The sequence below is a fragment of the Rhyacophila brunnea genome, unplaced genomic scaffold (assembly GCF_057557595.1).
Source record: "Rhyacophila brunnea isolate RB1 unplaced genomic scaffold, BYU_Rbru_1.0 scaffold_5, whole genome shotgun sequence".
NCBI classification, from domain to species: domain Eukaryota; kingdom Metazoa; phylum Arthropoda; class Insecta; order Trichoptera; family Rhyacophilidae; genus Rhyacophila; species Rhyacophila brunnea.
Window position 1 is genome coordinate 9,941,124 of NW_028233170.1, and position 66,377 is coordinate 10,007,500.

At 33.3% G+C, this 66,377-nt stretch overlaps 1 protein-coding gene across 1 annotated transcript; it reads right to left on the bottom strand.

Moving 5' to 3' along the window:
- Positions 1 to 1,383: 1,383 nt before the first annotated feature.
- On the bottom strand, positions 1,384 to 35,554 carry LOC147066020 (uncharacterized). Its single transcript, XM_085955197.1, has 6 exons — positions 35,144 to 35,554; positions 9,061 to 11,703; positions 8,261 to 8,398; positions 5,766 to 5,967; positions 4,406 to 4,621; positions 1,384 to 1,806 (listed from the first exon to the last, which is right to left on the bottom strand). Exons 1-6 carry the CDS (start codon positions 35,225 to 35,227, stop codon positions 1,718 to 1,720), a joined length of 3,372 nt encoding a protein of 1,123 aa, XP_085811323.1. The 5' UTR covers positions 35,228 to 35,554; the 3' UTR covers positions 1,384 to 1,717.
- Between the last annotated feature and the right edge of the window lie 30,823 nt (positions 35,555 to 66,377).

The window sequence follows — 66,377 nt, forward strand, 5'->3', positions numbered from 1 at the left end:
GTAGAATAATGTCATCGTGAATATTAATTACATGCCCCGAAATAATATAATATTTTTATTGCTTTGTTATGAGAGACGCTGATAATAATAATTATTTTGTGCTTCTTGGGCCCCTTATTACATAGGTGAAGGGTAATGCGCGGGTGGGAGGGGGCCTACTCAGTAGTGAGCGCATCGAGCGCTTTTTTGGTGGGCTTTATGCCTTAGTCTATGGGCCCCACGACTCGGAGAAAAAAGAAACGACATAACCACGCATGGACGTGAAAAAATGTTTAGAGAAACGGATATAGAGAATTAAGTTAAAGCGAATTAGAGATTAAGCTAATAATATTAATAATATTGTGAATTGATGGTGTGTCGATATAGCCAACATTATAAAAACTACGTTCTCTGAATGAAACAATCAAAACTTTTTCATTTTACTGCTACCTATTTCAATTATTATGTAATTTTTGTGAATCCCGGGTCCTACCGATATCCCAAGCTAGCCACAGGACCCGGGATATCTCAGTAGGTATATTATTATTTATGCCTAATGATGCCAGTTGGAATATAAACCAAATAGTGCATGACGTTTAATGATTGGTAATTAACGAGTATCACTTATGTATCTGCTCAAATAGCAAATGATTTGATTTTTTATCCAACTGGAGATTATAACATAATGATGCATTTGAAATCAGCTAAGACCTATGTGCTGTATGTCTGAGCCTTTAAATTGACGTTTTTATAACTATTTTTAACGTACGAAATTTTATATTGGTCGGTGTCTTCTAAATTCCTGGAAACTTTGCGTCCCGGTTATGGTTTAATCGGGATCCTGAACACGGATTTTATGGGACAATCCCAGCCAAATAATTGGGACGGTATGGAGTTGTGAAGGAGTTTGATGATGGTGGGGGTGTGGAGGTATAATGTAAATATACAGCGCTCGAAATGGACGGAAGCGCACCGGAGCGCCGTTCCTGTTCGTGAAATCGGTAAAGTTATCGTTCCGTCTCGTGGAAAACATAATTTGACCGTCTGAGCTAGATAGGCCATATAATAGAAAATCTAACACACTTATTTTTATGAAATACACATACAATTTGATAACTATGTAAATATCTTTAGAAAACTGTCGAGCGCTCCGGTTCGTAAACTTTTCCATTTCGAGCGCTGTAAATATATAATGGCGCTTATATATTTCGATACGAAATTCACCACAAAGCAATTTTCGCAACCATGGGAGTTGGGGAAAGAGGACAATCGACAAGCCACGGACTGGCTGGACAAGTGGATAAGATTCAACTGGTGTAGCTCCATCGAATAAAATTAATATTGCTAGAGTTGAAAAAAAAATAACAATTAAAACGCAGAACACTTAAATATACTATTATATTTATAAATAAAACAGTATCATAATCATATCATATAGGTACTCTACAATTACATCTTATATTTACAAACTTATATTATTTACGATCATAAAATAATGTTATTTACAGTACAATTATTAAATAATATTCATTATATTCACACTTCCTACTACAAATAAAATTAAACATATAAAATGGCTCAATTTAAAAATACTACATTGGTAGAAACGAATGAAAATGTTCATAGGGTGTTCACAATTTCACAAGTACACTGGCTGTTTTGGTCCAATATATATTTTTAATAGCTTCACTGAAGCCAGACAACTTTGTTTTGCTGTATTTTTCCAACTCACAATAATTTAAAGAAGGGCATCAACTGCGTGTATTACACCATTAGTTGTAGGAATGTTGTGTGTGATGACGTGTCCAGAATTCACCTTTATTCGACCTAAAAAGTGAACAACAATATTGATTTATAATATGTAAATATTTAGAAGCATCAAAAGAAATATAAACGTTAACAAGCATTAACTTTCCGGAGTCCGGTAGCCGGTGAAGATATATGAAACCACCCATGAGAATTTATGGGAAAAATTAAGCCTAGTCCAGAATGTAGTATATGAATAATGGTTTCCACCCGCGTTGGGAAACAAAAATAATTAATAAGTGTACGTTTGTATCATAATGCATTATTCGAAAACGTACGTAGTTATATGTTCGGAAACACTTTTGATACAACTTTCGAATAGTTTGTACTATAATAATAATATAATATTCATCGAACCTCTCATTCTCTCAGGCTTATCAGGCACCATTAGCGAGGGGTGTAAGACTATTCAATGTGAGAGGGTAATATTTTCTATACAAGTAATTTAAATTAAATCTCATGTTGTGAACATCCAGAATTTTGATTTGTTATGTACACAATGTTCTGTTTTTTTAAACAAATAAATAAATAAATACCTTTATCGAATTGCGAATGCATACACCATAAATAATGTAAAATATTTAAAATATTGTTTTGTAAAATAATAGCTTTTCAATGAGTCCATTATAAAATACCTAATCAAAATAAAAATACCTAACACACTATTCTTCTTTTATATTCATTGAAAGTAGGCAGGTAGGTATTAATTTACCTACTGACTTTATTTCGATGAGAAAAAATCTTTGTTCATGGTTAAAAATACTAGAAGAGATTTATCTATTGTCAATCATGTAATTAATTTGAAACATAATAGCAGGAAATCCAGTGCTGCCCACATTGACGATGTTAAATATAATTTTCTTTTTATACATAATACTTATTATTTTTAACGTGGTGCAATAATAAATGTGTGCAATTTTTTTCTATTCAGTAGGCATTGCCATCTTTTTTTATCAATAGGTTTCAGTTTTTCCATCCGGAATTGCATATGTTTTGATTTGATCTTCAAATACTCCTAATAAATAAATCACTCTTGCAACAAATTTTATTATACTTGGGGCGACGATGAATGTCGCATCTAGAGCTCCAATAATTATGAATACATAATATATTCTGACAATAATATACATGCAGTTTATCACTACTGATGGCTATTCCATTCAATTACACTTAATGTCTAATAATATTTTATTATGTACCGAATTTACAATATACGCGCCTTTATAGGCATTATGCAGAATGTTATGTGCCTGCATAACACACACGAGCAGGGGCGGCTCTACCTTAAGGGTTCGTATGAACCATCCCCACATCGTTATCATGTCGAAAATATACGTCCAATATTTTTATCATTGTCATAATATACCTATTCAATTACATGATTAAGTGAATTATTTAAATTATTTTATCCATCTAAACCAGTTCCAAATTTAGAGATATTTATTATTAGGTATAGATATAAATAAATAAAGCAATGATTGTATATAATGTAATAACATAATGATGATTACGAGGTATTAAAATAATTATTTAAATTAAATACGACATATTTCACGGTGACACCTATGTACAAATAAAGAAATCTATGGCGTCGATTTTTCGCTGACCGAGCGATTCAAACAACCCCGAGGTGAGAAAAAAAGCTCGCTGTATGTCGTTGCTAAAAACCTGTAAGTCTATAATAAAAATAATTACTATTATTAATTAAGTTAATATTTTTAACCACGCTTTTTGGCTGTGATTATATAACGACTCAGTTAATCATATTATTTATTCTGAAAAATTGGTCATTATTACTATTACTATTAGTAAAATTATATTGTTATTAAGTAGATTAGTACATAATGTATAATAATTATGAGGAAGTAGGTAGGTATGTATAGACCTAGAGACCACCTAGAAAGTCGTCAAGCCGCCACTGCACAAAAGAATATTTTTCGGTCCCGGAACCCTCCAGAAACGGATAAAATACAAATTATTTAACTGAATAGAATATTTATTTTTATTATTCATCTGGACCTCATAACTGAGCACCGTGACTCAGCCTTATCAACGAGTTGGCCTCATTTCACTCGGCATTCTACGCCACACAAGGCTTGTGGCCACTGGAAGACACATGGCACTCATAAATTGGTACAGTAAAAACAAAATAATGATTCGGTTCGTGGATTGTATGCGTACGAATATGTATTCCGTTGTCAGCGCTAGTATCATTTGTATGGCTAAACATCCACACGCACACCATCGACCAACCGAATCATTGTTTTGTTTTTACTATACAGAAATCCACTAAATCGGCATGTCTAAAAGACATGACAACGCGGACGACACAAACGGACACTAACGATCTTAATAATTATTATGACCATTAAGCCACGCACATTCGATAACCATTTCTGAATGCGACAATTCGCAATAATTTGCAGGTGAACACCATTAGGTATACCTGCAGGCCGGGTGTATATAGCTAGACTCAAAATTCGAAGTGTCTGGGTATGGGAAATGTACTAATAAATTATATATATTATATAAGACACCTTCTAGATTTTGCTAACTCCGCCCCATCAGTCGTCTTAAATGGACCCCCTAAACGATTTTCTGTGTAATATGGAATACTAACCCGAATTCTTTTGCAACGTAATTGGTTTTCCTTGTTCCATGCTGTCTTTTACTTGGTAATATCTCATACCAGCGCTGAAGAGTGTTCCTGGTGTAATGTGTTTCATCACCAAATCTCTGGCACTGTCCTTGTCAGTCACGAGCTTCTGGAGTTCGTCAGACTTGAAAGATGCGAATGCGCGGTCAGTTGGTGCAAATACTGTGAATGTCTTGGTATCTGTAAAGAATTATTACAAACATATTAGTATATTATAAATGTATCAACCTACCGAGGAGGACATACATTCTCCTTGTATCAAAAGATATATTTTTGTACATACATAATTTGAAAACATCTCATGCATATACACAATAGAAAAAATCACGTTGTAGAAAAAAATACGACACACGACGAACCTATATCTGCTGGATTCGCGCCAGTATGCTTTTCCAATTAAGCTACGGGCATCTTACTAAATTACGACGATTTAAACTAGTAGTTGTTTATATGTAATGATTATCGAATTTCGTTATAATGTTTTCATATTATGTATGTTCAATATCTAGAATAAAAGAAATAGTTTATTATATATTTTTGTCTTAAGAGTCTAAGGAAACAACAGATTTTTCAAAAGCAATAAGTTCGCCCATATTTGTCTGATGCCTCTTTTGCAGCCAGCTTTATTGCTGGTCGGAGATGATTTTGGCATTTTTGTCTCAATACGATTTTAAATTTAAGATTTTTTTCAGGAAAATATTAAATTAAACGTAGGTGCAGTAAAAACAAAACAATAATTTCGTTTCGTGGATTGTATGCGTACGAATACGTGTACCGTTGTCAGCGCTACGGGCACATCGGCTGCGAGGTAATTAGTACCATTAGTAGGGCTCGGACATCCGCACGCACACCATCGGCCAACCGTCACATTGTTTTGTTTCTACTTACGCCTTTTAGAAACATTTTAAATGGTTGAAAAGAAAAATAAAACGCCTTTTAGCAATAGATGCCTCAACCAAAATCTCAATTACGTGTAGTTCGATGGTAATTCATTTACTTATTGATGAATACATTAAAATATCACGGAAAATTAAGGGTATTCAAGAAGATATAACAAAGCGACTCATGTTGAAAACTACAATACTCAAAATAGTCATATTATGAGCTGAAAAAATAGCATTACTCGTTATCCAAGGTTAAAAAAAAACTCTATACTTTTCACCACAGTTCCACGGAACTGTTCCCGGTAGTTGCCGGCAGTGTAGTCAGTAAAATGAAGATCACTTTGATCCGATAGAAGATGGCACAGAAAAAGTCTAAAGGAAAATAAACAAAAACTGCGGTAGTATCTACTAATAAAATACAAGAATTAGAGTCATCATACCTGACAGTGTTTCAGTGAGACCACTCGAGAACATCGCTTTCAGGAAATTTGTGAATCTTCTTTCTCTGTCGGCCTGGAGAGTTTGGACAATATCTCCGACCGGAAGTGGGAACATCACGCGGTCGACAGCGTGGGCGATGCCTTGAGGAATGTTGATGTCTTGCTTCTCTGATAAAACCCTGGCTCCGTTCACAGTCGTCACCTAGAATAGTACACAGGAATAACATAATTAGTTTTTAACGCAAAATATATTTGGACTGACCGGGTGACAATGTGTTGACGTTCTTAATCGAATGGGAAATGATCAGAGCGTTGGAGCGGACCCTTTTTTGAGTTGCTTCGCTCCAGCTACGCTCCGGGACCTAATACTTGCTCCGGCTCCGCTCCACGGTCTGCTCTGCTTCGGGTAAAAAGTTTTAATAAGAATTATATGTGAATACGTGTATTAATTAAGGCGCTAAGTACCAAAAACAAAAAAACTGACATTTTTATAGAAAAGTGTTCTACATACTAATGCCAATAACTTCAACTATGGTCTAAGTGCCTCAAGCAAGACAAAAAAGTACAGCAAAATATTTAAACCTGTCGACGTTGTAAGTCCGTTGGCCTGTTTTATTTATAATGGTGTAAATAGCACTACAGTGGTCAACCTCATTCAATATAAAATGGCCGACGATGGTGTGTTGACACTTGCGAGTTCTTAATACCTAAAATTATAGAAGCTGCTGTGATTGCTTCACACTGTAAAACCACATTTTTCAAAAGGTCTGCTTCATGAAATTTTACTGCAATGACTCGGTATTTTGTAACTACAGGCAATACTACTTTTTGGTACTTAGAGCCTTAATTAATACACGTATTCATGTATACAAATGTTAAAAAAATAAAATAATCGTCATTTTCATTATTAATTCTATTAAACAAAATTATCAACAGCAAATCGTCTCTCATTATTTGTCTCTTCTGTCAAAAAGTGAGGTTATTTATCACTCGGCAGTGTTGCGATATTTCAAATAATTCCAGTATTGCAAAGTGTCAAAATATACTATTTTCGTTGTATTATCCGGAACAGGGGAGCATTACAAATTTTCTGTGCTCCGGGTAAAATCTCATTGCTCCAGTGCTCCGTGCTCCTGCTCCGAGCTCCGCTCCAACGCTCTGGAAATGACTGAGAAGTTCTGCGTAGCATCAAACCCAGAAAATTACAGTACCTCGGCCATATTATGACAGCATTCTCCAAATTGTCATCCAAGGAAAGATCAACGGTAAGCGTAGGAGAGGACCTCCGTTATTAGTATCTCCAACTGTTCCTGGTAGCAAATGATAAAGCAAATATCGCCCCAATGGTGGCTGACCTCCGTTAGGGGATGACACGATAAGAAGAATGATTTTTGTTTTAAATGCCCTTATCTCTTCTCGGTGCTATTTGCACTGATTGTTGGGGATGTTATCTTTTTGGTCTTGCTAACTATTTTATCTTTTGAATAATTAATTGACCGTATGATCATATTTATTAGGGTTCCTTCACGATTCCGAGATTTCGGGATTCATTTTTACGTAACTTTTGAGAAGACAATATATACACTTATCAATTAAAAAGGTTAAAAAATAACGGGTACGTTGAACTCCCCACATCATGAAGCGGGTCGCTAGCCCAGAATCTTTGGCGGGTCCCCTTACGTATCGCTAAAGCCTTGTTGACATGGCGCATGTCTCGCCGCGATTCGCCGCGAGTGAATGTGGACACCCTAATGAGGTCACCTGTACCTCGACCGCAAATGAATTCGCGCGAGTCAAAACGCACCTTGTGGACAAGGCCTAAGGTTAAAGGCAGTGTGACGCTCACACGTAGCGTTCGAGGTAACATTAATTTAGCGATTTTTGAATACCTACATCAATTTTAATTATGGAGTATCGACACACATTAATCTAAAATTGCTTCGCATAACCATATATTTTTAAATGTTAATATTCATGAAGTAAAATAGCACCCCAGGCGACTTTTTGTACTATTAGAGCAAATTTGTAATGTGCGTTTATCTCACTTATCTGGTCAAATCGACACGCCAGTCCCCAGTCTAAAGCCCTCTCAGCCCCCCCTATGAAATAGTTTATAAACAATATGTTCACATTAAACTCTTCATCCATTTCATAACATCCATCAGATTATCAGAAAAAAATATACTTCGTATATAGGTGACCGTTCAACCATTACTTTAGAGCAGTGATCAACAACCTTTTCTTTCATAATAGTCAAGTTAAAAACTTACCAAAAACATTTATACACACATTTATATAAATATAATTGCATAATTTGTATCGTCATTATTCTATTTTTTCAAAAACCCACATGTGTTCTTTATTTGAAAATCCGTATTTTAGTGGTAAAGAAAGTCCCCACAAATAATTTTGAAGGAAAATTTTTGAAATAAATAAATGATGTATGAAATTTAATAATAAGTTCCTGTGGGATCAGTAGGTATCTATCTATCTACCTTTATTTCGTTCCATTCGACGTCATGCATGGCGTACTGGTTGACTCGAAGCTGTGTTCCTGCTAGGGAGACACCAGTCATTTCGTCTTGAAGTGAAGATATTTCGAATGCTCCAGGAATTACATGGTGAAGAAGAAGCTGAAAGAATCATAAATGTTGCAACATGTTTAATAAATAATTTAAATAATAACTTCACTTGAAAATTGGCAGGAGGCAGGAGATAATAATATATACAAAAGTTCGTATCCGTAAATTTGTACGTATGCAGTTTGCCGTATCACACTTCACCGTGAAATGTTCTATCGGAAATATATGGTCGTATATTAAAGATCATCCAACCTCTTTGGGTCGTATAGTACTGAGATAAAATTCATGTCTAATTAAAACAAAGTTCTTGTCGGTTTACAAGAATCCAGCGGCAAACAAATTTTGAAATTAGCCGATATACTGGGTTATTTGTTAGGTTAGGATCTAATAAAATTGGAACATTATGCTCTGCAATGCTTTACGAACAACATGTAATTTTTCATCTCTTTCCGATAAGAAAGCTCACGGCGGCTACGGTGAATTGTAATACGTACAATTTACGTGTAATCATAAAATTTAGATAGCACATAGGAATTAAAAGTTTGTGAATTTAGTCTAACTTTGCAAAAAGTTTAACATTCTTCCAAATTTGATTATGATAATTATCAGGCATGGTATTAGAGATTATATTTTATGTCATACATAAGTTTTCAAGATAAAAAAATATGCTTAAGTGTATGTATCAATAATTGTAATTTTAATTAGGTACTTACGCCACTTAGCAATCTTGGATTTTCCTTGAATTTCTCTTCAGCTTTATCAGGACCTCCCAGTTGGATAAGAAGTGTACGGAAAGCCTTATCGGTTGGTGCGAATACCGTATATGGACCGGTCTCATTAAGAATTGCATCCAGTCCTGACTGCTTCAAATATTTCGCAGTAGCGAAGAGACCATTTTCTTTCAAGGTTTCCACCAATCCAGGATTTGAGCTTGTCGAAAACGATATTTGTGATCCAGCCGTTTCTGGTACAGATTTCGGCGTTGTCGATCTCTGAACCAAATTGGTGCTAGGATAATACGTACTTGAGCTTGGTATAATGGAAATAGTATCGGTTAGGAAACTCGAGGATGTTGGTGTCACTAATGATGGTGTCTGGGAATATTCAACAGTTTGGCCTGCGGTAGTGTACGTTATTCCGGGAGTGGTGTCAAAGCGATGCTTCTTTGTCGATGAATACATCTGGTGACCATTAATCGTAGTAGGTGGAGGTTGTGTGAAATATACTGAGCTCGGAGAATCTCTCTCAATTTCACCACTGGTGCGAGAAGTATCATAAGCGTTGGTAGATGCTGGTGTGGTTGAATCATAAGTAAATGAAACTGTCGGGGATGGACTTCCGTTATGGTTGATGGATAGTGAAGACGGTGAAGCTGAGTTGTAATATTTCGGTGACTGTGTTACTGGAGCGTTTATTTTTGTAGCTTCAAATTCTTCATAGTTGATTGTCTTTGCAGACGTCGTAGACGTTGAGTATTTTGGAACACCTCGTGTTGAATATGACGTGTCCCTAGTACTACTGATTGGAGGTGTCCTTGTTGTAGGAGACTTTGGCCGTTTGCTTGTTGGAGGAAGGCTTATTTCACCATCTTTAATTTTTTTGAGAATACTATCAACATCTTCACTTTGTGCCTCTTTGGACTGTTCACCATTTCCTTTGACTCCCTTTACTTTATACGATCCGTCTCCTTGCTCTTCAATGAAAACAAATTTGACGTTCTTTTGATTAGCAATGTTTGGAGGAAGTTTTCCAACATCTTCAAGTTTTCCGTTTCCACCTTGCCTAATGATTTCAAAATCAGCCCCAGGTGGTAGAACACCTTTTGTCAAATCTTCGAAAGAATCTTTTGTTGTTTGCGACGGCCTGATTTGATTTGGTGATGATGATATTATGTGTGATAACATTGAACTGTCCGCAGATAATGGGGTTGCTCCTGCTATCAAATTAGGATCAGATGTTCGAATGACTTCAAATTTCTGACCATTTGGTAAAGATATTTCCCTAGAAGTGAAGTTTTTACCATTGATCTCTTGAGAGTTTTCTGCGATGGCCAATTTGAGCTGTTTTAACAAATCTTGTCTTTCGAAATATTGCAGTTTTCCAGGACCAGCATCTTCAGGATCCGATTCATTAGAGTCGCCACTCTTTTCATCATCTTCTTTCAAAATTGATTTCAGTTCTTTGTAAATCTTTTGCCTGTTTGATTGTAAATATAATTCAGGGTTATCCTGGGCTTCTGACCGAGACTTTGCCCTTTGCCTTGTTCTACTTTTAATTGTTGGTCTAGGAGTAGTGGTAGTTGTTGTCGTAGTCGTTAATGGAGTTGTCGTTGGGTGAAGATCATCGTACTGCTTCAACGCTTTTTGGAAGAGACTAACCTCGTGTGGTAAGATTCCTCTTGGCCTTGCTTGGGTATTCAGGCTGAATTCAGTTTCGGGTCGTGCAGTTGCATAAATTTCCTCTTGCTTTTTCTTTTGTTTCAAAGAAAAATCTTCATGCAGCTTGTTGACTTTCTGCTGTTGTTTTTGTTGTTGTCTTTCAAGAAACTGTTTATGTTTTTGGATAATTTTTTGCCTTTCTTGGAGATCTCTGAGCCTTTCAAGATCTTGCTGACGTTGTTCTTCAAAAAGAGACTGGAGTTGGGTTGTTTGTCCAGATGAAAATATTTGACTAGATCCTAGCGTATTTTGGAAAGGCAGTTGACCATTATTTTGTCTGGGAATTAAATTTTGCGTTGGAGCAGGTAACGGTAAGCTGCCCAAAGTCTTTTGTAAATTCCGTTGCGAGTTTGCGGTATTTTCAAAGTTATACTTTGTCGTTTGTTGAGTCGGTTGAGTTGGGATTGTAGGCAAGAATGAATGTTGAGTAGGAGGCTGAACAGGAAGCTGGTTGGAATTGAATGACGATGAAATTTGTTGCGGTGCTATATGCTGGTGTCCATTAACTTGCTGGAGTGGTATGAACGGTTGGGTCTGTTGTGGCAATGGCTGAAACTGCAGCGCTGATTGTAGGTCTTGTTGAGCTTGCCCTGATGGAGCCTGCGGCAAAAACGCTTGGTTGTCAGTCACCAAGGGCTGCTGATATATAATCTGCGGCTGACTCAATAGTTGAGAGGATTGTGTAGGCAGTGGCTGGAACGCTGGTGCTTGTTGAACGAACAGTGGTTGATTTCCACTGAACGCTGTCGCTTGGTTGAACTGAGGAACGGATTGTTGGATGAAGCCGTTCGGGATCTGCCTGGATGAATCACCCAGTGGATTTTGATTGAATGAAAATCTATGTTGATGCTGCTGAACGTCACTCAGTATATGTCCTTGTTGTGTATATGATATTTGGCGACGTAGATCTGGTGAGTTCTGAAATAGAAAAATAATGCAAAATTAGTGTATGCATTAAGTAAGTAAAGATGATACTATCAGTAAAAAAAAATCAAAATCTATTATTTATGAGACATCCATCTAGATATTGTGAGTAACTAGATCTGCACTGTTCTCGAGTACAGTAAAAAAAACAATTCCTTAGTTCAGTGTATTTCAACCTTTTAACTAAAGCGACACACTTGACTCCCTGGAAAACTCCCATGGAACATTGGGCGTCAACATATTAAATAAGCAATCACTGACAACGCGCGAAACGCGAGAGCATTTTAGATTACGGATCGATCGTGATTCGTCATGCTAAACGTATACACTGATAGAATACCTGTCAAATAATGCCAACCAATTCTGACTAGCCTAGCTAGCTGTATATCTACTGGTACCGATCATTGTCATGTTTGTGGATTGTAGAAGATTTGATTTTATGTTATTTATAGAAAAAAAAATAGTACACTAGAAGGATACTCAGGGCCCACTGGTAGAAAAACACTACTATTATCTATAACAGGGGTAGTCAACCTTTTTATACCTAACGCCCACTTTTGTATCTCTGTTAGTAGTAAATTTTTCTAACCGCCCACCGGTTCCACAGTAATGGTGAATTATAATGTTTATTATATATGTTTACTTTCTTCATCATATTTAATTTCTAACAGTTCTTCTTGGCAAGTTGTATCAGCCTCTTCAATATTTGCGGTAAAAGGATTTTTCATCCAGTCATACACCTTCAATATCAAAATATCTTCAAATCGTTTTCCATGTCCAATTTTTACCTTAAGTTTTTAAAACCCCTACCGCCATGAGAGCTGGAACGCCCACTAGTGGGCGGTAGGGACCAGGTTGACCACCCCTGATCTATATAATAGGTACATGTTATAAAATATCTAAACATCCACTCAATTTATATCAGTAACATCTCTTAATATGACGATTATCTACCTCAAATTTAATGGTGTATATTTAAAAAGAACAAAGGGTATGTTTACTGTCAATATTAATTGCGGATGTTTGAATTTCCTAACGATATTTTTTAATGAAAAATTGTTGCTCTTCTAGTGAAATTTATTACGAAAATCGTGATTAAATTCATGTTCCAAAATAACGTTTGACATATTCCTAAAAGTGTCATTATGTCAATGACTCAACTAGAATTATTCGGCACCACACGTTGCGAATATTTTGTAATCAAGTCGGTCAAACGGTTTACTGAATGCATTTTACGAAAGTTAAGCAACCAATTCGATGCGAAATACGCTGATCGTAATGATTATTCAGATGATCTTTAGAAAATCACCAATATTAAGCTGATAGAGGTTTGTAACAGTTTTGAAATATACTAGATTAGAAATCTGATTATTTTCTCTCTGTGTATCTCGAATTTATCTAAGTACTTTATTTTAATTACAAAAGGAGACAAATCCAATTTTAATATGTCATTCGATATTCAAAAAATTTAAAGTTATTATTGTTGTTTCATAATTGGTGTACTTATTTTAAAATAAGTTACTTGTATATAATCATGAGTTTATATTAATAAATGGAGTTTTACCATGTAAACAACAGTTAAATTAATAAATAAACAATCTTTCATATTATTTTCTAATATTATATCAACAATAAAATAGTTTTAGGCGGTCTTAGACATGTTTAATAATAAACAAACAATTGGTAGGCAATAATCAATATTAGATTAATTATGTACTAAGATATGATAAAGATTTCTCTCTCCATGTGTTTGGTCATCCACTACATTCCCACGCCATACATGATAACTTTTCTTGTCTTATCAAAGATTTGTAAGGTACCTATAAGATTTATTTCAAGAGTCTATGCAATGATTTGGAACGTAGCACCTTAATCAAACCGAAGTAACATTTTTGAGTAGCACACTTTTATAAGGATTCCTTTTATTTTGTTTTCTATGTTCTTATTACTTTTAATAGAGAACAATAATATTATGAATCTAGATTCTAGATTCTAGATAAAGAAAAAACTAATATTTATCCCGAAAATAAATGTGTACTTATGCATCGCAAAATTTCCACTATGAACTAAATCCATACATCCCGACAGTTGAAAATAAATAATTAAAATAATATTATAAGATATTGGTAATATAAAAGGTTTATAAGCCTTTAATTTCATTTATTATTGCAGCAGTCTGTCAAACTGCAACATGTAAATTCGACCTCTACGAGTCTACGTCATAGAGCGTCTACTATCTACACATTATGTGCTACGTCCAAATATTTTAAATACCAGTACAACAGGATACAAGAGGTTACTATCACGTCTGGTAGGCATCATTGTTGTAGACGCTCCACTTTAAATTATCCGTTATAATTCGATCTAAGAATAGATCTTGATTTTGTCTGGCGAGGAGTGACCCGCAGATAATTAACCTGTAGAGTAAATTATTCGGTGACTTTTATTTATTCTGGGCTATCGCTATTTTTTTGGTGTCGTTACACGATCAACTGTTGAAAGAAAACTGGCCAAATCAGATAGAGAATGTACCTATCTGTCAAGGGAAAAAAAGACAACCGTTTGGTGTTTACACGATCTACAAATAAGTACCCAATGACGAGAAATTATGCATCACCTTAATACAATATGTATGTTCAAAAACTTTCGATACATTATAAATCTACATCATAATGAATAATATTCTCTGCCGTGTTTTCTAAACGATACAATGGTATCTAAATTTAAACAATTAATCTCGAATATAATGTTGACGCATTTGCAAATTATTTTAAGCTACTTCTATTTAATAAAAATGCTGCATCTAAATTCAAATTATTATTATCATTGGCTCTACAATCCGTCGTTTAATTTTGCCGCTACCCGTTTCTGAACAGATTTTTTTACGAAAAATGTTTGCTTTGGATCATTGATATACTACTAGATGAGGAGTTCCCATACAAGTGTCATTTTAAAAATGTACCACAAAAGAAGATATTACGAATATCGTCTTATAATATTTTCTTGTAGGTATAATGCGTTAAAACCGTTAACATGGATTCCCGAATTTCACCCGTATTGCCCTGGCTGTAAAACTAAATTTGCGTTCTTGGAATAGTGAGACCGTTATAGTATATCAATGCTTTGGATCCAAATAACATGCAAGATTCGAACTCGTGGACCACGGTTTCGAAAACGGACACTTACCACGGGTCCATTGTGAGCCCTTACTACGTTACAATTGTTTGTAGAAGTGAAATCATCTTAAACAACAACATACAGTATAATGTATTATTAAAGAAATACAAGAAAAGGCAGTCAAATTATTTACAGTTAAGGGAGGGAATAAATATAAATATTAATTCGTACCATATATCGCAATATAGCCAAGCATGCCCTGCTATTATATGAGTACATCAGTGGTCTTCAAATGTTTTCTTATCACAACGCCATACAAATATTTATTTTTAATATGAGTGATCTTATTGCTACACATAGCTACCCACATTTCCTGTTGAGTTTTAAGAGATGTTTGGTTTTTATTACAACTAGGTACCGCAAAAAATCCAGCTTCGTACGGCCATTTTTAGGGAAATATTAAATTTTAGTGATTCATTCGTACTAGCATAGTCTCGTAAAATATTGTTTTAATTAAACAGTACAAACTGTATTTAATTTGACAGAAATGTTTGCAGGTGTAAAAGTGTGTTAGTTGCGAAAAAAAATTGTGATAGACATTTGTGTCTGGACTAATAAAATAATGAAACCGCAGTTGTAGCAAGGCAAAGACGAGACACACATTAAATAATGGCAGTGGTTTTTAAAAAGGCCGCCAATGCATTGCAACCGTGCATTTAAAATTATAAACGTTTTCTAATATTCTGGCCGAGGTGCACACTTTGAAGAACTCTGAATGTATCGAAAGAACAAATAAGTAGGTACCATATAAAATAAAAATAAATCATAAATATGTTTTCGTAAATGCTTTCAAAATCAATTATATAAAAATAAAATAAAGACGACACGGCTAGTCAACATAATGTACCATAGACAAAGTAAAACTGGACACAAAAAATGATAATACGTAACGTTCCGTGAAGAAGAATCAACCCGCGGTAAAATCGGTTATTCAAATTATGTCAATTTGACGCGTTGATAAGTGGCACAATAGTTTTGAACTGACAGATTAATTCTGGTGTAATATCATCCATTATGACATCTTGCAAGATTATTGTGTACTAGAGCGGTAAACGTTTTATAATAATTTCTCTGTCTCATGTCGAAAAATGTTACATCGTGTTAGTGTCGGCTCTAATAATAAAATTTCCTGACATTGAATACATATTTTATGTTTTCATAAATGGCGTTAACAAATTATTGAGAGTGAAATATAAGATATATTTATTTACATTTATTTATTAAAAAAAACAATTAAAGATAAACATAATTACATATAACAAAAATCCAATTTTACTAACGTAAATCAATTAAAACAAACATAAATATTATCTGTCATTTCTATGACAGAAAAATGATATATTATATTATATCTAACTATTCTAACCACTCTGGTTTAGATATTATCTGTAAACCTTATTTAACATTATTTAAAGATTTTGATTATCTACTATAATATCAACCTTATTTCAGCGATTAGAATATGTATATATTTATATTATAATCATTTATATCAATCCACTGCTCCACGAAAGCCTCTCTAAGCTAATCTCATGTCTCATGTATTACATGTACGTATTCTGCAGAAATATTTCGTAAAGTTAAACATCTTGAGTACTAGTTTAGATAGCTTGATTTATCCAGCGACTGTGTCATCTTCGAGCAATGTGAACTGCTCATTGTGAAGGACAGACCATTTATTTTTATTAATAGTAAGTTCCCACAACACTTAATATTTTTTGGAAGAATTAAAATAATAATACATTGTACGTAAGTTTCACATATTCAAAGAATAATAAAACATCTAATTTATATAGGTATTCACCTATTAAACTAATCATGTGAAAATAAATTAAATAGTAGTTACAATTATATGTAACAAACATACAGGTTTAATATTATTATCCTATAATGTTAATATAATGACGCAGCTCGTCTTAAATTCATCACAAATTTTGTATTAAATAAATAATACGAAACATATGCATTTATAAAGTTGTGTTCCATAATCTATGATTACGTAAAGATGGATGAGAAAAATCTATGAACGCGGTAATTTTGAATAGAGAACATTATTTAAATTTTATGTGGTTGGGTACGTTATCGGCGCCGTCATCTGACAAGACACACAATTAAATACTTAATTTAGAAGATTGGCAAGCGGGAAACGCAATTTCGTAATAGAGAAATTCGCCGGAGAAAGAAATATGCACAATTGACTGCTTTCTCACAATTGAGCACGTCATCTTCCCACGTAATTTCATGTTCCATTATTTAACATCGAGTAAATTACGAATCTGCCGTAAGACGTGAATATTATGGAGTCGCGAATTGTACACAGTCACAACGAGAGACGCGTCGGTGTTGGAGTTTATTTATACCACATGGCGAAGGGAAAGTCTTCTTTCGTTTAATACGCATCCACGTGATGAGAAATTTCCATAAAAAGATGCGACGCGAGCTCCTGAGGCCAGCCAATGAAAGTGAAATTATTTTTATAAGTGTGCACCGTTTTTATAGAGTTTTTTTATGATCGTTTTTGACTACCCCACACGCATGAGATTTTGAATAGAAAGATATTTTAAGACGTGTACTTACTAATTAACATTTCTATTCGTCCGTATCCAAAAAACGTATATTAAAAGATGGTGATTAAAAATAAATTAATTGGCACGTTTTATCATAATAATATGACGATTAATTCGACAAAAAATCCGCTACGGCATTTCAGTTTACATCGAGACTATAGTTTACTGATTTTCAGCCAGTGTACCGCTAGTATCCTAGTATACCTACTGTCATTTTTAATATTTAAATCATCATTATCATCATCAGCCTGAATCTATCCACTGCTGGATAAAGGCCTCTCCAAGCTGAGTACAATTCTCTCGGTCCTGTGGGTTGCGTTGCCATGTACTTCTTCTTTATCATTTAATTATTTAATAGATCCAGTGGTCTCTAGGTCTGCCTTGCGGTTTTTTCGTACCTCATGGATACATTTTTACATATATAACAGTAATTCCCAATGCGGATTTCAATGGCGGAACATCTGATGCAATAAATATTGCTTTATTCACAATAATACTCTTTTATGGTATTAATATATTTATGCAGCCATAAAATATTATCTTCTAAGATGAGAAAAACAAGATCAGTGTTATAAATTGTAGATATTTTATTTTATTTATTTAATGCATTTATGGTTTTAAAGTTATCTAATATTTTCAAACACAAAATTTATACAGTTCCAATTGACTTCTAACTTAATAAGTTTTATCATTTTGTAGATTAGGAAATGTAGAATCATACTCTATCTAAAAATAGTGAAAATCAAGTTATCTAGTTGTATTATTGATGTGACGTAATGATATATACGTTTTTTCAAGAAAATTTACAGATTACCTAGGCTAGGCTCTTAAAGATACCCTACATTCTTAATTTTCGACCTTCTTACAGTACTTACTTCAACCTTTAACTGAAAAATTCTCGAAACAATTGCTGTTTGATAATAAATTTTATTAATGACCTAGAAGTGAATTATAAATTTAAAATTTGAAGAAATAATCGCCTGCGTCGCCTATTATGTGCCACGTTCTGCTCCGGCATTAGTGATTCAGCATTTTTTTTTTTAAATAGCCGTAATAAAATACTCTCGAAACATTTCAGGTTACATAATGTAATGTTTTACTGGAAGGGTTGGCTAATGGGCCAGTTTTGTTTTATATTGTATGATGCTGCTTTTATATTATAAAAGAATTATTTTGATAAGGATAATGGTGTGAAAGTATGAAATGGCATTTTTGTATTAAAACTTCCTAAAAATGCTTCTCCCGTTAAAAGAGACCGTATACACACAACAGGATTATATATTTTTTGAAACAAATACATTAAATACAATCTTATATAATATTGTTCTAAGAGCCCAAATGAAATATAATATTGAAGCTGAAACAAGATAACCAAGACTTATAATTAAGTTAGCTGCAGGCATTCCGAAGTGCATTTTCATTTGCAGTCAACGTCAAACGTGTTGTAGGTACCCTGAGATTTATTTACCAGGATTGCACGTAATCGTATTTTTTATAATTATCATTAAGCATTTAGATTATTTAGAAAAATAATTAAACTAAATGAATTAAATAAAAGCAGTACCTACGTACAGAATAATAAACGTTTTGGTTACGCCGCCATATTGTATTAACGTTGGAAAATATTTTTTTATAGATATCAAACCATACCAAAAACTATCTGGAATCGCCATGAAGTGATTACATTCCCGTTTATGAAGGTGTGGGTTTGGAGTGCGAATTCCGGATCTAGCGAATTTACATGTCTTTTTTCAATGTGTGTTTTTCAATTGTGGCCAGAACATGAAACCAATAGATTATTGGCTAACATCCTTTACTCGAAAAAAATCTGTTAATAAACATATTCATCAAGCGGCTAATATCTACATCGGATCGAGATTAATGAGTAAAGAATCAATACTCGCATGCCAGAGGCTTTAAAACTTTTTCGTTTCACGACACCCTACTGGGGATACCGGAGAATACAAAGCATGCAATTTAATACAAATTTTTGATCATTTATAGATTTGAAGCCGCATTCATATTATGATTTCGGAAAATATCATGTCTGTTCTGGCAGAACGCACTAACTGGAGAATACTAGTTTTGAGTAATTTGACTTTGAAGTTGTTAAAATGTTTGAAATGGTCTATCATGTGAGTTTATTAAGTAATCGTAAAAAGGATGACTTTAAAATAAAGACTGTTTATTTATTAAGAAGGTTTCCAGACGGTAAAGTTTTGATATAAGGAAAATTTTGGTATAACTAACTCAATATGTCATTTTTTCGAATTAGTGTCTTCTGCCAGAACAGTGACGATATACTCTATCCTATCATTTAAACAAATATTTCTAAAGCCAAAGATAAATTTACTGAATGAAAATGTGCTTAGTACCTACACGTTATTTTATGATTATGTTTAACATATTTTTTAAATTAAATTTACTCTAAAATATCATAAAGATTTATATATCGCGAGTTATTGCCAAAAGTCTCGAAATCATGTTATGGAGTAATTGCTATATTTTGAAAGTTTGGCGTGCCCTATAAAATCAGGCATAATGCTAATTTCTACGTGCTTTATGAGCATGAGTTCTATATATCGGAATGCCTTGATTTTTTAGCATACATATTTATATATATACCTACACATAATCCATTGTTACTACTAAATACTTAAATTATCGAATTACCAACTTTTAGCAGCAACCCCACTTATTAAGTTAGAAGTATCTTATATATTTAATCTAAAACACATCATTTTTTTCTAAAAAATAAAAATATCTATTATTAATTTGAAATCCTGTTTCAAATTGAGTTTCAATATTGTACTATACCATACCACAAATAATTTTGGATTGTTAATAATCTACCCTACGTAAGGAGTAAATTGGTGAGGCTCATTATCTAATCTCATCTCACGTTGCGTAGTACGTCAACATCACGTCTGTCTAACGTGACACTATTGCCTAAATCTATATATTATTATTATAATCATAACAATACGTAATGCACAAACCTATATCAATCATATTATTAAAAATAGAAAAGATTCAAACAAAAATTACGGAAACATTCATCGGTGCAGTAAGAATTTTTATGTAATATTTTGATCTAGAAAATAATATTGAAACCAGAAATAAAAATGAAAATGCTCGGCAGCCAAATGACAGACCGAGGTGTATATAATACATAATGGTATATTATTCAATAATAGAGCCGATTAAAGTGACCGTCGACGGAAATCACGTTGCGCAAATAGGTAATAAACAAAATTCATTCATTGAAAGTGAAATTATCAAAGAAAATAATTCACCCAAAGTAAGTAAGCTAAGATATATAATTATTACAAAAACAGATACAAAACACTAATATTGTTAAAATTCTATGTTAGTGGAACGCATTAGTTATGGATTTTATACACAAAAAAATAGCCGGGTACGCTGCTAAATAAATTATTGTATGTCAATATAATATAATTGATATCTATATTGTATATAGGTATATACATACAGTGACCATATTATTATTTCCTTGGTGGTAATAATGCACATTTTGATTTATGAATGGCTAAACCAGGGGTGACGAACCTGCGGCCTTTTAGGGTCTCAAGCGCGTCCTTTTGACTGAATCCAAATTTTACAAAATAAACCCTTTTATTTTATTTTATTACAACTTTTTTCTTAGCTCGTATTCTTATTTGTCCGGTACAAATCTTGCAATCGATTTTTAACTAACTTTCCGACTAGCTAGACATTTGAAACTTTTAGAATATATCAGAACACGATGCCAATGCATTTTTTAATATTTTTAGCCATCTTTAAGTAGAATTGAATTCATTTTCAGTTTGTATGAAATTTTGTATGAAAAGTTATTTCGACACCATTATTGTATCTGGGGCCCTAGCAACTAAATTATTAATATATACGTGCGTTACTATGGAAATCAATATGACTTTGACATTTCAGTATTATTTCTATCAAGTACATTTTTTTTGATCGTTTAAGCTAGTCAAGTCAAGTTTATACGATTCAACGGAAAATTTAAAAATGTTGTATATAAAAAGTTCTGTTTATCTTGTAATTATTATATAACTTTTTATTTATTAGGTATAAAAAATGTTGGATTATTTTTATATCATTTTAGTGCGTCTTTATGCAGGTTTACTGTATTATCCTAAAGTGCATTGGCTATCGCAGGGACAGGTGTTAGCCAAAATGTTATCTCTGCGAGAACAGCTGATAGTTGAATTTTATGAAGAACAGAATCTGCGATGGGAGTTATTGAAAGTAAATTTCCATAATGTTGTATTTGTGTGTGATATTATTAGCATGTTAACTCAAAATGACTTGAATATTTCCTTGCAAGATAAAACTAAGTCTGTAGGTATACTATGATAAGTATGTTATTATTAGGTTTAAAAAATGTTAGATTATTTTTATATCATTGTAGTGCGTTTTTACATATAAAGGAGTACATGCGCAAGCATCGGGGTAAAGAGCTTACCTTACCCGTGATACACCCGCCGTCGTTTTTTACGTAAGTCGAATATGTATAACTATTTAGTAAATCCGCCAGGTTAAATATTATTTATGCTGAAGGACGACATTTTTCTTTTCTTCAAAAATCCTTTGGAACCTATTTCCCGCGTAAATTGAGGAATGACTGTATATGCATTTTAAGTATGTTTCTTAAATACGGCCTTATTTCATTTAAGATAAATGAATGCGGTCTTCTGACAGAAAAAGTTTCATAACCCCTGGGCTAAACTGTCATCTGATGTAACATGGTATTTTATGATTATGTTTCATATATTTTTTTCGTTAAGGTTTCTCTAAATTATCGTTAAGATTTATTTTATACAAGAAGTATTGTAGGTATATTTAATTTTTAGAACATCAATTTGTCTAAACAATACACATATTAACTGAACTGACTTTCGTCCGACCACTTTTCTTTCTCAAAAAAATTTCCGTCCAGAATCAAAGTAGAAACTTTTTCGCTTTTCTTCGCCAAAAGTTTTTCTCCTTCCGAGCAGTTTCCCTCTCAAAAGATAAATACAAATATAATATAATGTATATACATTTCTTTCCAGAATCCAAGTCGACAGCTCTTAATTAGCTTAATTAGCTTTAAGGATGTATGTTTTCTCTAAATCGGCACAAATATAGTACGGCTTTCAAAGTAAATAAAAAATAGGTTTTTCAATATATACTTAACTCAAAGGACACCACACTCAAATAAAGGACTGCCCTATTAAACAAAGTATACAATGGATGGTTACCGTATACAATATACGAGGGTGGGTCAATAATTCCTTAGAAAAAAGCATTAAAACAGTTTTTATTTTTGTATTTTTTTTTTATTTCTCAACATAATCTCCTTGGAGCTCAATACACTTGGTTAGACGTTTCTCAATTTTTTTAAACCGTCAGAAAAATAAGTTTTCGGAAGGTCCTCAAAATAAGCATTTGTCCGATCGATGACTTCTTCATTTGAAAAAAAAACGTTGTCCACTTAGCCATTTTTTTAAGTTTGGGAAAAGGAAAAAGTCACTGGGGGCTAAATCTGGCGAATACGGTGGGTGGTCGACCAATTCGAACTTCAATTCTTCAATTTTAGCCATTAATCGTAAACATGTGTGAACACGGGCATTGTCCTGATGAAAGAGGATTTTTTTCCTGTTTAAATGAGGCCGTTTTTCTTCAATTTTGTTTTTTAGCTGGTCCAATAAAGATGCATAATAATCCCCTGTTATTGTTTTTCCTTTTTCCAAATAGTCAACGAAAATAATTTCACGTGCATCCCAAAATACAGTAGCCATAACCTTACCAGCTGATTTTACGGTTTTCGCCTTCTTTGGACATGGTTTGCCTTCGCAATCCACTGCTTTGACTGTTCTTTCGTCTCGGGAGTATAGTGGTGTATCCATGTTTCATCTACAGTCACAAAGCGACGAAAAAATTCATCCGGATTGCGTTGCATGAGCGACAACAGGGCTTTAGAGGCCACCACCCTATTGCGTTTATTGTCGACTGTGAGCAAACGCGGCACCCATCTTGCAGAAATATTTTTCATGCCCAATTTGTCATGTAAAATAGAAATGACGCTACCTTTTGAGATCCCTGTAACCTCAATTATCTCACTCAACTTTAATCTTCGGTCACTTAACACCATATCGTGGATTTTATTGATCATTTCTGGTGTAGTCACCTCTACAGGACGTCCTGAGCGTGGTTCATCCTTTGTTGATGTACGACCACGTTTAAATTCATTTAACCAGTTATAAATAGTTGCAAGTGAAGGAGCAGATATGCCGTGAACTAAATCCAACTCATTTTTTATTTCCTTTGCGGTTAACCCTTTTATATTAAAATGTTTAATAACAGCTCTAAACTCAATTTTCTCCATTTTCCATTTTTCCATTTTCCACAAGCAAATTTTTTTTTAAATGTACGAGAAACACACAACAACCCGACCAATCTGATTGAAACTTCGCAGCATACTGAATCGGTAGTGCCGCTGCATGAAAACAAACCGCTTACAGTACTAGTCGCGCCACATGTCGGCTTTTCTAAGGACTTATTGACCCACCCTCGTACATACATATAGCTAAGTTAAATTTGTAATTTATTTTTACGAAGGATTTTTGATGGGTGTCTTCATATCACCATCTTTAGCTCTAGTTCCTGACCAACTAAGCGCCAATTCTGAATACTAATATAGATACCTAGTAGTGCCCTTGAAACCATCAGTCCATCGAGGACTCAGGTGTCCAACTAATCTTAACTTATGATTAATGACTGTTTCACTTGTTCTGCTAATCGTAGTACGTTTATACTCTAATTCTTGTACAATATATAGAATTAACAATTGTGAAAACAACCTATTGTTATTCACCGTGGATCCGAGGTATATAAATTCATCAACCGCTTCGAAGGCGTGGTCATCTAAGTGTATTAGTAATAATATTAAACATTATAAATTACCTAAAATTATTTGCAATTTATCAATCTTAGGATATTATTATGAAGTTGTATAAATTATGTCAAACACAATATGTAAAACAATGAGCGAAAATTATTAAACTTTAATTTCGAAACAATCAATCAATAATGGACAATGAACTTTTGGATTTTTAGAATTCATTCTGTGGTGTTGAAAATTTCAAACAACATTATCTAAAGGCCCTGCATCTAATTAAAGTATCAGTATGCTGTAACATTAAAGCTGATAAAATAATCCATATTTTGAAAAGGATCGTGGTACTGCAGTGATGGTGACCTAAACAGGGCAACGATCCAAATAATTTTGGTGCACAACTACAGGAAGATGACTAGTGCATTTAGCGTCAACAGAGTGGAGACACCGTTCACGCGCAACTTTTAATGGAATATTATCCAGATGAAAAGAGATTTAAGATGACTCCAACGATCAGCGGAGTTGACAACACCAGGATTTTTACTGAGAGTAAACCTTCAAGAAAGCGTGTACGTGAACAAATCACGAGCATTATGGGAGCTCAAAATAAATATTTGCAGAGGAATACCCGCGATAAGCACGGACGCATTAGTTAATGTTATGAAAAATTACTTAAAAATAATACTCCTTGTAAGCAAGAAAAAGGTGATAGTTTAAACAATTTTTTTTTTATACTTAATGTAAAAATGAATAAAACTTTTTATTTTAATAAACTATCCCATTTTATTCAACATACAATTTAATATAGTATAATTTATTATAATTCAATAATTGAGTACGTGATATTTTTTATTGAACATAAATTAGTTAAACCTCAGAAAAATACCTACTAGAAAAATCGTTGAAAAAATACGGCGCAGGTTGGTACTCGAACCCGCATTAATTAGCTTCCTGTCAATATGCTTTACCAATTGGTTTAATAATCGTAAAGTGAATAAAAAATAGCTTATTAAATTATAAACGAGTGCAAGTACATTGAAGCTAAAATTTTGAGAGATCCTGACTTCGGCTAGAAATCAATTGAAACCATATTGAAACCTTAATAACCGTTTGCCGATATGAATAAAAAAAAATGATAAGCGCTTTATTTGTATATAGGTACTGCTAGTTAATTCCGTCGTAATTAGGTAGGGTGCGGATGGCTCAATTGGCAAAGTAATTGATGCGGGTTCAATAGACTTTTAGTAGGTTTGTTTCTGAGGTATTATAAAATTATGTATGATTATAATATGTCCATTAAAGTCGGAAGTAAATATGTTTTCATTAGAACATTGTAATTATGATTTTTTTCAAAAGTTATTAGTAAAATAAATAAGAAAGTTTGTGTCGTCATTTTATATGGTTTTAAAGCAGGTAGGAATTGCATATTACTATCATTGTCGTATTTTCTATATAATGCCCTGTAAATCTTGGTCACCTACTGGAAATGTTTATTAACTAAATTTCAATACTCTAGATTGAAACACATATTAAAATAATTACAAGATAAAAAGAACTTTTTATATACTTACAACATTTTTAAATTTTCTGTTGAATCATATAAACTTGACTTGACTAGCTTAAACGATCAAAAAAATTGTATTTGATATAAATAATACTGAAATGTCACTTTGACATTCATATTAATTTCCATAGTAACGAACGTATACATTAATAATTTAGTTGCTAGGACCCCAGACCCCTTGCAACCAATAATGGTGTCTAAATAACTTTTCATACAAAACAGAATTAACTGAAAATGAATTTGATTCTACTTAAAGATGGCTAAAAGTATTAATAAAATGCATTGGCATTGTGTTCTAATATATTCCAAAAGTTTCAAATGTCTAGCTAGTCGGGAAGTTAGTTAAAAATCGATTGCAAGATTTGTACCGGACAAACAACCACCGGAAAAATAAGAATACGAGCTAAGAAAAACGTTGTAATAAAAAATAACATGTAAATTGGCCAAACGTGGTATTTGAATCTACGATCAACGGAATCAGAAGTGGACATTCTCTCATCCCCATTTACTCGTTTACCATGGGCGCTGCATATTATCATTACAAATATAATATATTATATCACAACGACAATCTTAATTCAAATTGCTTAAAAACAACGATAATTAAATTTTCCGCTGAATGAAATCTATTCAAATTAAATTTGATGGAGCCTGAATAATGAGAATTTAAGAGAAAAGACTTTACAGCGAAGCCACCCGTAAAAATATTCGGAATATTTACACTGCCATGCAATCGGATAGAAATAATTGAACTGGATGAAATATTTTCTTTAGAAACTAAGTTACTGAAAATATTTATAAAAGCTCTATTAAAAATGTTTTATTAAAAACCGATTCCGTGATAAAATAAAGGAATTTTTAAGTGATTATTAATTAAACATTTTTGCTCTTAACTTTTAAGACAACTTCGGTATTGTTAAAATATCTTATAACGGGAACTTATATTCTTTCGATACATAATGCGTAATGAGAAAATATATGCACTGATTCAGTTGACCATTCGGGGGAAGATAGAGGGTAAATAGTGACCAGGAAGAAGACGCAGCGCTCAAAATGGAAGATTTTGTGAATCGGAGCGTTCGATAATTTTTTGAAAATATTTACTGTGTCCGAAAACGGCGATAACAGAAAGTTGGTGTAGTCGCATATAGAAGGCTTCTCAGTGACGTGCCTGTCATGGCGGCAACGCGTGCTAGAGTCGTATTTAAATAATGTATCGGGTCTCTTTTTAGATGCAACTCCTTTTCTTCTTCGCAATAAACCAAAAATTTACTAATAATAATTTTAACATTACTCTTGATCGTTTTAGATATATTTTTATTATCAAAAACTTCAAATTACGTAAATTTATAGATCCGTACACAACGGGAGCGTAATATGAAATAATAAATTTGGGGGCGTCCCTCATTCGAAAACGGAAGTGCGATTAGCTTTACTGGAGGGGATTGTAAGTTCACAGTTTTAATATATGGCCAAGAAGTTCTTGTTCGACAGTACATATTTATGTAATAATTATACGTATTAAAATATAAATATACCTACCTGCTAAGGTCAGATGGTCAAATAATGGAGTAATAATGTCTTTAAACTTGTGGTATGCAAGATTACAGCATAATGTTCTCGGCGCCACAGAAGAAAATCGAAGTATAAATAATATGTTTTTAATATGATTCCGACAAGTTTTGTTTAAACTTGACTGAAAACGAGACTGAGCGATAGTCTCGGGGATTCTACTAACAGGAGTTATGCTCCGGTGTGTTTCGGTCCATTTCTTGGCTGAAGAAACCAAAACGCCAAATCAATCTTCAGAGATTAATAGAATGATAGTCAATCTGCGGTTAATAAATCGACACTTAAAGAAAGAGAATAATAACAATTCCTCCATATAGCCGGACTGTATAATCTAAATTTGCTTTCATTCCTTTCTTTCTCAGCCACTTTTCTTAATGAAGTATCATTATCAGCTGCACAGACGAATGTCTACCATGTCTCCTTCCACTTTTTACGGTTCCAAGCTCTTCAGGGTGACATTCCCGATCCTGGTCAGTTCGTAGATCCTGTGGGTTAAGCGACGCTTGAGTACTTACAGATTATTTATCTTTCTCTCGATCGGCGATGACTATGTCTACTATCTAGTTGTCTATTAAAACGATCAAAAGTTTTTTATAGTCTGGTTCTGGCCCAATCTAAAGAAAATATGTAAAAATCAATCGACTTATGTCTAAATAACACTCAACCCATTTTTAATCTCGTCATATAGGTAGGCACAAGAAATTTATTGGCACGACACGGAGATTATCCTCATACCAAGAGATAACTCGTATTCTGTGTAACACAGATACCAAATACTCTGTTTAAAACAACATTTGAATGCAAAACATTTAGACAAACCGGTACAACACTGACACATTTTTAAAAGTGGTTAGTGGGTTGAGGAAAGAAGTAAAATTTTGTATTGACTAGTTTATTGACTTTCTTCGAGAATTTATTAAAATAAATTTATTTCCGGTATGGCATTTGAAATAACTTAAAGCATTTTATGGTAGTAAATCATTACTGACTGAAGACTCTTTAAAGATGTAAAGAATTCAGTAATATTAAGAAGCAGATGTAACATAGAAATATTTAATTAAAGGTGTGGTATGATTGCATATATTATAAATTATGTACATAACCAGGCAATGGTTATTTAAAAATATGTTAGTACATTTAGTAGAGGCCCTCTACAATCAAGCCGCGGCACCAAATTGTGAATTTTGATCGTAGCGCAAGTTATTGCGCTTCGAATGCAATATGGTAAATTGTTTGTAGAAAATGAATACTATTTTATGTTGAAATACGAACGAAATATTATGCAATCAAAGATATGCATTTACTGCGAACACGTTCCCGTATTACTTTCGATGTATAACCAATAACTTCAGTACTACAATCGGAATTCGCAAGTTCGTGCCGCGGCCTGACTATAAATGACCTTGCATTAAACATAAAAGGATTCAAACGTTTTTTTGTGAGTACGTTATGAAAATATTTTTGACATTGGTAAGTATTATAATTTTAATAAATCTGTAGTTTTAAACCAACTTTATTTTAATAATCCGTTAGTTAGTATTCCAGCGGTTATTTTTATAAAATAAAATTTAAAAAATATATAAGTACTATTGATACCTCATTAATAAAAAAAAACAACGTACTTGGAAGAAATAACTATTACCTACGTATTATACAATATCAGTAACCATTCAGTTACGAGCTATTTAAATTTTTTTATGTGGGAGGTACCTATTATTATTTACATATTAAATATTGCACTAACCGTATGGAAAATTAGCTTGCATATTTTGATTTTATCTAATTATTGAACATATAAACATAATATAGGACTTAAGGACAACAGATATGCTTGAAGAACAAAGTATCACTCAATTAGTCTATGGTATCACTGGACAATATCATATCACATCACCGAGTTTTACCCAAGAGAAAATTAAAAGGCCTACAATTATTTATTTTTATTTTTTAGCGTACGGATCTCTAGATATACACAATACAACGAGAGTAAATTGTCAATCAACTTCGAAACAATCAATCAGTTTATTGTTCAATGATTTTTTTATAATTATTCTAGGGTGTTGAAAACCTCAGACAACATTATCAAAAGTATATGCATCTAATTATTCTAGTATCGGTTTGTGATATTAAAGTTGTTAAAATAATAATTATTAGTCCATATTGTGAAAATGATCATGGTGTTTCCGTGATGGCGATATAAACTTTACTATAGGAAGAGGAACTGAACGTAAATAATTGTTTTCAGGATGTAACTACACATATAGCCAGAGAAACACTGCAGCATTTAATGGAATATTTTATAGATTGAGTAACTTTAAAAAAACGGAGACAAAATATTGTCACATCATCCAGTTATACCAAAGAACAAATTAAAATGCCTAAAAGGCGACAATAGCCTGCCGAATCTAAAAGAAAATCAGGTTTAGAGGAACTGCACTGCATATATAACTATAAAATACTATCGATCAAAAAGAATGGAGACAGCAAAAAGAATCCTTTATCTGACAATGGATCGACAACGGCTGAGATGATAATGATTTTAAAAAAAATGCACAAATCTCTAACGAAATTTATATTAATTATGTCAACCTGACCAACAAACATAATGTAATGCAATACATTTTAGATTGGTGTATTGTTTGTTGATGGGAAGGTTATTGTGATAATTTGTAACACAAAAACGTATTAATGACAAAATAACGTAATAAGATCACAACGCATCACAACCTGAATAGTAAATACCTGAAAAAAGGACGCAACTTAATAAGAATGTAGTACACGATACGTGAGTATGTAAATCCATTCATGTTACACAATATTATTTTTAAATGCCTAATACATGAATCTTTATAATACATTGTATTGTTTTGGTTATATCTATGGTAAGATATTGATATATTATTATTATTATTATGAAAGTGTATTTTTAAATATATTTACAAATTGGTTGTAGGCAGCAAATACCGTTCGTTTTAAATATGTAGGCTATATTAACCAGTTTATGCGGTCATTTTTTTCTATTAAAATTGGTAGCACTTTAAAATTTATTACCATTTGTATTATTTTAATGATATAAGTAGTATAGTGAAATTGCATATTGCCAAATTTTAATTATATATTCATTCTCTATATATGTGTCATACCTAGATAGCTCTTTTACAACCTTAATTCCAAATTATGTGGCTAAGAAATACATAATATATGGGTTAGCGCAAAGATATTGGTCCGATTAAGAGTCCAGTTTTGTCGAAATTGAGTTAACATACACAAAATGTTTTTAATTTTTTTAATTTCAATTTATTTTCATTTTTTTTTTTTTTTTAACATATTGTGGACATTACAAATTATAAGTTTAAGACGTTCACAACATGACATTTAGATACTCGTACAAAGATATATAAATATAACAGTATTACATAAAAAAGAGATAGATGAGTAGATAAATTAGATAGATACAAGAAAGTACACCGGATGAGTTAAGCAGACCCTATTTTAAGAATTTATAAAACAACGTCCACCAAAACTCATTCTCACGTAGGTGGAATATATCAACACCCGAAGCAATTTCGTTGCACATAGTTATCGCCTGCGTCGTATCTTTATGCTATAAATATATTGTACGTCCAAATATGATATTTGAGAAGATATTGTATATTATTTAAAATACATAATATCTCAATTTCTCACGCATCTCAAATCATACAAATCGATTTTTTCAAAACATACAAAACTGGACATGACTCATATGATTTTTTATATTTGAAATTGATCATATTTCTTCAAATACATTACTAAAATTTTAACATCTAATTGATGATGATCAGGACCGGTTTCGTTGAAACGATATTTATACAATTAAGACTTTAAAAGTTAGTAGAAAACTATCTAACATTTTCCTATATACTGAAAATAAACACTTTACAACCTAAACTCAACTTTCACTAAAATGGTATCTTATTCGAAATCTGATATTAAAATATTTGTGCGTTTTTTTAAATACATATTTAAACTAAATATATAGATTTAACAGATATATTATTCACGTGACACATCCTAATTACTTACTTACTAGAAAACTTTTACATTAGATTTAATATTTAATATATCTTATATGTATAGTTATTTCTGGAATTAATTAATTTTGTAGGTACAGATTATTTTTAAAACTGTTACTGACGACGTAGCATAAAATAATTTTAAGTACATTGATTTTTATATACACCATATTTCACGAAAATGTTAGCAACAAATCAAAATAACACTATTGGATTATTTAAAATTACTTTAGGTGCACATTTACTGAAGTGTATACGCCAAATGGAGAGATTTAAAAACTCTTATCGAACAAGCAAAACAGTTTGATCTATTTCAAACATTTTTTACTTTGTTTTTACGGAAATATTAACTTTGTTAGTTATAAAACGAATTCCATAGTATGTAATTATTACAATAGACAATAATATCGCTAAGCGGAGAAAGGACGGCTCGACTAACAAACTCGGTAAATAAAATTTATTGTATAACGCTCTACTAGAAAGTGAGTTTGACGTAAAGAGCGATCGGGTAAAATGTTAATTGGTAAAAACTCAAAGTTCAACGTTACGTTGACAATGAAATAATAATATAGAAGATCGTTTATCATTTTTTTTTTAATATTTTAATCTGGATTTTATCGTTGGAACAATGACTAGGAATTCTAATTATCAAACCGTTAGACATTGTTGCATTCCGCATTACTTTCGAAGATTTGTACGGTCATTGTTAATAATTTTATTATCCACTTGCAGCAAAATGCATTCAACTTATACGGTGTGCAATTTTCAATGAGAATATAATTGGATTATTGTATACATATCAACGCAATCGTCTTTTTCATTCGCGGCGAACAAAATAATTCTTTTTTTAAAAGAAAATTTCTCAACTTTCTTTACGTTCAATGTAACTTGAATTCTATAGAATGGTTTATTAGTCAAATATAAATACTATTATTTTAGTTGACTCACCGTTAATAAAAACAATTGCCAACAATTAATACACCAATCTGTAGAATTTTATATAAATTATATTAACTCTATTATTTTTTAGTTACCTTATAAAGTTTAAAAGTTTACCGGTTCAACTCCCGTCGGGTGTCAGATTTATTTTCTTAAAATATTTTTTGTAGTGGCTATATGCATGAGATTTTTTTTAAAATTGTATAGGTATGATCAATAAATATAAAATGTTACGAGTACATTATCAAATCTTGTGTCTTATTCGTTGAATAAAAGATATAGCAAGTCTAAGTACGTTATAAAAACTAAATAATGGAGTAATCCGTGACGTCGTGTAGTAATTAAGAAATTAGTTGATACCTATCATAATTTAATATATTAAAACCGATAGCCAATATTATAACGCAATTTGATAAGCATTTCATATTGTAACAGCTTCTAGTTAAAATCGTCGTGATTAAGTAGGATGCCCGTAGTTTAATTGGAAAAGCACACTGGCGCGAATCCAGCGGTTATAGGTTAAAGACCCATTTTTTCTAAAAAGATTTTCTTCTAGGGGCTACACGCACGACATGTTTTCAAAATATGTATGTTCAAGTTTATTATGAGTATATTTTGTTATAAGTACTTTTAATATACTGCGTTGTAGTTCGCTATTTTGAGCGGATAACAAAAAATAGCTGGAGGAAAGCTGGGCGAGACAATTCGATACGACATAAGTGTAAACACTGTCGGCTATAGCGACCATAAAAAATATGAAAATATACCTCGCCCACTTCTTACGCATGGGAAGAAATATTCACTGCGAACCTTACTATTACTGTGGTTACTACCATTGGGTGTAATTATTATAAATGGAGGTAACCATAATTAAATTAAGACGTACATATTGCCACTTTTTTATCTTATTGTGAGGGAGAAAATACTTTTATAATTTGCCTTTTATTATCGTAAATGTGTGTAGTTTTGGTCTCTATTTAACAGGCATTGTCATATTGTATCAACCGACAAGTACCATTATTGTAAATATTTAGATTGATTCTTTAAACTTGATTAGTTACTCAAAACTAATAAATCGCGCTTACAACAAAGTAGATAGTTACAAAATATAAGTAGGTATCGAAATTTTAAAACTGAATTCATGACGAAATTAACAATGAATCATCAAAACTAATTGACGAAATTCTAATTCATTTGTCTAACTTTCGGAGTAGGTACCTACATACCTATTATAGAATTAATAAAAATTTCATTTTCAGTTACGAGCTTTTGTCTACCACTTCTAATTACGTATTCCAAAAATAATAGTCTATTGTTTGTTTACTAACTTTTGACCTTCTAAAAATAAATATTAATTAATAATAATTACTATTTTTTCAACTGGCGCCCTGTTACGTTTTGTTCAAAACGTATTATCTTCAGATATAAATATAAATTTCTACACAGCAATTAAAAAGCAAACGCACACAGATCTAGAACCAATGAGTACCGACGATCATTAAGCATTTTAAACGAATTCCAAGATCTACGGTTTTATAATATAAAATTGTCTATTGAATATGTAAAAAAAAATCATTTAAATTCTTCTAAAATTTGGTGTCAATGGATTGATTTATTATAATATTATGACCCGTGTGAATATATTATAAAATGTGGTCAACACAATTTAAGATCAATTTGACATAGAAACATAATATTTTGGGTATCTGTTTTTTTCTAAGCCATTGGCCTAGAATCTAGATAGAGAAGATTTGCATAATATATGCAGTCATTCGTGTATTGGATAGAAAATCATAGATTATCTTTACATTTGAAAATAGAATAGACTGGCTACTTTGACCCAATAACCAACTTTAGTTTCGATGGTCAATATAACCCTCCTGGCAATATTAGATTTTAATAAAATTACCCTGATTTTTTTTATAATGTTAGATCAATACACACTATTGTATTGATAGAGTTTTTATTTATCAAGATATAATTAGGAGTATAATGTTTAACTTAAAATGTTAAGTCACATAGAATGCTTGAAAGAATAATATGTAATAATTTTGATTCAATTAAATAAGTAATTCAAACTTTTTGAAACATTAGCCATTTTTAATCGAGGCATATTAATGTCATCTAGATAATTAAATTATAATATAGTATGTAAGTAAGTAAACACAATTTAAATAATTAAAGTTAACATTATAAAGGATCATATTTTTAATACGTATGAAAGAAAACTATATTCTAAAAAGGCAACTGTTTTATTTGTATGCATGTGGATAATTTTATATTGACTGTTGTAAAAGTTTCATAAACAATCATGTTTACTTATTTTACGTTTATTCGGAGATGTATATATAATATATATGTACATATAGATATATAATATATATATATATAGATATATAATATATATATACATATAGATATATAATATATATATATATAATATATAATAATATATACATAGATATATAATATATATTTTTAACATTTGAATTTTCAATGTTGGTGTTATGTAAAACTTACCCTAATCATATTAATGAATTTTGAAAAAAAAATAATAACGAAGTTTTCCGCATATTTTCTTTTATCAACATTGTTTACCAAATTTCCGGTATATGTTTAATCCTTAAATTTGAAAATGTCGGTGTCATGTATAACTCACCCCAAACGCAGTGATCCCGAGTGCAGGTGCAACACACCCCAGGCACAATAAAGCCACAAAAAAGTCACAAAACATATTAGCCATTTTGTCTTCCTGTACAAAAAAGAACTATTCGGAATTCAACCCGCACTTCATCGGTACGCCATAGACAACGGCCGCCAGGGGTGAAAATATTCAATTGTTTTATTTTATGTTAAAATTTGAATTTGGAACCGAAAAAACAAATGAATCGCGCGACGCGTTCGATCGGATGACAGCTGGATACTGAGGATTGAGGAGATTTGCGGCAAACGTGCTGCTTCTCCTATTGCCTCCCGGTGAATGTCTCAGCTCACCACCACCTCTCAGTTAATAACATTTAACTTTTCTGCGGCGAGAGGTTCTTTCTCTCTCCGTAATCTGTTAGCTACTACTGCCGGATTCGATTGTTCAGCGAGAACGAAATGCACTGCGAACATCTCTTGGAAGGTATATGGCGCTATGTACTCATCGAAATATTATATCAGTGGCGTACACAATCAACAGAAAAATTACTCCATCCGAGATAATCAGGATAATAAAGCTGTACCTACTACACACAATATTATGTTTGATTATTTTATGCATACCAATTAACTAAAACCAACCAACCAACAACGTAATTGACATAAATATGTATTTAAAGCTATACTAATAAATAAAAATGATAGATATCGTCTATTGTGATTTATCTTTTGTTTAGCGTATTGATTATTTGATACTATCATACAAATATAGTATAGAAATGTTGTCTGTCAGTACCGTACCGTTATGACTAAAAAATACTAGGCAAGTTTAACTTGCACAGCTTTAGACTACATTGGTAGTACCAACGTATTGTAGTATTTCTCCTTGTGCACCAAACATCCCCACTCCCCACATAACCTTCTTTTAAAAAAAATAGTTTTATTTAGAGTTTTAAAAACTTTTTTTAATGATTCATCTGAAACCTTTACTGATAAAACCAGTACAAATTTATTAGAATTGCATATCGATTTCTGGAAAGGTTCTGACGTTAGAAGATAACACTTCTCGAAAACGGTAAAGTGGTCATATATCATCGGTGGAGAGGTGAAGTGAGGTACGGGTAAAGTGGTGCACGCCTACATCCAACTAGCATAGAATAACGCTACAGAACATACTTTATGACGGTCAAACCATAAAACCCAAGTAAAACAAATATTGCTACATCTGTGTATATGACAAACTTTAATGTAGGAATAATATAACACCCACGGTGGCCGCGTGGCTTAAGCGTTGGACTATCACGCCGTGGGTCCCACATTCGAATCCTGGGTCTGGCAAGTACACATATTGTTTTTTAATTTGTGTGTGAGTCAGGGTATGGATCTAATAGGTTGAGCAAGTGGCTGACATCCATTTCTCGTAAAAAACAAAATCAGTTAATACAAACCTCTACTCTGTAGAGGCCCATATGATCTTATTAGGATCGGACATGGTCTAATAAAAAAATATTATGGTATAGACGTAACTATTGAAAATAATATTTATTCTTTAAAACGTATATGAGTTTTTTTCCACATTCGAGATCCACTGTCATAATATGTCGTGTCTCCTAAATTTCGCACTTGAAACAATTCATTACGAGTATTAGTGAGGTACGGTAAGAGAGGTGCGCCCCTACATACATCCAAACGTTGTATAACCCATTGATTTGAAAAAAATAAATCGAATCAGTCAATGTCTTCATTCTGTATAGATATATGCTAACTTTATATTATGGTATTGCACGTGGATGAAATCATGGGCCATCGCTAGTACCTAAGAAATTTGTACTAAAAACTCATATCAATAATAATTTACATTCAATTTCCATCAAGTATTCTCAATCGATCTCCAAAAGTCTCAAAACCTAATATCGTATTTTTTTCGAAATATGTTTCGTAATATCGTAGCTAAAACGCAAACATTTTGTAAACAATTGATTGCGAATATGCACTTAATCAACCGATTAAACATTTGTTTCCCAAAATTTATTTTCGGTGACATTTAGAATTTTGGGATATTTCATCAAAGTTCCGGTTAATTTCAAGGCAAAATATTGCTAAAGATCTTGTCAGAAACTGTAAAAAGTAAACTGTGAATTACCGTTTTCGCTCCTATATTATCGCAGTGGGCCAGCATGAAATATTTTAGATACATAAAACGTGAGGAAAATCATTTTTTAGTTATGGTATTACTATAAATTTGGGCGCCACTGAAAAAGTTACGGTGATGGTATATTGGCGTGTGCATAGGTAAGTCCAACATGAACACCGTCCACAGGTCGAAAACGTTTGGGATATAATCTCACTTATTTAATGAAACGAAATGAGAAAGTGAGATTCACACACATTCACGCGAGCGTCTTTCTTGTCTTGCCGACGAATTATGGATGCGAAGCCACCGGGAAAGGATGCGACTGCCTGCATTATTTCACGAGACGTACAGATTTTAATTATAATTGCTTTTTAATGAAACTAATTTTGTTTGCTGGCAATTCCGTTACTTAATCATTAATAGAATAATCGTCTTTAAAAAAACAATTAAACAACACAAACGTTCATAATAAAATTGGAATATTTCCATTTTTTCATTATCAACAAATTTTTATCAACCATTTTTCAGAAGATGTATGATTAGCATTACCAACCTAGCATTTTTCTTAACCAGATCTATTATTTTTGAATAGACATCTCAACAGCTTGCATCATCATCATCATCAGGGGCGCGACAACCCGGTGTGGGTCCTGGCCTCCTCCAACAGCTCCCTCCACCTGTCCCTATCCAGTGTGGTCGCTTTCCAATTTGGTACCCCCAGAATACGTCAGTCACTGGCAGCTCCATCTAACCAGCGAATCTTTGGCCTCCCTCTTCTTCTACGTCCTGTTAGATTGCTGGACATCACTCTCTTTGCCGGTTCATTGTCATTCATACGGTGCACATGACATAGCCATCGCAGTCTCCCAATCTTAATTGATTGAACTGCGCTGCAATCTTCGTACAGCCCGTAGAGCTCAGCATTATATCTTCTCCTCCAATTGGTGCCATCCCTGATCGGTCCATATATACGGCGGAGAATTTTTCTTTCAAAGATGTTCAGGGCTCATTCATTTCGCAGAGTTAATGTCCAGGTTTCCGATGCGTAGGTGAGCACTGGCTTTACAAGTGTCTTGTAAAGAGTGCTTTTAGTTTGACGAGATAGTAAGCGGGACTTAAAATGTCTTAACAGACCAAAGTAGCATTTATTCGCAGACAACAGCTTGCGTATGTCATTAAATTCAGCATTATCGACACCGCAAACAGCTTAAAATTCTCACCATAAAGCTAAAATACTATAGTACTAGATTTGCTTGAAAATCAACATGCTTGCTTAAATTAAATGCCGCATACAAAATGATGACTAGACTTCTTACATATGTTGTGGAAATCTAACATCTTTATTGTCTTACCCTATCTGGCATATTTTTATGAATAATATTTGGCAACACTGCTAACGGACTCTCGTAGTCCATTACCTAATTCACTGACCTGTTATGCAAGGGCTCCTGGGTTGATTCCTAGTGTGGTTACAATACATTTATGTGATTTTATCAAAACGATACAGATTAACATCCATGCTTTTGATTGTTTCACGATTATTATACTACTTTCGTTCGCATGGTCTATTGTAGTGCCAAAAAATATTTTAATAAAAAGAATATAAGATAGAAAATGAAGGGTGTGTTATAAGGGCCGATTGGATACTTGAGATAGGGCCGAGAAATTTTCTATTCAATCAGCCCAAAATTAAATTACGTACAACAGCATAATAATATATTATGTAAAACTATTCATGGCTGGAAAATTTATGGCAAGAGTAATTATCCCATAGTCATGTTTACAACCATATTAAAACACATTTTATCTGCTCATATCAATAATGAATAAAACCAATAATCACTATGATATTACAAAGCAATAATGCTTGTGCACTGACCACTTTGTTTCAACACAAATAATGTTTAACAATGTGGATTAGACTGTTTCCTTTATAATTTTCAGTAATTCGAGCGTATAGTCAATCAAATGAGTTACACCAGTTTTTCTTTCTTTTTTTATCTATTCCTGAATAATGCAGCAACAATGTAAACACAGAAATCGTAAAAATCATGTAACTATTAAAATTTAAGATTATTTTTGTCGGCGATCAATAAAATTGTCCAGGAAATCAGAATACCCACTATTATTATAAACTATGCACATAAATTTATTTTGTAAAACCAACAAATTGTTTACATAAAACTAAATTAATCCCATTGTCATAAATATTGAACGGTTTGGAGGTCAATGATATGCATTTAGGACTCGTCATGATACTGATATTTAATAAACCATATCTTTTATTCAACGAATAATTCACAAGATTTGAGAATGCAATATTCCATAATATATTGAACATAATATATAACTTGAAAAGACTAGAGAGAAAGAAAAATCACATAAAATACGATGCTAGACGGGATTTGAACCGATATGCTTATATATGCCAATATACCAACCAGTCGCACAGCGAGGCATGGAGATGCGTACGTTGGGCATCACGCGAAAGGACCGTAAGAGAAACGAATGGGTTAGGAAGCAGACAGCAGTACGTGATGTAATAGACGTTACCAAACAGCTGAGATGGAGATGGGCGGGGTACATTGCTCGTCGAAAGGACGGCCGCTGGCCAAATGCCGTCATCCAGTGGTACCGAAGAGGCACAAAACGGCCACAGGGTCACCCTAAAAGCCGCTGGATTGACGAACTAGTAAAGTTCGGCGGAAATACGTGGAAGCGAACGACACAGGATCGAGAGAGTTGGAAGAAGCTTGGAGAGGCCTTCATCCAGCAGTGGATTTACGCTGGCTGATGATGATGATACCAACCAGTATTGAGCATCGTATTTTTTTCAAATGTGATTTTTTATATTGGGTATATTATATCTGAGATGTTTTCAAGTTATATATATATGTTCAATACTGTTATTTGTAGCGATGTCGCTGAGTTAATCCGCCTCTGGTATATTCAACATATTACATTATTGTAGTTCTATATCTCGTCATTATCGGTGTCCCAACAAAACGTTAGTATTGAACGTATATAGGAAACGTCTCCACTCTCTTCTGCGTGGCGCATGATCCCTTCACTGCATATTACCTTTGCTTCAGGGGTCTTTTCTGCACAGTCCACGACCATCTTAATCTAGGACCTAGGTCTTCCAATGATATTTTTGCCACAGATGCGGATGCCAGTGAATGGGCGTCTTCCAATCGTGATAGCTATCATCTGTGAATAAACAGCGTGTCTTTGCGGAACAGTACACTTACACATGGGTGCCCTTTGACATATTTGCAGTTAGTTATTATATAAAGTAAAATATATAAATTATATTATATTCATTATTATATTAGGTATAGGATATTGAAACATTCATTGAGGGTAAATCGAATGAACCATTCCATTGATTGAGATAACACAGATGTTTCTAGTCATAAATACATGACAATCTTCTTAAGATTTCATCTATTGATCCAAATTTTCTGTCATCTAAAAAGTAATATTTTCAACGCAAAAGTCACCTGTGGCGCAAGTGTGTTTAATAGGTATATTAAAAAGTACTTGTTCGATACTAGTAAGGGATGTTTAAATTTTAAGTGGTCAATTTATCATATTAAGATTGGTCTGAAGATGGGCTTTAGAACCCGAAACTGATGTTAACATAAATATCGCAGAGTGCAGCGCTCGATATGGAAAAGTTTACGAACCGGAGCGCTCAACAATTTTTTGAAGATATTAACATAGTTATCAAATTTTATGTGCATGTTATAAAAACAAGTGTATTAGATTTTTTGTTATATATGGCCTATCTAGCTCAGATGGTCAAATTATTTTTTCCACGAGACAAAGCGATAATTTTACCAATTTCACGAATCAGAAAAGCGATCCGATGCGCTCCGGTCCATTTCGAGCCCTTACAGAGCGATAAATACTTTGTTTCAAAACCATTTAAATCGAGTTCTACCCCGAAAATGTTAGTTCAATTAAGAATTCTTAGAGAATTATGAGAGAAATTATTCAGATTTCTAGAAGAACCCAAACATTTTTTTGTGGGCAGGATTTGAAGTTCCACAGCTGCAGCGTGTGACTTACTATCGGGCCGAATTCAAACTCTTGCTGCATGTTTCACCACTCGTGTCTACATATTTATTTGAGTTTTACACAAACAATATAGGTTTGAGAATTAGAGGAACGAATTATATTATAGTCCTAAGGAAAGCTTTCATTTATGTTGAAATTGTCCCTCTGAGGCGGACGAAACCGGTCCAGATATAATCAATAAAAGTGGAACAAGTACTATAAAAATTTGCGTTTTATTAAATTAAATAAATAATACAATGCATTTACACCATGAATAATTGACAGTTAACACAATAAAATAAATTAAGGAATGCTTTCATTCAGCACTGTATCGACCGCACACAATGATATTAGAGGAAGATGGAAGTATTTTAAAATAAGTTCTTTGATCCATAGTTTTATAATAAACACATGAAAAACAACAATGTGTGCATTTTTTATAGACATGGGAATCGAGCTTGTTGTCCACGTTCCTCCGGAGGTTTACTATCCACCACTACTTTATACTGGTTGGTTTAATTTTTTTTAAGGAATCTGCTGTATGACTCTTAAGTTGATTATATTCAGATGCATGTCACGTACTGTCATGCTGTCACGGCGACAGATTTAGTCTATGGTTTCGTCCGATCACCACCTCTGTAAATTCAATGATGGAGAGTGTCAACTCCAATGTATTAGTATTTTGAATTGTTATTTATTATTCATGATAATTTCAATTAACTTTAATAGTTTCTACATGTGCGTACCTTAAAAATAGTTACGATATTATATCCATAGATAATATTTTGAACAGAACCCAACCTGCAAACCATAGAACCATAGACAACATAATAGTGCCAACGGTTAAAAACAAAAAAAAACACTCGATTTTGACATGAATCGAAAATGTGTAGGCATGTAGAAAATGATAAATAAACGTTCATTGAGTCATGTAGATGCTGATGCAGTGCGGTACAACGTAAGGTGACTTCATTGTTGTTCTGGTGATTTCGGCAGATTTTGCTAACTGACAATGTTCGTTTAAAGGTTCAAAATGTGCTATGGGATGGGAGCATCAGTCTGATAATATTTTTAACACCAAGAAAAACGACACTACACACTTTTTTCCCGTACCGGCAGCTTACTGTGACGTCACGTGATAGTACGCGACGTGCATCTCAATATTATCACAACTTCACACTCTGAATATCTTTAAGGTAGCTTCCTATGTTATCTTGAGGAACACTACAATAGTAAGATCTTCGCTTAACGAAGTAGTTATTTCCATTTCCAAATGTTAATAATTTGCTTCGCGTTATTTTGGCAAGAGTCAATCACCTAATTAATTAATCAAGGTAACAAGCAAATCAACTGTAAAATTTACCTATTGATAAAAATGATTTCAGAAATTATAAAAATGCAAAGTATGCCGCTACTTAATAATAATAAATAATTGGTGAAATTAAAATATTGTTCACAGCATTGAATTCAATCATTGTTGATCAACAGTACGAATATTGGTAACAAAATAGAAACTTGTGAATAATGATTACGAAAAGATTTGATTATGTCGGCTATTTATCAGACGGGCTAATTGAATTTAGTGTATTTACACTTTGAAAGCAAAGCTATATTTATTAATGACTTAATATACTGCTGATCGTATAATAATTATGTCGCGTACAGTAGTGGATACCATTTTTAAACCAGAGAGCACTTTTAGTATGTTACTTAAGAGTACCGTGTAGAAGTCAACAATTGAGAATTGAAGGGATATTTGGGAGCTAATTCTGAGCAATATTATGTAGATTTTGTTGTACATAATATGTATATGTATTCTGGTGGCTTGTCTTTTCTCACCATAGAAATCAATATTTTTATGATTATATACAATATATTCATAGGTGTCATAATAGAAAACGTCGTGATTTTAATGAAAAATTACAATACAGCAATATGTCGTAATGGGTTACGATTTGATAAATTGACATTTTTGTTGATTTAAGCAAGGAGTTTTAATATAAACATCTGTGTAAAATATCAGGTAGTTTTGATTAATAGTTTTCTTTTAAATAAAAAAAACAAATGTCATAATATATATTTGTTGGGAATAGTGGATCGTTTAAGGGTCGTAAATTATCAACGTAGTTTTATATATATGATTAACTTTATTTATTATCAACTTCATAAATAATATACAGAGTTATTTTAACAGATTTACATTTTATTATGCGCGCGTTACAATAGACCTTCGAGTACTAACTGGTGTCACGCTGTACACACAAGTGAAGCATATAACAGTAATTAGTATTTAGTAGCGTCGCGCAGCCATTGCCAGAGTTAAACACGTATTTATTTTATTCTTATATTATTACTTATAATATTTAATTATGCTGTTATATTAGACGGCTATACATCAACAGTATTATTCTATAATATAATAATAATGTTAAATATTTACATGGTCTGTGTTGTATGCTACAAAAATGTACAGAATAACTATTTACGGCTCCATGATACATTGCATCATATACAGTTTTTGTGCCCCCTGTAAAATTTGTGAATTGTGGGTTACGACATATTGCAGTTTATCGAACGATAATACAAAAAATATATTCGGTAAATTTCTATTGGAATTGCAATTGTGACTTGTATTTGCATAATTACTTATATTTATTATATAATGATAGGTTTATGTATCATTATTTCAACGGCGATTCAATACAAATGCACAACATATTAATTGACGCCCACGACATGATGCAGGTGGCTATTGATACAATTCAAAGTGCTTGATGCATTAATATATTTTAACATATATAATTATATTGCTGGGATCAAAAGAAGGGATCAAAATAAATGGAGTCCTTGTCAATAACTTGCGGTATGCAGATGACACAATGCTCATCGCAGACAGTCGAGAAGGCTTACAAACTCTCATTAACAAGGTAACGGAGGCCTGTGATAAATACGGTCTCAATCTGAACATTAAAAATACAAAATGCATGAGTGTAAGTAAGTCCCATATATATGACAGAACGTGCACAGTGAATGGAGTCCCATTAGAGAGAACACATTCCATTATATACTTGGGTTGCACTCTGGATGATGACTGGAACCATACCACGGAATTGAGATGCCGAATCGAGAAAGCCAAGGTGGCGTTTACTCGTCCAAAAAAAGTATTATGTAGCCATGATATGTACCTGGGAATCAGAACTAGAATGGTGAGATGCTACGTCTTCTCGGTCCTCTTATATAGAGTAGAGGCTTGGACGCTCACAGAAACGATTCTCAAAAAACTTGAAGCTTTTGAAATGTGGGTGTATAGGCGCATGCTTCGTATCAGCTGGAAGGACAAAGTTACAAATATCGAGGTGATGTCGAGGATGAAAAATACCAAAGAAATAGTCAAACTAATAAAAACCAGGAAACTGGCATACTTTGGCCACATCATGCGGCATCCCGAGAAGTATCGCCTTCTACATCTCATCATTCAAGGGAAGATCTCCGGTAAGCGAGGCCCTGGTAGAAGAAGAACGTCCTGGCTCAAATCCTCAGGGACTGGTTTGAGCTCAGCACTCCATCCCTATTCAGAGCAGCGATGGACAGGGGCCAAATGGCCAAATTCATCGCCGACGTCTGATAACGGATATGGCACACAAAGAAGAACATATATAATATATCAATGGCTTTATATAACATGATGCACCGGCAGATAGACGTGACACCACTGTTGTATACAAAACAATGATCACGGAGGAAATTACTATTATGTATTGATAATCCGAAAAAGGTTCTTTCAGAATGTCGTATTAATTTTTAATGTAAAAACTTGCTTTATCAGACTATATACACATTTTTAGCTAAAGAAAGAGTTTTAATTCATTCATTACAGTCATTACATAATTATTATAGTTTTATTTGTCTGCACTTGTATGCGCCGAATGCTTCGTATTTCTTGGACGGAGCACAGGACGAACCGGTCAATCATCCAGAGACTGCAGATAAAGGAACGGCTCTCAACGATATGTCTGTGACGAATTCTGCAGTTTTTTGGACATATTGTCCGGCGTATACCGGACAACCTGGAGAGACTGGTGGTTTTGGGTGGCCTCCAGGACATGCGAAGCAGAGGAAGAGCGTCTGCGCGCTGGACTGTTGGAGAGCTGACTGGGGGCACCATTCATTCTGCCCTGCGAGAAGCGGAAGATCGAGAAGGATGGGAAGTCTTGGTCGCTCAAAGGATGACAAAATTTAAAAGTGGTCACGATCCTCAGCCATGAGTGTACGACCAAGAAGAGACGTATTCCATATTATATTAATATAACTCCAAGACCGGTTTAGTCCTGACGGACATCGTCAATCGGTCAAGCTTTATAGAACAACATATTTCATGTCCAATATATTTTAACATATTTTATGTCCTTTAAGAGTTTAAATCTTAAAGCCACCAAACATATTAAAAATGCTATAGGTGGCCCGTGCACGCCACTAGCGCACCACTGTAATATTTGTATAATATTATGTTTGGTGCAGAAACTAGACAGATATTATGGTCATTAGTAAAAGTATGTTGTCTTATGAAAATAATCATACCATGCATAATATTACATATTACGGTAGATATGCAAAATAGCGGACAGCTTGCATATTATATATTTGTTTTAATAATTCATTCCATCTATCTACACTTAATTAAAACATCCTATTGTTTATCACATTCGATTAAAATCGTATTATTATAAGATCATTTTGTATCGCATAAGATAAGTCATTTTGTATTATGACATTAAATGATTTTCTTCAGATTTTGATTCATTCGGATCATTTTTTAAGAAATTATTTTCCCATAAAAATACAAGAGAATTGAGGAAATGTTTTCACAGTAACGGATAACATTTGAAGCATTTTTCATTCTTTTGTAGGTATGCAGGTAAATACTGAACTTGGTTGAAAAAAGAACTCTGCCTACATAAGGATGATAATTAATTGTGAATCTGTGTTCGTGTTCTTAGATTCGTGTCCGGAAACTTGTAGGTAGGTACGTAGATATACAGTTCGCCATATAAAATTTCACCGTGAAATGTTGTATAGGAAATATATGGTCGTATATTAAAAACCGTCCAACCTCTTTGGGTCGTATAGTACTGACATAAAATTCATGTGTAAATAAAACACGGTTCTTTTCGGTTTACACTTTACAGGAAGCCAGCAGCAAAAAAAAAATAATAGCCGATATACTGGATTATTTGTTAGGTTAGGTTTTCATTCTTGAATTCATGAATTTTGCCAAAATCAACTAAGAAAATAGAATTAATATTCATATTGAATTTAATAAATTTGGAGACCATATAGTATACGATCATCTCTTTCCGATAAGAAAGCTCACGGCGAACTGTGCTATGGTGAAATGTTTTACGTATAATTTACACGTAACCCCTTAGATCACTATTTTACTGCCAACGGTATTTTCAAGTGTCCGTATAGTATGTTGTATTATGAATTTTGGATGCAGCTTAAAAATTTACCCTACATAGTGTATAGAAAAGATGCGCTGGTGTCCGAAAGAGTTTGAATTTACATGCGCCTGTCAATTATATACGTGGCCACAACCATGATCTATTCTGGGTCGGAATCGTTTCCTCGTGTCAAGCCTATCAGGCACCATTAGCATGGGGTGCAAGACTAGTCAATGCGCTCCCAAAAGACAGTTTTCAGTGACCTGCTATGTATTTTGTTTTCGAAATTTTATTTTTCTGTTTTTTATATATATTTTCTTTTTCTCTCTTGTGAGGGTAATATTTGTTATAATGTAAATATTATATTGTAAACGTCTTGTATTTAGATTTGTTATATCCACAATGTTTTGTTTTTTTAAATAAATAAATAAATAACATTGTGCAATAAGTTGGTAAGTATACATTTAGCCTTTATATCAAACTTATTTCGACCACCACCCACTTTGAGATTTAAAAAAAATCTAGTGCCCCCCATATTTTTTAAGTTACTTTTTTACATTACCATTTGTTGCATATTTTAAAAACAGTAATGTTATTGCAAACATAATTTTTAAACATGCATTATTATATGGATAGGATAGATAGGGTGTGGCCCAAATCCTATTTCTGAGATCAAAGAATGTTTCAATGAGAGGAGATAAAACTCATACTTAATCATATCTTAGAAGTATTTTTTTTAACATTAAAAGAAGGCTTTCTGATGCATTTCGACGAGTTTGTTAGTATCAGGCTCGAATTCACTTAAAAACAGCCGTGAGTCACCGCGTTCAGTAACTTGCAGCTACCACGTACATAAAAATAAAGCTGCATCCACATTATTACATGCGTAAGTGACTCTAATTTAATCGTCTATATGGGACTCCAATCGGTCGAGTAGTAAATCGCATCTCAAGCGGTGTCGTGTCTAGATTCCGTCGGATTTTTATAGATAGAATTCATCTGCCGTCACCCCTCTAGATTTCCTTAATGCCCCCTAATTTTCTTTGAGCTCCCCTGAAACAGTGACGTCCCTGGACAAAATGCCGCCCCTGGGCAGCGTCAAAGTGCCGCCCCATTTTTTTATACCTACATAATTTTTTATCATCCGTGCACGTGTCAAAGTCGAAGGGCAACGCAAGTAAACTAGACATCGCGAACTCGACAAAAAATACAGTCCTGTTCAACCTTTTATGTTAATTCATACATTTTGTTTCCAACCAGTGAGCTGATTTTTTTAATGGAAAGATGTTTTCATCATTACTAAGTTTAGGTAGATATTTCTACATAATATACCAAATGATTCTTTACGGTTTGCCGCCCTTCGAGTAACTACCACCCCAAGCGACGCTCAATTCACCTACCCCCACGGAACGTCACTTCCCTGAAAGACTCCAGCGCCCACAAGGGGGCGTTATTGCCCACTTTGAGAAAGACTGCTTTATATGGTGAGATGGTCGGTTGTGTATTTATTCGAATGTTAATAAGACGATATAAGTAATAAAAGGTGTATAAATATAATTACTAAACAGTTATAATCGTTGATCATTGGACTACTTGTACGGTGCATGTATAATCAAAGTCCATTACTTTGAAGAGAAATTTATGTCTTCAGATATGTGACATTAAAGCATTCACATTGACGACATCTCATCGTATATTCTTCAAGTATGTAATATTGCAATCCAAAATGCCTATCGAAATGCACACGTACGATGTGAATTAAATTCCAATAAAATACTGCTTGTGCATCGTAGTATGAAGTGGGTCAAAGGAAAAGTGAAATAGACGACATGTTATGATACAAACTACGTAGATTTATTATGTATGTTTAATAGTAAATTATTGAACGACTTCTTACAGTTTAATGGAAGAGTATTTTTACATTCAACTTTCTGTGTGATTTATTACAGCGGTCCCCAACCTTTTGGATCCCGCGGAACACTATCACGTATTTTTTCCACACTTGTTAAAAATTCGATTAGTATGTCAATATAATGATAAAAGAATAAATTATAATAAATAAACTTATTAAAAATATTCATTAGCATTAACACTACAACTGGTCATATGGCCTAATAGCAGGGCGAAGGGTGACTTTTGGAAAGAACTTATGGGAAATAAGAAGATAATACTAACGATATTACTACTGATGAATAGGTTCACACTAATAACAACGACACACTGGTCATATGTTTCACCGCTGAATTTGTCAAATTATTTAAATCACTTATGGCAGTAGAATTCCACGCAGACTTTTCTTTAGCAAACCCCAACCAACAAAAAAGTTTGTTTTATGTATAATAACTGCCAGTTAAAAACAAATATTTATCATATTAATTGTTGTGAAAATGTCTAATATAAGTTTTTTTGCTGTATTCAAATCTAAATGAACTCTTGGAAGGTCAACCTTTGATAATTTTAAATTTTTGAAGAAATGTCAAACTCGGGAATGATTTTTTTAAATGCAATCGTTCGCACAACATCTTCGATCGGGACACTAGACAATTTAGTAAATTCGTATATATTTAAAGCACTGACGAATGATTTCGGTACAATATGAGATAAATTATCCTCATTCAAAACACAGTAATACACTGAATTTTGTATTATAAAATAAAACTTTATCACCGTCTTTGAAATGTCAATATGACATGAACTGTGAATAGCATGTTATGTTTGTCTATGACTGAAGTAACCTAAATAATAATCGCGAAATACAATATTTATTTTTAATAACAATTTATAAATTATATGTGATCGAACACAATAGTTATTTTTTTTTGAATCATCCTTATTATTTATTATTTTCTTAAAAAGATAGTCATCGACAATAAACAAATCAACATAGAGCGTAAGCTTGTCCTGTAACGCGTACAAGTCTGGAACAAATATGCAGACATGTATGAAGTTGGCAACGGAATTGCGGTAGAAAATTCGGCGTGGATTATGTTCGATATAATTCTAAAAATAGCACTCACGTCTGTGACCTTCCGTCATTTATTTTTGATTCGAAACTTGACTAAACTAAACGCTCTACTTCTAAATACCGACGATATATGACAATCAATATTTTTATTATATTACCTAGTCTTAGATAATATAGATATTTATTTATTAAAATTAAATACTTGAAAATAGAAGGTAAGCTTTAAATAATCGCTTAGTATGGAGCCTTCACCACTGCCTAATAGTATTAGTTTAGTAAAACAGTAGCTCAGTCGTAGAAGTGAAACGATCACATAAATACCCAAGGTTTAAGAAAACTTGGTACATAAATATACTGTAGCTTCACCAGTTATCGAACACGCAATAATTAATAATAACCATTTATTTTATTCAACGAATAATTCACAAGATTTGAGAATGTTCACATACATAACTTGAAAACACCTCAGAAAAAATCACATTTTAAAAAAATACGACGCCGGACGAGATTTGAATCCGTATAATCTACTGGTATCGCGTCAATATGCTTTAACATATTAAGCTACTAGCCTCCTACTTAATTATGCTTATCAAATCGCGTTATTTAACTATCGGTTTTTTGTATTTTAAATTAAAGAATCATTAATTGCCTTAATTACTAATCGACGCCCGGCTCGCAGACCACTGTTTATGTCGAACCTAAATAACTTACCTCTACCACCCTTCGCCACTGATAAGGTGTATGTCACAACCCCATATGACAGCGTCGTTCTCACGAGGGTTTTGTACAGGATGTGTCTTGCTCTTTTTCCAGTCAATCGTTTTGATTTCACTTGTTTTAGTAGACCGTGGAAGCACATCTTAGTATTTCGTTAAGGCTATACTTCAGTTGAGGCATGGTCTAAAAAGATCGTGACTAGGCGATGCGCGGATTGTGCAAATGACGCGAGCCGAACGAAATGTAATTTGTCATAAAAATTCAACACGGGTCCATTTAATGTTATGTTATTGTTATATTAGGAATAATAATGGTATATTTGACATGTTTTCTTTTTCAAGTAAATGGGTAACGTTTTTTAGTCATTTTTATACGATTTAAGAATATATTCCTCCGACGCCATCACAAAATAAATTGACGTGCTTACACCTCGACTGTCGATCTCCGATTGGCGACGAGTGAAAAATTTCGTCCCACCTACTGTTGAAAATTATTTGCCGTTTCACTTATGTATGCTCTTAATAATCATTAAATTCATCTTTAATCTTTCTCTTGAGGACAAGTGACTGTGACGATTTGGCGCCACCAATTGGACAACGCTGACTGGGTGCCGCCGCATAGATGAATGAAATCCGCGGTAGGACGGGACAAACCTTTAATATATCGACCAAAGGAATTAACAATATTGCGTAAGATTTGAAGGGTATACGGCGAAAACAGGCTCATTGCATTTTTAATTTTTGAGATTTAAATGCCAATTTGTTCAACAGAGGAAGTGCTCAAGAATGGTATCATTAAAACCACCAAAATCGATTTCATTACTTCATAAATGAAAGGAGAAGAAAGTGTAGTCAAGGCAAAAATCAGCTCATTGTGTATAAAACTGCACAAAAAGGTAGGATATGTTTTTATCACCTTTTCACTTTTATTATATTATAAAATAAATGAAAAATCAATTTATAAATTCTTTTTCTTATAATATTAACGGCCCACATGTTCAGCGTAGGTCAAAATGGAGCTTTTATGCTATTTTCAAAGCATGATCCTGGACATTCCTTAAACGTTGTAGATAATCTATTTACATAATTTTGAAGCCTTATTACTGTATAATTGTTCAGTTTTGACATATTATGTTGTTTTTGTAATCCACCCTTCTGATCTGTGGTCGTACCTAGGGATTCCAATCCCGGGATCCCGGGATCCCGAGCTATTTTCGATACCTATGAATCCCGGGATTGATAAACATAATCCCGGGATTTCGGGATTGATTTTTTTATCAATTTTTATGGAACATAAAATAAAAGCGAAAATATAACAGAAAAAATACTTTTAATAAAATATAACTACATTAGAAATAAACTCAATTTGAATGACGTTTGATTTATACCCATGAGTAAGTTGCCGATTCATTTATTTTTCACATAAATTATTAAAAATGAGAAAGATTAGAAAAAAACAATGCTTCGCACTTTTAACAAAGTAATTCCACCATGATCTCATACGTTTTACGGCAATTTCATATTTGGCTGACTAATTAGATTTATGAAGCGGAAAGGCCATAAGTAGGTACGCCATGATTATTTGCTTTACTATTTTAAATCTCGCTAATCCATTCGTTAAGTCTTTACTATCAGAAACAGCAATCTCGTATTAAATTCACATTATTATTTATATATTTATATATATATATATATATATATTTAATATTATTTACTCCATTAAACTTATGTATTTCCAAGATTGAACGTAGATATACAATATTAACAATAAATGTCTTAAAGATTATAAATTATACTAGATTTATTTTTGACCGATTTTATCAATGTCATGTGTAAATATAAAAATTTTATTTTAACAATGGAAAAAAATGCCAATCCCGGGACCAGTCCCGGGATCCCGGGATTGTCAAATTGTAATCCCGAAATCCCGGGATCAGAATTTTGGCTCGGGATTGGATTCCCTAGTCGTACCCATGAGGCACTAAATGACCGCTGTAATGGATCAAGGAACTCATCGCGTTCGGTGAAAGTACACGGGAATAAGTAGAGACCTATAAGAATAGAAGGAGGATTGGGAGGCCAAATCTAACAGTGGGAAAACCCCAGTTGTTATTTTGGTGAATTAGTTCAATTTTTTTTCCCCCGAATGGCATATATTTGTCAGTGGAAGTCGGCAGCACAGCTCCCTTGAAATAAGTTCTCATTGTGTTCACTTCTCGTCGGTCAAGTAGGCTGCCGTAATTAAAAAGCGATTGTAATTATAACTTACTATTTTTGCTATCGTGCTATGCGCCTGCGCATCCGAAGGAAAGTCTTGTTATATGGCTCTTTCTCAAAGCACGCACGCTAAAATGTTTATTAAAATATTTTCACAACAAGATATCTGTCAGATTTCCACGTCGAGAGGAGCACGAAGTTGTTTTAAAACAACAAAACACGCAACGCTACATATATTATGTGTAAGCAATGCATTGGATAATAACTAACATTGAAAATCGAATTGCAGAAAAAAACAACAAGTCGATATTGATTATGCAAAGTTACAACTTTATTAATAATAATATGTTTTGGTCGGCAAGTGTAAGTAAACACAACATATCAAAATGATAGACTGGGAATTTATTGTTGGGTGTGGTTGTGAAGTTATGGACTGTTAAATAAATATGCTATTATGTAGTACATTGGTCATTGAGCAAGTGAGTTGAATAATAAAGTTTCATATTAATATCGAACTGTCTTCCTTATTATCGTGAGGCGTGCTTGAGAAAAAATACATTCTTATTATTATAATATCCTAGTTTACAATTTGAAATAGATGTAAGTGGTCAACACAAAGCGTAGAAAACAAAAATAAAAAAGTATTCGATAAATTCAAATTTTCTGTTTGATTGTGATTTACTTGTGTATTCGTCTGTATATGGTAATATTATATTATGGAAACTTCAAACGTGTATATTAATCAACCTCAAACTAATTGCGTTGATCTAAAAATTGGCATAGAAATCTTTAGTGAATGCTCAGTTTAAGAGCCTGCTGATTCGGAACCTTTGATTCTAGACCAAACACAATGATAAATCTTCATTGGTTGTGAAGTTATTCGACAATAACACAATGAACCACATTTTATTCCACATCAGATTAATTTTTTTTCAATATTTTCCAATGACATTTTCAATTTCATTGTGTCCTTAGTGCATAAAGCTTTTTTTTTATAGCGGTGACATAAAACAAAGACCAGTTTGTGGCTCTGGTTAGAATATTGGTCAGCACATAGTTTCTCAAATCTTACAATAATTGTAAGATTAATTATTAAACTATTAAACATACATTTAGTCTGTAAACGGTCGCGCATAATCAGAATCAAAATGCCGCTCCGAATTATTTTAAGTTTCAAATTTTATGTAAAATCATCATCTACTGACATCTGCTTTGTTGATTTACGTTGTTTACAAACATTTTACCTATCTGGCCCAACCGAATTATAAGAATTCAACCCTATATCTGCTTTCGTTTGTAACCAACTCCGAATCAGTTTGATACGTATAATTGACAGTCTGGTGTCGTGATCCTCATCGGATGGGCGGCTCTATTTTAATCCTCGTACCTATAAGATAATTATTGTATAATATATTATGCTGTAAAATTGTTTTTCCAATAAACTGCTTTCAACCATAAATTCTTGTTGATTATTGGATTATCACATAATATACCATAAATATTCTATATTATTCTATATTCTATATAAAATTTTGTGAAGTTTTATACAATGATCATTAAATTCACGTATCTACAAAATGTGTCTTGTTCTGAACTAGGCATAAAAATGGATGTATAACGACATACCTGCATATATCAACGTACTGATGGTTTATATTATAAAGAAAATAAATCAGCAACAGAAATGAATAATTTTACGAACCGGAGCGCTCGATATTTTTTTGAAAATATTAACATAGTTATTTAATTATATGTATAGCTATTGTAGACAAATAAATATGTTAGATTATTTGTTATTATGCCTACTAGCTAAAATGGTCAAAATATTTTTTCCATGAGATGGAGCGATAATTTTGGACTGACTGGACTAAAACTGGACCAACGCTCGGTGCACTCCGGTCCATTTAGAGCTCTGAAATAAATAACCCAGTATAGCTGCTCTGTTTATTATATTATTATTCTTTGGTTAACTCATTCGAGAATATTATAATATAACTGCGTCGATAGTGGATAATATAATATTGAATAATAACAATTTCCTTTTATTTAAAATGCTTATTAAATCGACTATATTAAAGTAGATTGGTGCTGAAGTAGATATTATTATAAATATAATGGCATGCGTAAGAAAATGGCAGGAAGTCGTAATAAATAAAAAGCACATGAAACCACAATAATAATACTTCTGGTACATTATTATAAGATATTAAGTTAACACGTATTTAATGAATACAATATTTTAGTTAAATACTAATTTCCGAAATAAACAACCTTAAATAAAGCTTTTTTATAGCTATATGAATGGATAGTCTCTGAAGGTATATTTCCTGTAGGTAAATAATTGATATTGTGAGATTTTATTTAACTTACTTATTCTATCCTTTCTATGGCTGTGGAACCTGTCAGCATGGCCCCCACATCCTGAAGCGGTCCCTCAGGCCAGCATCTATGGCAGACCCCCTTACTTATCGCTAATGTTAAGGACAGTGTGATTTTCTACAGTAGTGTTCCCCAAGTGGTTTCCACGTAACCCCAGGTTAAGGGTATTCCGTGTATTTTTACCAATTTTTAAATAAATTCCGTTGATGTATTGAGTTGTCTGCACTCAGCATAATATGAAGCACTGGTCGCGACCTCCTTTTATGGTAGCCAAGTAATATGCACCCCTCACCACATTGGATGACTAAACATTTTGCAAGTCAGGAAATAATTATAAAATGTAATTCTACAAGTGAATTATCATTTAATTATATCAATAATCATATCACATCAATTTACATCGTTCAGCGACGTATTATTTATGTTAATAATCATTAAGGAAAATAGCGCGCAGGCGACTTTTTTTTACTGTTAGAGAAAATTTGTGGTATGTGTTTTCTCACTTAACTGGTCGATCCGTCACGTCGGGTTCCCCTAAGCCAGTGGTCGGCAAACTCATTAGTCAAGAGAGCCAAATATCAACAGTACAACGATTGCGATTTCTTTGAAGAGCCAAATTTCTTCTACTTAAACTATAGATGTTAGACTATTAGATGATTATTAACTTAATAAACTTTAATTAAAGTTTTAAATCTTAATTAAACTATAGGTAGGTACACTGAAAAAAAATTGATGTCTTATTTAATAATGATCTTATTTATTGATAAAAATATAAGTCATAAATTCTCTTTAAATTAACAATTGCCTTCCATCTCCTTGAAAAGTTTGGGTAAGTCAGGATTGTATGTTGTTGTTTTTAATTTTAGGCACGATTCCAGGTTTTAATCAATAAGACGACCTTACTCTTGATAAGGTTCATGCTTGCAAAAGATTGTTCGCATGAATATGTAGAACCGGGAAGGGAAAGAACAGCAAACGCTAGTTTTTTCAATAGGACATATTATGAGTCAAGAATACTATTCCAGGTGTTAAAAATCATCACGTCTTCCTTCTCCAGGTCTTTCAAAGAAGACTAGGTACTTGTGCTATGAACCATATTCATATTTGTTTTTCTCCAATATGTCTATATCATCACAGAGACGTTAATTTTTTTAAATTCAGCAGTTGCATTTCAAAATTTCAAAGTTGCCAATGTCAACATTAAAGGGAAAAAAAATAATTATGTTACCGTAGCATTAAGAGGTTTTTTTAACAAAGACTAACGTCGCTTTGCTGTTTCTGAATTCCTGAAACCTGTTGAGGAAAGCTTCCCTCATATTTAAAATTTTTGTTTTGAAATAGCAAATGTCAAAATCAGAATTATTTTCGTAGCGATGTTTCAGCAAGCTTTGAATGAATCGAAGATTCTCTTTCTAAATCTTAAGCAAAAAGGGGTATTTTGTTTTCTAATGAAATAACTTCTTCTAACATCGAAAAAATGTGTTTCATTCCCCCTGCAGTTTACGATTAAGCTAATTTAGATGAGACGTAACGTCTCCCATGAAATAGAATTTTTGGATGAACTGATTGTCCGTTACCATATTTCTGGATAGTGAACAAACACCCTTCTCAAGGAGAAATGCTTTAATTTCTGTTAATAAGGAAGCAAAACGTTTTAAAACATTTTTCTCTTGATAACCAACGTACCCTGTTATGCAGCAGAAGATCTACGTACTAAACTAACTAAAAAAAATTGGCGATAATTGAGAGCTAACTTTGCAAATTTCTTTTGGAAATGTCTGCGCACAAAGCGCTTTTTGACGAATGATACAATATGCTTATTTTTTTCTTTCAAAATAGTAACAAACCCTTTTCCTACACCGGTCATACTTTTCGCCCTATCTGTTGAAATTGACACAATTTTATCGAGTGGAATATGACGTTTTTCCATGCACTCAATTACAGCATTTGCAATATCCTCTCCACGTGTTTGACCTTTGAGGCAATAGTCCTAAAGGTTCTTCTTTATTACCTGTAGATAAAATAAATCGTACAAATTTGTCCTGTATCATTCATGTCACAAAACTCGTCAACTACTATTAATAAAGTTGAAACCAATTTAAGATCTTCGATATGCTGATTGGTTATAATCGATGACATTTTGACTGATTTATCTTTCACTGTTTTAGTCCATACGTGATCATTTGTGGTAGAGCCACACTCAAGGGGCCAAAGAGCTACGTGTGGCTCGCGAGCCGCGGTTTGCCGACCACTGCCCTAAGCCTATCAGCATTCTTGGGTTTGGCTTAGTTCTGCAACATAAATGTCACAAATTAATTATAATGCCGTTTAATACTTGTTATATAGGTACTCGATAAGTCTATATACTAGTACTGCACTGGAAGCATCTGTCAAACTACCACACTTTTATTTCACGACCCAATTAAAATAAATAATTCCTTTATTTGTAATAATTAAATTATTAAATAATTTTCATTTCCGTGTATGTTTTCTCTCACCTCTTTTAATACCGTCCTCTCCCTGTCTCGCTCTCTCCTACACATTTTCATGTGTTTTATCTCATGCATTACAGACATACATATATAGACAATCAATAATTAATATAATATATTGTTTTTAACATGTCCGATCCTAATAAGACCATAGTATGGGAATACGCAGTGGAGTTTTTTATTAAAAGATTTTTGTTTTTACGAGAAAATTATGTTAGCCAGTTTCTCGACCTATTGGGTCCATACTCTAATTTCAAACATAGATTGAAAAACAATGTGTGTATTTGTCAGACCCTGCATTTGAACCTGGTACCCTCGGCATTATAAGCCGATGGGTAAAGCAATATAATATCTATAGTTGAAATTACAAAAATGAATAGAAAATTAGGACGTCGGACTTCGCGTCACGATATAGTATTATAAAAAATCAATCAATTTCGTTGTATTATTATCAACTGTAATAAAAACATAAACTAAAGATGCAATACGATGTTGATTGGCTATTGATAGAACCTACCTGTAAATAATAGGTGTACTTAATTTGGGCAAATGTAGTGCTTTTCACAATACTAAAAAACAATAGTTGAAACGAGAGCAATGTCGTGTTTCACGAAGAGTCAGTCCTTAATATTTGTTTACAAGTCTTTATTAAATTTTGAAATTAAACCAAAAAATCGCAATGATTCATTTAATTAACCAGCTGCGCCCGTTTTATTTTGAAATAATAAAATGTAACAGTTTACGCAATAGAATTTTTCCGGTCGGCCATGTTTTGTAATACAGGACATATTATTATCTTGTTTCAATTATTTTATAAAATACAACCAGCAGGTAATGCGACAATAAAAAAATAACAAATGAGTGAGCAACAAGTGAAGTGTGAAAATTGCCGCCTTGAATTTGTTTTCTGTCATGGCGGAAAGAAAAAGTTGTCGTCACTTTTTTTTTACACCAAAAGAGCCATTCTGCTGTGATAATCAATCCTAAAGGTGTATATTTTCTTTGAGTTAAATCATACTCGAGTATAATCGTATCCGATTGGATAGTCATTGTATCTATAGATAGCTGTAGATCAAAGTAACCGAATCATATTTTTATACAATAGCTGACAAAAAAACAATGCTAACGCCCTATAACACTCAGGGGCAGATTACGGCATTTATTCAGTTAAGGGGCCTAGCAGGCCTATTCTAACATATAACAACATAAAAAGAGCTAATTGTGATAAATATATCACATATAAAAAGTTAACCGTCTGAACTGAACTATCAAAAGGGGATATTTTTTTAACAGCCCCTCTCTTGGCCGTGTTAAAGCGTCGATGACATTTAGCTACTTTACAAGCTGCTAGTCAGTGAGTTTGAAAGCGGGCGAGTCAGCTAGTGCGATTGTGATGATGACACAAAACTTTCCACTCGCTCAGAAGCCAAAAAGCTAGCGAGTTGAAACAGTCATTTTTGATACTATTTGACAGAACGTATTGAGTAGTTCGTTTTTTTACCGGCAGGTTCGCCACTATCGCTTTACTGCGCAGACGCAAATCGGCCCACACGCTAGCGAGTAGCGAGTAAAATATCCCGACTTTCAACTTTTCTCGGTAGATTGTTAGCTAGTTCGATGATAACACTGGGCGAGTTTACAAGCAGATTGTAAATTCGCCGGCTTGTAGCTCATAAAGTAGCTAAATGTCATCGACGCTTAACTTTGAGAGCGAGACAGAGTACGTAAATTTTAGGTACATATCAAGAATTGAGATGCAATACCGACTGTTTTTCTGCAATCGCAATGACATGACTATACAATTGTTTGTTATGTTGATATGTCTGACGTGTCAATACAAAATTTTCGTGTTCGACTCTATATCGACTAGGGATTGCAATACCGGTATTTCAAAACCGGTATTCCAGTATTTATCAATACCGAAATACCGGTTTTAAAAATCCAAAATACCGGAATTTTAGGTATTAAGAAAGCACACTCGTTTACGTTTTTGAAAATGAATTATAAGTAAAGCTGCTAAAATGCAAATATATTGAGTGAATCCAACAGGGGCGAAAAAATAATATAACAAATTTCATCAAATATATTTTACAAATTATCATAATATTATTTCGAAATAGAAAACATCCGTGACAAAAATGTTCAATTATTCTATATTTATTGATGATTGTACAAGCGTTGAATTTAACAAGCTTTGCCTGCAGCCGAACTTATTTGCACTTGATGAACTTTTGAGGGCTTTAGATAAAATTATCAATATTATATTTAAATTATTTGTAAAATATCACTAGTTCTACAATTATGAGCAAGACATATATTTAAATAATGTCAACATAATAAATGTAGGTTTGTAGGTTTTTGCTATAAAATAATATTTAAAAAATATTGTAATAGCTATATTTATTAATAAACACCTGCTTCTGTTTTTTCAATGTTTTAGAAATACCGGTATTCAATAAGAAATACCGAAAAACCTTGCCTATTGCCGACTACCGACTAGATGGCGCTGGTTTGGTTTTATCCGCTTGTGATCGGCACCACGCGAATTTGACCGACATGTCTACCAACCTAAATTTTCGCCGTATTACGAATTACAGATAGCCGCCGATAACCGTACGGTAACATGCTAATGGTTAGACCTGCAGGATCTCTCTCCATTATATTTGTAAGATATTTTGCTGCATTTCTCCTCGTTATTTGATCACATACGTACCATAGTATATTATACAAGAGTTTACGAATAGCACTCGGAGAAGATTATCGAATAACAAAAGACCTTATAGTCCTTACACTATACTAGATACGATATCGAATATAGCAGCTTGATCATTCCCTAATGTTGAAATAACACTACGGATTTACGTGTGTTTAATTAATTATTTATTTATTTAAGAAAACAAAACATTGTGGACATAACAAAATTAAGGACATCCACAACATGAGATTTACATTATAACAAAATATTACAATCATAAGAGAGAAGAAGAAAAAAATTTAAAAAAAAAACATAAACAATTTTATACATTAAAATAAAGTTTCAAAAACAAAATTTACAGCACATCATTGAAAATATCCATATTATCTTTTCAGAGCACATAGACTAACGTGACTGGAGATAGTATTTTATCTATATACCGAAAAAGAGTATGTGTTAACTATAGTCTATGGTGTTAACAAATAAAAAGGGGCTATAAAGTCTTAATGCGAACCTGACTGAACGTCATGTCATTTGTCAATATTTGTCATGTAATAAAATGATCGCCAGATAAATTTGGAAATAACTATGTGGGTGTCTTCTCATAGCAGTTAATCGACACCGGGTGATTATGATGAATGTACTCGCTATGGTACATACACCGAAAAGTGAAATCAACGTAAGTTAGAATTCTGACACATGTATATACTTAACTTTTTGCATCAGTTCATCCTCATACAGAACCGATTAGGTAAGCAGACTAAATTTTAACCAAACAAAATTGTACTAAATACAAATTAATATAATAAGCGGCGTGACCTAGTGACAAATTAATATTATCATTCCACCGATCACCTTACCTTACCTCGTTGCTTCCCCACCGAGATGCTAACATTTCTCCACATTCATTCCTCATATCGAAATAGTCAGAGCAATTGACGGCGGCGCCTTTATTCCAGTACATCCACCGCGAGCAGAATATATCGCGCTTTAACAAAGGAAATAACCTTGGAACAATAATTTTAAACAGAGAGGGAATTGTCCGGCTATCTGAAAACTATTTTATTTGCATATGAAACGTTATACCATCATGTTGCTTCTCAGTACGTCTACCAAATTTAAACACAACACAGTTAACCATCTTTTATACTTACTGAATTAACTAAAAATATTCACCACTAACTTTATATTTCGCATAAAAAAAACTATATTGTACTTAAGCAACACGTACTCCCGGTTTTGCCCTAAGCACATAAGTCAAACTATCATATTTTACCGGCTTCATTTTTAACTTCAAGTCGATTATTCATAATAAATAATATACCTTCTATCTGATTCCGCACATTGCGAAGATTATACGTGTATCGAATGCTTTCTCAATCGAAGCAACACGTACTCCCAGTTTTGCCCTAAGCACATAGGTCAAACCAACATATTTTACCTTAAACTTTAAAGTCGATTATTCATAATATACCTTCTAATTCCGTATATTACGGAGATTATACGCGTGCCGAATGCTTTCTCACGCGCACTTATGGTTAGTTTTTGTTCAGGCCTTAGCAATAATAATAAAAATTCGATAGGCATAAGTATATTCTACTTGCAATGGGTGCAATCGAATATAGGCGCATGGTTACGTATTAAACCACTCTTAACTGCAAGACCTTTTATACCCACAATATTGGTACCTAATAGCTGTGTCTTCTTCTTCTTGTCCATGTCTGCCCCTTAGCTGGAGCATATGGACACCACACGGCGCCTTCCTGTCGCTCGTTAATCTTCTTGCGTCGTTCCAGATCATCCCGTAGCAACGTCGTATACACTCTATAAATCAGCGGTGGTGAACCTATGGCACGCGTGTCACTGGTGGCACGATAGATGATTTTGGATGGCATGCGTTTGAAGAGAAAAAAATACCGATAACGATAATAAATGACAGATCGCATTGTATAAAAAATAGCAGGTAAATACTCAAGAAATACTCACTTCAAGAATAAGCATTATATTTAATGCAAATATAGGTCGGTCCTCTATGCGTCACATATAACCTAACCTAACCTAAACCTCATCAGGCGGCGGGGGATGCCACGCCACGAACCTCTAATTTTGATCGATTTACAATGCTTGAGACCACTGTAGCGACAGAATGCCTCATCTCATCGAAGCAATTCTGGTATCAATTTGTGCGTAAAGAACCAAACTAATTAATACATTAACAAAAAATTTCATTTATACCCGCAAAAAATGACTGCACCAAATAAGAAACAAACTTTTCACCAAAGCCAGTAGTAGTAATTCTGGGAGACAGTTTCAAAATTGGTGGAGTGAAATGTATGGCGTAATAATTGACAAAAGTGATAAATCTATATGTGTGCTATGTTCTGTGAGTGGTATCTAGAACATCATCATTTTTAATATGATTTTTAAAAACTTTTTCCCCATGAAAAACTTTTCGGCACGTCAGACAGTCGAAAAATAATATTAAATGAAATTTTGGCAAGCGTACTCCAACCCTGCTATAGATAATATTTAGCGGCCTTTCAGGACGCTGGAATCAGGTTAGCTTGAAGAACAGACAAGCCAGACTGAGATTCTCTTCTGGCAGTAGCGGCACGTGACCGAATGAGGTCCATCATCGCCTCTTCACTATCAGAAAGAAAAATCAGTATACGAGGTACAAACAGCCCAATACGCCCACAATCCTGTGTTTTCCCCATTAAATTCCTTCCGGTGTAACTTGATCGTTGTTCAGTCACTTTCCGTGTTATTTTTTTTCCAATGAGTCCAGTGTTACCATAATAAAGCAATTCATTAACAATGCTAATGGATCAAAACGTTAGGAATGTTGTTTTTTACTATTAATTTAACAGGATGTGCGTGTATTTAGAAAGTGTTAAAGAATAATAATTTAATGTCTCGTTAGCATAATATCATATTCTTGCTTACTCATTGAATTTCCAAATGTCATAGATACTCTTGTAGTAACGTCTATCCCAGACCGATATACAGCTGCCCGTAAGCAAAGAAAAAAATGTATAACAACTGCTTACAAACATATAAAAACATAAATGTTTTTTAGAAAAAAAAATGTATAAAAATTTAAAAAAAAAATCGCCCAGACATTGCCGCTAAACCAAATGCGCCCGTACCAATGCTCGTCCATACCGGACAAATCCGCCTGCAAAAAATACAACAATAGAATACAGTATAACCCCTATTTTACGTTTTTTAAGGGACTGAAGAAAAAAAACCTAATTGGAGGGAAAATGTAAAAGGGGGGTATTGAAAAAAAAACATTTAAATTTTATGTTTCTAAAAAAATAACGTTTTATTAAAAAACAACATTCAATTAAATTTTTTATTGAAAAATCGTTCGAATGTCACGACCCAATCATTGTCAAGTGCGCGTAACTCGCATATTTTGAATATTTCCGACGTAAATTGCGAGAAAGAAAAACGTAAATGCGGGTATTAAATGTACTGAAATACATCGGGACTAAAAAATACACACAATTGCCGGGAAAACGTGAATTCCGGGCACGTAAAAACGAGGTTATACTGTATATAATTAATTATTTCTTTTATTCAACGAATCATTCACAAGATTTAAGAATGTACCATTCTAATTATTGTACATAAAAACACTTCTGAGAAAATACGAGGGTGGGTCAATAAGTCCTTAGAAAAGCCGACAGGTGGCGCGACTAGTACTGTAAGCGGTTTGTTTTCATGCAGCGGCACTACCGATTCAGTATGCTGCGAAGTTTCAATCAGATTGGTCGGGTTGTTGTGTGTTTCTCGTACATTTAAAAAAAAAATTGCTTGTTTACAAAAATGGAGAAAATTGAGTTTAGAGCTGTTATTAAACATTTTAATATAAAAGGGTTAACAGCAAAGGAAATAAAAAATGAGTTGGATTTAGTTCACGGCACATCTGCTCCTTCACTTGCAACTATTTATAACTGGTTAAATGAATTTAAACGTGGTCGTACATCAACAAAGGATGAACCACGCTCAGGACGTCCTGTAGAGGTGACTACACCAGAAATGATCAATAAAATCCACGATATGGTGTTAAGTGACCGAAGATTAAAGTTGAGTGAGATAATTGAGGTTACAGGGATCTCAAAAGGTAGCGTCATTTCTATTTTACATGACAAATTGGGCATGAAAAAAAATTCTGCAAGATGGGTGCCGCGTTTGCTCACAGTCGACAATAAACGCAATAGGGTGGTGGCCTCTAAAGCCCTGTTGTCGCTCATGCAACGCAATCCGGATGAATTTTTTCGTCGCTTTGTGACTGTAGATGAAACATGGATACACCACTATACTCCCGAGACGAAAGAACAGTCAAAGCAGTGGATTGCGGAAGGCGAACCATGTCCAAAGAAGGCGAAAACCGTAAAATCAGCTGGTAAGGTTATGGCTACTGTATTTTGGGATGCACGTGGAATTATTTTCGTTGACTATTTGGAAAAAGGAAAAACAATAACAGGGGATTATTATGCATCTTTATTGGACCAGCTAAAAAACAAAATTGAAGAAAAACGGCCTCATTTAAACAGGAAAAAAATCCTCTTTCATCAGGACAATGCCCGTGTTCACACATGTTTACGATCAATGGCTAAAATTGAAGAATTGAAGTTCGAATTGGTCGACCACCCACCGTATTCGCCAGATTTAGCCCCCAGTGACTTTTTCCTTTTCCCAAACTTAAAAAAATGGCTAAGTGGACAACGTTTTTTTTCAAATGAAGAAGTCATCGATCGGACAAATGCTTATTTTGAGGACCTTCCGAAAACTTATTTTTCTGACGGTTTAAAAAAATTGAGAAACGTCTAACCAAGTGTATTGAGCTCCAAGAAGATTATGTTGAGAAATAAAAAAAAAAAAAAAAAAAAAAAACTGTTTTAATGCTTTTTTCTAAGGAATTATTGACCCACCCTCGTATATTATAACCAATAGAAATGAAAAAAGTAAGACACCCCGGCAGGGAATCGAACCCTGCATCTCATGTGTTTACGCCCCGTCCGTGCATTACCTCTATGCTACAAGGTGACACACTAATTGCGACAAACTTTAACTATTGGCCTTTTTAATACCTACTCGTCTTATCCATCTCATCTATCCGCTCTTCCAAATCAAGCTATTTTGGCAATCGATTTTTGTGTACTAAATCAAAGTAGATACCTATTATTAAAAAGGCCAATGGTTAAAGTTTGTCGCAATTAGTATGTCACCTTGTAGCATAGAGGTAATGCACGGACGGGGCGTAAACCCAGGAGATGCAGGGTTCGATTCCCAGCCGGTGTGTCTTACTTTTTTTAAACAGAATTTTTCCTATTGGTTATAATATATTTTCTCAGAAGTGTTTTTCAAAATTATGTGTGTACAAAAATATAAAGTGCTTTTTTGGTTTTTCAAATTGCGTATCGATAGAAATTTAAATACTTACGATAATCAGTGTAATTTGAGGTTTAATCCGTTGCGGCTGTTAGTAGAGTACCTACTAAGTGTAGTAGGCAAGCAGCCTTTGTATGGTAGTATTTCTAATTTAGAATAGGTTTTTAAGAAGGTAAGCACACAATATTGAAATTTAATTTTAAATAATTTATATTTTTTTATATCTTTATTTTTAAATATTTCTTTTTTTATTTGTGTGTCTAAAATATAATATTATGCAAAAATAAAAATAGTCATATCTAAATCGTTTTGGCGGCAATGTCCGGGCGGTTTTGTCGGGATCCCCAATATACAGTAGGCACCCAAATATAAAATCGTATTGATGTGATTTCATCATTACGAAAACATTGTAGGTACCTGTATATGTCAGTCAAATTATAATGTTCATCACAGTGTTCAATGAAGTGAATTAATTTTATTTCGGGATAGGTACTAGTATTGCATAAAATGAAATCACCCAGATAAGAAGTCTCGAAGACTCCCACGGGAAATCACATTATGGAAAGTGGCTCGATCTATATTTCCTTTTCCGTCGTAAAAATCTTCTACTCAGCAAAATTTGCATCTGCAAAAATTGTTTCGGAACGCAAAAGGGTTACATCGAAAATATTTCAGAGCACGTACTAAAAAGCTTATGCAAGTAATGATACTGTTACTTCTTATTTGACAGAATAATATTAGCAGTG

What these genes read in the sequence shown, in the direction of transcription:
- LOC147066020 (XM_085955197.1), bottom strand. Translation starts at nt 35,227, where the DNA reads ATGGCTAATATGTTTTGTGACTTTTTTGTGGCTTTATTGTGCCTGGGG. An exon ending in ATCCAAGATTGCTAAGTGGC is followed by an intron (nt 8,399 to 9,060) that starts GTAAGTACCTAA and finishes TGATTCTTTCAG; the next exon opens with CTTCTTCTTCACCATGTAAT. An exon ending in TACGTTGCAAAAGAATTCGG is followed by an intron (nt 1,807 to 4,405) that starts GTTAGTATTCCA and finishes TTCACTTTTTAG; the next exon opens with GTCGAATAAAGGTGAATTCT.